This window comes from Staurois parvus, unplaced genomic scaffold (genome assembly GCF_062004578.1).
Source record: "Staurois parvus isolate SC_StPar_1 unplaced genomic scaffold, SC_StPar_1.0 ptg000083l, whole genome shotgun sequence".
NCBI classification, from domain to species: Eukaryota; Metazoa; Chordata; class Amphibia; order Anura; family Ranidae; genus Staurois; species Staurois parvus.
Genome location: NW_028317879.1, coordinates 51,800 through 114,308, shown reverse-complemented (window position 1 = coordinate 114,308; position 62,509 = coordinate 51,800). Strand labels below are relative to the sequence as shown.

Sequence of the window (62,509 nt, the reverse complement as noted above, 5' to 3'; positions counted from 1 at the left end):
GAAATAGAGGAACTCTGCACATACACTTTTTGCTTTACTGGAATTATTCTTATTTTCATTCTTCTTATTCTTATTTTCATTCTTCTTCTTCTTATTTTCATTCTTCTTTTCATTCTTTTCATTCTTCTTTTCATTCTTCTTCTTATTTTCATTCTTCTTTTCATTCTTCTTGTCATTCTTTTCATTCTTCTTTTCATTCTTTTCATTCTTCTTTTCATTCTTCTTCTTATTTTCATTCTTCTTTTCATTCTTTTCATTCTTCTTTTCATTCTTCTTCTTATTTTCGTTCTTCTTTTCATTCTTCTTTTCATTCTTTTCATTCTTCTTTTCATTCTTCTTATTTTCATTCTTCTTCTTATTTTCATTTTTCTTTTCATTCTTTTCATTCTTCTTTTCATTCTTCTTATTTTCATTCTTCTTTTCATTCTTCTTTTCATTCTTTTCATTCTTCTTCTTATTTTCATTCTTCTTTTCATTCTTCTTGTCATTCTTTTCATTCCTCTTTTCATTCTTTTCATTCTTCTTTTCATTCTTTTCATTCTTCTTTTCACTCTTTTCATTCTTCTTTTCATTCTTCTTCTTATTTTCATTCTTCTTTTCATTCTTTTCATTCTTCTTTTCATTCTTCTTATTTTCATTCTTCTTTTCATTCTTTTCATTCCTCTTTTCATTCTTTTCATTCTTCTTTTCATTCTTCTTCTTATTTTCATTCTTCTTTTCATTCTTTTCATTCTTATTTTCATTCTTCTTCTTCTTTTCATTCTTCTTCTTCTTTTCATTTTTCTTTTCATTCTTTTCATTCTTCTTTTCATTCTTTTCATTCTTCTTCTTATTTTCATTCTTCTTTTCATTCTTTTCATTCTTCTTTTCATTCTTCTTCTTCTTCTTCTCATTCTTTTCATTCTTCTTCTTCTTCTTCTCATTCTTTTCATTCTTCTTCTTATTTTCATTCTTCTTTTCATTCTTTTCATTCTTATTTTCATTCTTCTTCTTCTTTTCATTCTTCTTCTTCTTTTCATTCTTCTTTTCATTCTTTTCATTCTTCTTTTCATTCTTTTCATTCTTCTTTTCATTCTTCTTATTTTCATTCTTCTTTTCATTCTTTTCATTCTTCTTTTCATTCTTTTCATTCTTCTTCTTCTTCTTCTCATTCTTTTCATTCTTCTTCTTCTTCTTCTTCTTTTCATTCTTTTCATTCTTCTTCTTCTTCTTTTCATTCTTTTCATTCTTCTTCTTCTTCTTCTTCTCCTTCTTCTTCTTTGGCCCTGTGACTGCCCAAATGAGTGAAGTGTGCGGTGATTCTAAGATCGACGGCACTCATCTGCATGTCATACTGCCTGACAGTATTATTTCTCTTCCCCAGCAGACTCCAAGGGCATTTAAATTAAAGGTACAGTGTTCTGCACTAATATAAATGCTCTCTAAAGCCTAGAAACACCCTTTTTATAAGTAAAATTTGCGGCGAATAAATTCGAATCGAATCGAATTTTTTCGGAAAATTCGGCGAATCAGGCGAATCGAATTTTGAAAAATTCACTCATCTCTAATAATAATCACTATTATTAATCAAATATTTTCTTAATAAATATAATTTTATTAATTACTATAGCTAATAATAATATAATGATTAATAAAATCATTATTTTATTATTATTTTAATGAATATTAATCATTATTAATATGATTTTTATTAATATATTTTTATAATAAATTTTAATAATTATTAATAATAATAATAATAATAATAATAATGTCACTTTTTATCTATATTCTAGATTTCTGTGTGAACGTTTTCAGGAAAGTCAATTCTTTGTTCCCGTGCTTAAATGGTAAGTTTGTTCCTATACTAATAAAGCTTTGTAGCGTAATGGCGACCATATTGAGAACCCCCCCCCCCTCTCTGCAGACGGCGGTTGAGTGCCAATAAATGGCCGTTGTCCTCATACACGCTCCATACATGAACACCGGCCTGGTGAGGATTATCAGCTGCAGTGTGACCAATCCTGTACAAGTACAGGCCGATCGCCGTCCAATCAGAGTGTTCGGTGAGATCTGCAATCCACTTCCTGTTGTTCAGGTTGAATTACGAGCGCGGGGTCAGCCCGATTTTTTTTTTTTTTTTTTTTTTTTCTGACCAGGTTATTTTTTTGCAATATGGCGTTGCGTCACTTCAACTGACAATTGCGCGGGCATGCAACGCTGTACCCAAATTAAATTTTCGTCTTTTTTTTTCCCCGCACGAATCGAGCTTTCGTTCAGTGGTATTCGATCGCCTCCGCGTTTTATGTATTTTGTGCGCTATAAACAAAAAAAAAGACCTACAAGTTTGAAAAATATATATTTTTGCCTTTTTTGCTTTGAAAGAGTACAGCGTCTGCGAATGGCGGGATCTATACTGGGATTGTTTATGTTTTATCCTCGTAATGGCGGACAGATTTGGAAAAACAAAAATATATTGTTATAAAACAAATCCAATAAAAAATTTAAAAAAATCACATTTAGTCATAAATTTAGGCCAAAATGTATTGCGCTCCGTGTCTTCAGGGGGGCCGGACTGTGGCCATCGGGAGGGCAAAATGACCCAACATCAGTGGGAGGAGCCAATGCCTCTTCAGTGGTGTCATTGGTAGGAATTGTGCCGTTCACTGGTGATTGTAAATAAAATAGTGCCCCAAGGGCCCAGTAAAAGCAAGCAAAGGGCCCCATCTGTCACTACCCCCACCACTGCACCGATCATCCCGCTTTTCCTGGTCCCTGTGTGTTTCCTCAGTGCCCAGCCCCTCCCTCCTCCATCCTCTGCACCAATAGGAGAAGAGCAAGGCTGGTGGTTGTGCTCTGCCGCCCCTGTGCCCGCCCACAATCCAGTCCCTGTAGCTTCTCAGAAGAGGATGTGCGGGTGGGAAATTGTATACAGAGCCGCCGACACTGTGCTTCTGACTGAGCATGTGAGTTCGACCTTCCCCTCTCCCTTCCGCCCCTCCCTCCCTTCCTCCTTCCCCCCTCCCTTCCGCCCCTCCCTCCCTTCCTCCTTCCCCCCCTCCCTTCCTCCCCTCCCTATCTTCCATCCTTCCTCCCTCCCCCCCTCCCTTCCTCCCCTCCCTCCCTTCCATCCTCCCTTCCTCCCCTCCCTCCCTTCCATCCTTCCTTCCGCCCCTCCCTCCCTTCCTTTCTTCCGCCCCTCCCTTCCTTTCTTCCGCCCCTCCCTTCCTTTCTTCCGCCCCTCCCTTCCTTTCTTCCGCCCCTACCTCCCTCCCTTCCTTTCTTCCGCCCCTCCCTTCCTTTCTTCCGCCCCTCCCTCCCTCCCTTCCTTTCTTCCGCCCCTCCCTCCCTCCCTTCCTTTCTTCCGCCCCTCCCTCCCTTCCTTTCTTCCGCCCCTCCCTCCCTCCCTTCCTTTCTTCCGCCCCTCCCTCCCTCCCTCCCTTCCTTTCTTCCGCCCCTCCCTCCCTCCCTTCCTTTCTTCCGCCCCTCCCTCCCTCCCTCCCTTCCTTTCTTCCGCCCCTCCCTCCCTTCCTTTCTTCCGCCCCTCCCTTCCTTTCTTCCGCCCCTCCCTCCCTTCCTTTCTTCCGCCCCTCCCTCCCTTCTTTTCTTCCGCCCCTCCCTCCCTCTCTTCCTTTCTTCCGCCCCTCCCTTCCTTTCTTCCGCCCCTCCCTCCCTCCCTTCCTTTCTTCTGCCCCTCCCTTCCTTTCTTCCGCCCCTCCCTCCCTTCCTTTCTTTCTTTCGCCCCTCCATTCTCTCCATTCCTTCCGCCCCTCCCTCTCTCCATTCCTTCCGCCCCTCCCTCTCTCCATTCCTTCCGTCCCTCCCTCTCTCCATTCCTTCCGTCCCTCCCTCTCTCCCTTTCTTCCGCCCCTCCCTGCCTCCCTTTCTTCCGCCCCTCCCTGCCTCCCTTTCTTCCGCCCCTCCCTGCCTCCCTTTCTTCCGCCCCTCCCTCCCTTCCTTTCTTCCGCCCCTCCCTTCCTTCCTTTCTTCCGCCCCTCCCTCCCTTCCTTTCTTCCGCCCCTCCCTTCCTTTCTTCTGCCCCTCCCTTCCATCCTTCCGCCCCTCCCTCCCTTCCTTTCTTCCGCCCCTCCCTCCCTTCCTTTCTTCCGCCCCTCCCTTTTTTTCTTCCGCCCCTCCCTTCCATCCTTCCGCCCCTCCCTTCCATCCTTCCGCCCCTCCCTCCCATCCTTCCGCCCCTCCCTCCCTTCCTTTCTTCCGCCCCTCCCTCCCTTCCTTTCTTCCGCCCCTCCCTCCCTTCCTTTTTTTTCCGCCCCTCCCTCCCTTCCTTTCTTCCGCCCCTCTCTCCCTTTCTTTCGCCCCTCCCTCCCTTCCTTTCTTCCGCCCCTCCCTCCCTTTCTTTCGCCCCTCCATTCTCTCCATTCCTTCCACCCTCCCTCTCTCCATTCCTTCCTTCCGCCCCTCCCTTCCATCCTTCCGCCCCTCCCTTCCATCCTTCCGCCCCTCCCTTTTTACATTCTGCATACAACATTTAGCAGTGTCATCGCATGAGATCATTTATGACGCATGTTTAGGGGCGGAGTTAAGGGCGGAGTAGAGGTTGGGTGGAGTAACTGGTGGTGAGTAACTCTCAATTCCTGGCTAGTAGCTCCGGACTTGAAATTTTCCATCAAAAAATGCTGATTTTTACATGTAGGAGAGAAATGTCAGCCTATGTCGGGGGCTACGGGTGATGGGCTGCGGGGGCTACGGGTGATGGGCTGCGGGGGCTACGGGTGATGGGCTGCGGGGGCTACGAGTGAGGGGCTGCGGGGGCTACGGGTGATGGGCTGCGGGGGCTACGGGTGATGGGCTGCGGGGGCATTGTGGTTGATGGGCTGCGAGGGCATTTGTGGTTGATGGGATGCGGGGGGAACTGTGGGTGATGGGCTGCGGGGGCATTGTGGTTGATGGGCTGCGGGGGCATTTGTGGTTGATGGGATGTGGGGGGAACTGTGGGTGATGGGCTGCGGGGGGAACTGCGGGGGAATCCCTAACTTGCATTCATACATACACATACTAGGGACAATGTAGACAGGAGCCAATTACCCTCCCAGCATGTCTGTGGAGTGTGGGAGGAAACCGGAGTACCCAGAGGAAACCCACGCAGGCACAGGGAGAACATGCAAACTCCATGCAGGTGGTGCCGTGGTTGAGATTCGAACCAACAACCCGAGTACTGCCAGGCGGGAGTTCTGACCATTTCCTAAATTCTGCTTTCGTTTGTAGATAATAAATGTGATGATTATTTTGGTAAATGTAACAAAATTCACAACATTTCTAATATCTTTTATACATTTTAAGGAAAAAAACATGTAAAAGACGATGAAGAACATTTAATCCCAATGGGTGAGTTCCAGGGGACTGAGGGTGGCGGGGATACGGGGGATGGAGAGATACAAAGTAACATTGTTTATAAACATCGATCAGACGGGAGATAGAGAGATACAAAGTAACATTGTTTATAAACATCGATCAGATGGAGATAGAGAGATACAAAGTAACATTGTTTATAAACATCGATCAGATGGAGATAGAGAGATACAAAGTAACATTGTTTATAAACATCGATCAGACGGGAGACGGAGAGATACAAAGTAACATTGTTTATAAACATCGATCAGACGGGAGATAGAGATTCAAAGTAACATTGTTTATAAACATCGATCAGACGGGAGATAGAGATACAAAGTAACATTGTTATAAACATCGATCAGACGGGGGATAGAGATACAGAGTAACATTGTTTATAAACATCGATCAGACGGGAGATAGAGAGATACAAAGTAACATTGTTTATAAACATCGATCAGATGAGAGATAGAGAGATACAAAGTAACATTGTTTATAAACATCGATCAGACGGGAGATAGAGATACAAAGTAACATTGTTTATAAACATCGATCAGACGGGAGATGGAGAGATACAAAGTAACATTGTTTATAAACATCGATCAGACGGGAGATAGAGATACAAAGTAACATTGTTTATAAACATCGATCAGACGGGAGATGGAGAGATACAAAGTAGCATTGTTTATAAACATCGATCAGACGGGAGATAGAGATACAAAGTAACATTGTTTATAAACATCGATCAGACGGGAGATAGAGAGATACAAAGTAACATTGTTTATAAACATCGATCAGATGGAGATAGAGAGATACAAAATAACATTGTTTATAAACATCGATCAGACGGGGGATGGAGAGATACAAAGTAACATTGTTTATAAACATCGATCAGACGGGAGATGGAGAGATACAAAGTAACATTGTTTATAAACATCGATCAGACAGGAGATAGAGAGATACAAAGTAACATTGTTTATAAACATCGATCAGACGGGAGACGGAGAGATACAAAGTAACATTGTTTATAAACATCGATCAGACGGGAGATAGAGATACAAAGTAACATTGTTTATAAACATCGATCAGACGGGAGATAGAGATACAAAGTAACATTGTTTATAAACATGGATCAGACGGGAGATGGAGAGATACATTGTTTCCATTATGAAAGTGGTTCTGAAAGCTGGAATTTGTCTTTTTTTCCTTCATTAGAGGATAAGTTCCCTTTATGACAATAAATAATAGACAGTTTTCTGCAGGTAATGTAAATGTACATTTATTTATCCTTTGTTGCGGGAAGTTGTGCAGAATTGCTCCAGCGATCTCCGGTGCCATGCAGGACTCCTGCAGACCTATCAGTGTGTCTGTGTGGCCGTCCAGCGAATCGATCCACTCGGACAAGATCGATGAACTATCACGGCGCTCCTCAGCCGACATCCACAAAGGATAGGGGTACTTGTAGTTCCTTCATTCACAGTACTCTGCGGAGTTGCACTTTGTGTGTCAATAGACTCGCACAGCCCAGCTCAGTAGTGAGGAAGTGGCTTTTTATGGGGGGCGCACAGAGAAGGTGGGGCCCTCCAACATAACTGTTCATCACTGATCCCTTGTGATATTTTTCAGAGAGCTGCTGCTGCATCACAGTGAGGTTCCAGACTGAGGGTCAGCCGAGAGGAATGGGGAAGACACGTCTGACGATACGTATTGTGAAGCCAGAGGACCGGGATCGCTATCGGGTGGAGGTCCTTCAGTGTGATGAGCTACAAGTGTTTGCTATAAAAGGTCTAGAAATGCTATGTGCTAATTGTCGGCAGTGCTCCCCCCCCCCCCTGAGGTCGGCAGTGCTCCCCTCCCCCCCCCCCCCCTGAGGTCGGCAGTGCTCCCCCCCCCCCCCTGAGGTCGGCAGTGCTCCCCTCCCCCCCCCCTGAGGTCGGCAGTGCTCCCCTCCCCCCCCCCCTTGAGGTAGGCAGTGCTCTCCCCCCCCCCCCCCCGAGGTCGGCAGTGCTCCCCTCCCCCCCCCCCCCCCTGAGGTCGGCAGTGCACCCCTCCCTCCCCCCCTTGAGGTTGGCAGCGCTCGCCTCCCCCCCCCCCGAGGTCGGCAGTGCCCTCCTCCTCCCCCCCCCCTGAGGTCGGCAGTGCTCCCCTCCCCCCCCCCGAGGTTGGCAGCGCTCGCCTCTCTCCCCCCCCCCGAGGTCGGCAGTGCCCTCCCCCCCCCCCCCCCTGAGGTCAGCAGCGCTCTCCTCCAACTACCCCCCCCCCCCGAGGCCGGCAGCGCTCTCCTCCCCCGCCCCCCCCCCCCTGAAGTCGGCAGCGCTCTCCTCCACCAAACTCCCCCCCCCCCCAGATCGCATCGCTCTCTCCCCCCTGAGGTCACCAGCGCTCTCCTCCTCCCCCCCCCTCTGAGGTCGCCAGCGCTCTCCTCCCCCCCTCTGAGGTCGGCAGCGCTCTCCCCCCCCCCCCCCCCCCGAGGTTGGCAGTGCTCTAATCCTCCCCCCTGAGGTCAGCAGCGCTCTAATCCCCTCCCCCCTGAGGTCAGCAGCGCTCTCCTCCCAACCCCCCCCCCCCACCTCTGGCTCTCCTCCCGCTGTACGTGTGCTGCACTGCGTATACTGACATGTACGGAGGGTGTACTGAGGTGTACATGTGCTGCACTGCGTATACTGACATGTACGGAGGGTGTACTGAGCTGTACGTGTGCTGCACTGCGTATACTGACATGTACGGAGGGTGTACTGAGCTGTACGTGTGCTGCACTGCGTATACTGACATGTAACGGAGGGTGTACTGAGCTGTACGTGTGCTGCACTGCGTATACTGACATGTACGGAGGGTGTACTGAGCTGTACGTGTGCTGCACTGTGTATACTGACGTGTACGGAGGGTGTACTGAGCTGTACGTGTGCTGCACTGCGTATACTGACGTGTATGGAGGGTGTACTGAGCTGTACGTGTGCTGCACTGCGTATACTGACATGTATGGAGGGTGTACTGAGCTGTACGTGTGCTGCACTGCGTATACTGACATGTACGGAGGGTGTACTGAGCTGCACTGTGTATACTGACATGTACGGAGGGTGTACTGAGCTGTACGTGTGCTGCACTGTGTATACTGACATGTACGGAGGGTGTACTGAGCTGTACGTGTGCTGCACTGTGTATACTGACATGTACGGAGGGTGTACTGAGGTGTACGTGTGCTGCACTGTGTATACTGACGTACGGATGTGTAAATCTAATCCATTTTCCATGTTTTCTCTATAGAGATGAATGGCGTTGTGAAGATTGAACCCAAGGATGACAGCGTGACCCTCACCACTGACATGGAGAATGTGACAAAGCTGACCTGGAAGAAAGGCGATGTCGCCTTGTTTGATTGGACGGAGTCGGATCTCAAGTTCCACACCAATAACATCTCTGTGGAGGGCGGGATCTGTCGCTGTGAATGACGCGTTGGGAAAGGAATCCTACAGAGTAAATGTTCACAGTACTGCCAACAACACAGTCCAGGAGGAAGGTTGGTATCCAATCACCACTCTTACCTCTATCATCCCGGGGTACAGAGGGCCTACTGGTGACCAGTGAGGGGCCCTCCCATCATCCCGGGGTACAGAGGGTCTACTGGTGACCAGTGAGGGGTCCCTCCCATCATCCTGGGGTACAGAGGGTCTACTGGTGACCAGTGAGGGGCCCTCCCATCATCCCGGGGTACAGAGGGTCTACTGGTGACCAGTGAGGGGTCCCTCCCATCATCCCGGGGTACAGAGGGTCTACTGGTGACCAGTGAGGGGTCCCTCCCATCATCCCGGGGTACAGAGAGTCTACTGGTGACCAGTGAGGTGCCCCTCCCATCATCCCGGGGTACAGAGAGTCTACTGGTGACCAGTGAGGGGCCCTCCCATCATCCTGGGGTACAGAGTACTGGTGACCAGTGAGGGGCCCTCCCATCATCCCGGGGTACAGAGGGCCTACTGGTGACCAGTGAGGGGTCCCTCCCATCATCCTGGGGTACAGAGGGTCTACTGGTGACCAGTGAGGGGCCCTCCCATCATCCCGGGGTACAGAGGGCCTACTGGTGACCAGTGAGGGGCCCTCCCATCATCCCGGGGTACAGAGAGTCTACTGGTGACCAGTGAGGGGCCCCTCCCATCATCCCGGGGTACAGAATACTGGTGACCAGTGAGGGGTCCCTCCCATCATCCCGGGGTACAGAGAGTCTACTGGTGACCAGTGAGGGGTCCCTCCCATCATCCCGGGGTACAGAGAGTCTACTGGTGACCAGTGAGGGGCCCTCCCATCATCCCGGGGTACAGAGTACTGGTGAGCAGTGAGGGGTCCCTCCCATCATCCCGGGGTACAGAGAGTCTACTGGTGACCAGTGAGGGGTCCCTCCCATCATCCCGGGGTACAGAGAGTCTACTGGTGAGCAGTGAGGGGTCCCTCCCATCATCCCGGGGTACAGAGAGTCTACTGGTGAGCAGTGAGGGGTCCCTCCCATCATCCCGGGGTACAGAGAGTCTACTGGTGAGCAGTGAGGGGTCCCTCCCATCATCCAGGGGTACAGACAGTCTACCCATCATCCCGGGGTACAGAGGGTCTGCTGGTGACCAGTGAGGGGTCCCTCCCATCATCCCGGGGTACAGAGGGTCTGCTGGTGACCAGTGAGGGGCCCCTCCCATCATCCCGGGGTACAGACAGTCTACTGGTGACCAGTGAGGGGTTCCTCCCATCATTCCGGAGTACAGAGAGTCTACTGGTGACCAGTGAGGGGTCCCTCCCATCATCCCGGGGTACAGACAGTCTACTGGTGAGCAGCGAGGGGTCCCTCCCATCATCCCGGGGTACAGAGAGTCTACTGGTGAGCAGCGAGGGGTCCCTCCCATCATCCTGGGGTACAGACGGTCTACTGGTGAGCAGCGAGGGGTCCCTCCCATCATCCTGGGGTACAGACAGTCTACTGGTGAGCAGCGAGGGGTCCCTCCCATCATCCCGGGGTACAGAGTCTCTACTGGTGAGCAGCGAGGGGTCCCTCCCATCATCCCGGGGTACAGACGGTCTGCTGGTGACCAGCGAGGGGTCCCTCCCATCATCCTGGGGTACAGAGGGTCTGCTGGTGACCAGCGAGGGGTCCCTCTCATCATCCCGGGGTACAGAGGGTCTGCTGGTGACCAGCGAAGGGTCCCTCCCATCATCCTGGGGTACAGAGGGTCTGCTGGTGACCAGCGAGGGGTCCCTCCCATCATCCCGGGGTACAGAGGGTCTGCTGGTGACCAGCGAGGGGTCCCTCCCATCATCCCGGGGTACAGACAGTCTACTGGTGAGCAGTGAGGGGTCCCTCCCATCATCCCGGGGTACAGAGGGTCTACTGGTGACCAGTGAGGGGTCCCTCCCATCATCCCGGGGTACAGAGAGTCTACTGGTGAGCAGTGAGGGGTCCCTCCCATCATCCAGGGATACAGACAGTCTACCCATCATCCCGGGGTACAGAGGGTCTGCTGGTGACCAGTGAGGGGTCCCTCCCATCATCCCGGGGTACAGAGGGTCTGCTGGTGACCAGTGAGGGGCCCCTCCCATCATCCCGGGGTACAGACAGTCTACTGGTGAGCAGCGAGGGGTCCCTCCCATCATCCTGGGGTACAGACGGTCTACTGGTGAGCAGCGAGGGGTCCCTCCCATCATCCTGGGGTACAGACAGTCTACTGGTGAGCAGCGAGGGTCCCTCCCATCATCCCGGGGTACAGAGTCTCTACTGGTGAGCAGCGAGGGGTCCCTCCCATCATCCCGGGGTACAGACGGTCTGCTGGTGACCAGCGAGGGGTCCCTCCCATCATCCTGGGGTACAGAGGGTCTGCTGGTGACCAGTGAGGGGTCCCTCTCATCATCCCGGGGTACAGAGGGTCTGCTGGTGACCAGCGAGGGGTCCCTCCCATCATCCTGGGGTACAGAGGGTCTGCTGGTGACCAGCGAGGGGTCCCTCCCATCATCCCGGGGTACAGAGGGTCTGCTGGTGACCAGCAAGGGGTCCCTCCCATCATCCCGGGGTACAGACAGTCTACTGGTGAGCAGTGAGGGGTCCCTCCCATCATCCCGGGGTACAGAGAGTCTACTGGTGAGCAGTGAAGGGTCCCTCCCATCATCCCGGGGTACAGAGAGTCTACTGGTGAGCAGTGAGGGGTCCCTCCCATCATCCCGGGGTACAGAGAGTCTACTGGTGAGCAGTGAAGGGTCCCTCCCATCATCCCGGGTACAGAGAGTCTACTGGTGAGCAGTGAGGGGTTCCTCCCATCATCCTGGGGTACAGACAGTCTACTAGTGAGCAGCGAGGGGTCCCTCCCATCATCCTGGGGTACAGACAGTCTACTGGTGAGCAGTAAGGGGCCCTCCCATCATCCCGGGGTACAGAGGGCCTACTGGTGACCAGTGAGGGGTCCCTCCCATCATCCTGGGGTACAGAGGGTCTACTGGTGACCAGTGAGGGGCCCTCCCATCATCCCGGGGTACAGAGGGCCTACTGGTGACCAGTGAGGGGCCCTCCCATCATCCCGGGGTACAGAGAGTCTACTGGTGACCAGTGAGGGGCCCCTCCCATCATCCCGGGGTACAGAATACTGGTGACCAGTGAGGGGTCCCTCCCATCATCCCGGGGTACAGAGAGTCTACTGGTGACCAGTGAGGGGTCCCTCCCATCATCCCGGGGTACAGAGAGTCTACTGGTGACCAGTGAGGGGCCCTCCCATCATCCCGGGGTACAGAGTACTGGTGAGCAGTGAGGGGTCCCTCCCATCATCCCGGGGTACAGAGAGTCTACTGGTGACCAGTGAGGGGTCCCTCCCATCATCCCGGGGTACAGAGAGTCTACTGGTGAGCAGTGAGGGGTCCCTCCCATCATCCCGGGGTACAGAGAGTCTACTGGTGAGCAGTGAGGGGTCCCTCCCATCATCCCGGGGTACAGAGAGTCTACTGGTGAGCAGTGAGGGGTCCCTCCCATCATCCAGGGGTACAGACAGTCTACCCATCATCCCGGGGTACAGAGGGTCTGCTGGTGACCAGTGAGGGGTCCCTCCCATCATCCCGGGGTACAGAGGGTCTGCTGGTGACCAGTGAGGGGCCCTCCCATCATCCCGGGGTACAGACAGTCTACTGGTGACCAGTGAGGGGTTCCTCCCATCATTCCGGAGTACAGAGAGTCTACTGGTGACCAGTGAGGGGTCCCTCCCATCATCCCGGGGTACAGACAGTCTACTGGTGAGCAGCGAGGGGTCCCTCCCATCATCCCGGGGTACAGAGAGTCTACTGGTGAGCAGCGAGGGGTCCCTCCCATCATCCTGGGGTACAGACGGTCTACTGGTGAGCAGCGAGGGGTCCCTCCCATCATCCCGGGGTACAGACAGTCTACTGGTGAGCAGCGAGGGGTCCCTCCCATCATCCCCGGGGTACAGAGTCTCTACTGGTGAGCAGCGAGGGGTCCCTCCCATCATCCCGGGGTACAGACGGTCTGCTGGTGACCAGCGAGGGGTCCCTCCCATCATCCTGGGGTACAGAGGGTCTGCTGGTGACCAGCGAGGGGTCCCTCTCATCATCCCGGGGTACAGAGGGTCTGCTGGTGACCAGCGAAGGGTTCCTCCCATCATCCTGGGGTACAGAGGGTCTGCTGGTGACCAGCGAGGGGTCCCTCCCATCATCCCGGGGTACAGAGGGTCTGCTGGTGACCAGCGAGGGGTCCCTCCCATCATCCCGGGGTACAGACAGTCTACTGGTGAGCAGTGAGGGGTCCCTCCCATCATCCCGGGGTACAGAGAGTCTACTGGTGAGCAGTGAGGGGTCCCTCCCATCATCCCGGGGTACAGAGAGTCTACTGGTGAGCAGTGAGGGGTCCCTCCCATCATCCAGGGATACAGACAGTCTACCCATCATCCCGGGGTACAGAGGGTCTGCTGGTGACCAGTGAGGGGTCCCTCCCATCATCCCGGGGTACAGAGGGTCTGCTGGTGACCAGTGAGGGGCCCCTCCCATCATCCCGGGGTACAGACAGTCTACTGGTGACCAGTGAGGGGTTCCTCCCATCATTCCGGAGTACAGAGAGTCTACTGGTGACCAGTGAGGGGCCCCTCCCATCATCCCGGGGTACAGACAGTCTACTGGTGAGCAGCGAGGGGTCCCTCCCATCATCCCGGGGTACAGAGAGTCTACTGGTGAGCAGCGAGGGGTCCCTCCCATCATCCTGGGGTACAGACGGTCTACTGGTGAGCAGCGAGGGGTCCCTCCCATCATCCTGGGGTACAGACAGTCTACTGGTGAGCAGCGAGGGGTCCCTCCCATCATCCCGGGGTACAGAGTCTCTACTGGTGAGCAGCGAGGGGTCCCTCCCATCATCCCGGGGTACAGACGGTCTGCTGGTGACCAGCGAGGGGTCCCTCCCATCATCCTGGGGTACAGAGGGTCTGCTGGTGACCAGCGAGGGGTCCCTCTCATCATCCCGGGGTACAGAGGGTCTGCTGGTGACCAGCGAGGGGTCCCTCCCATCATCCTGGGGTACAGAGGGTCTGCTGGTGACCAGCGAGGGGTCCCTCCCATCATCCCGGGGTACAGAGGGTCTGCTGGTGACCAGCGAGGGGTCCCTCCCATCATCCCGGGGTACAGACAGTCTACTGGTGAGCAGTGAGGGGTCCCTCCCATCATCCCGGGGTACAGAGAGTCTACTGGTGAGCAGTGAAGGGTCCCTCCCATCATCCCGGGGTACAGAGAGTCTACTGGTGAGCAGTGAGGGGCCCCTCCCATCATCCTGGGGTACAGACAGTCTACTGGTGAGCAGCGAGGGGTCCCTCCCATCATCCTGGGGTACAGACAGTCTACTGGTGAGCAGCGAGGGGTCCCTCCCATCATCCTGGGGTACAGACAGTCTACTGGTGAGCAGTGAGGGGTCCCTCCCATCATCCCGGGGTACAGAGAGTCTACTGGTGAGCAGTGAAGGGTCCCTCCCATCATCCCGGGGTACAGAGAGTCTACTGGTGAGCAGTGAGGGGCCCCTCCCATCATCCTGGGGTACAGACAGTCTACTGGTGAGCAGCGAGGGGTCCCTCCCATCATCCCGGGGTACAGAGGGTCTGCTGGTGACCAGTGAGGGGTCCCTCCCATCATCCCGGGGTACAGAGAGTCTACTGGTGACCAGTGAGGGGTACCTCCCATCATCCCGGGGTACAGACAGTCTACTGGTGAGCAGCGAGGGGTCCCTCCCATCATCCTGGGGTACAGACAGTCTACTGGTGAGCAGCGAGGGGTCCCTTCCATCATCCTGGGGTACAGACAGTCTACCCATCATCCCGGGGTACAGAGGGTCTGCTGGTGACCAGTGAGGGGCCCCTCCCATCATCCCGGGGTACAGACAGTCTACTGGTGACCAGTGAGGGGTTCCTCTCATCATCCCGGGGTACAGAGAGTCTACTGGTGACCAGTGAGGGGCCCCTCCCATCATCCCGGGGTACAGAGAGTCTACTGGTGAGCAGTGAGGGGTCCCTCCCATCATCCCGGGGTACAGAGGGTCTACTGGTGAGCAGTGAGGGGTCCCTCCCATCATCCCGGGGTACAGAGGGTCTACTGGTGACCAGTGAGGGGCCCCTCCCATCATCCCGGGGTACAGAGAGTCTACTGGTGACCAGTGAGGGGCCCCTCCCATCATCCCGGGGTACAGAGAGTCTACTGGTGAGCAGTGAGGGGTCCCTCCCATCATCCCGGGGTACAGAGGGTCTGCTGGTGAGTGCACAATAGGGGCAGTTCATGACAAGGGTGGTCTGAGCACACAATAGGGGCAGTCCATGACAAGGGTGGTCTGAGCGCACAATAGGGGCAGTTCATGACAAGGGTGGTCTGAGCACACAATAGGGGCAGTTCATGACAAGGGTGGTCTGAGCGCACAATAGGGGCAGTTCATGACAAGGGTGGTCTGAGCACACAATAGGGGCAGTTCAGGACAAGGGTGGTCTGAGCACACAATAGGGGCAGTTCAGGACAAGGGTGGTCTGAGCACACAATAGGGGCAGTTCATGACAAGGGTGGTCTGAGCACACAATAGGGGCAGTTCATGACAAGGGTGGGCTGAGCACACAATAGGGGCAGTTCATGACAAGGGTGGTCTGTGCGCACAATAGGGGCAGTTCAGGACAAGGGTGGTCTGAGCGCACAATAGGGGCAGTTCATGGCTTCTAGGGACACTCACGATGGGCGTCTTGCAGATGTTCAGCAGCAGACGGCTTGCGGGGGGGTAGGCGACTTGTGGGCGCTCCGCAGCAGGCGGCTTTCAGGGAGGTAGTTGGCTTGCGGACACTCACAGCTCCGGCGGGTAGGTCCTGGCTCACAGCAGGCAACAGGAACAAAAAGGGGGGGTGAAACTCCTCAACGCACAGCAGGTAATCTGGGCCCCAGAGTATTAGGCAGAGTATCATGGGGCCCACAGCAAAACAGTTCTTGCCCACAGCACAGCGGGTAATCCGGGGCCCAGAGTATGAGGGGGATGGCAGCGGATCCTCCCACCCTGGGTTATTGCAGGGGGCTCAGCGGGGATGGTTGCAGATACTCCCACCCTGGGGTATTGCGGGGGGCTCAGCGGGGATGGTTGCAGATACTCCCACCCTGGGGTATTGCGGGGGGCTCAGCGGGGATGGTTGCAGATACTCCCACCCTGGGGTATTGCAGGGGGCTCAGCGGGGATGGTTGCAGATACTCCCACCCTGGGGTATTGCAGGGGGCTCAGCGGGGATGGTTGCAGATACCTCCCACCCTGGGGTATTGCAGGGGGCCCAGCGGGGATGGTTGCAGATACTCCCACCCTGGGGTATTGCAGGGGGCTCAGCGGGGATGGTTGCAGATACTCCCACCCTGGGGTATTGCAGGGGGCTCAGCGGGGATGGTTGCAGATACTCCCGCCCTGGGGTATTGCAGGGGGCTCAGCGGGGATGGTTGCAGATACTCCCACCCTGGGGTATTGCAGGGGGCTCAGCGGGGATGGTTGCAGATACTCCCACCCTGGGGTATTGCAGGGGGCTCAGCGGGGATGGTTGCAGATACTCCCACCCTGGGGTATTGCAGGGGGCTCAGCGGGGATGGTTGCAGATACTCCCACCCTGGGGTATTGCAGGGGGCTCAGCGGGGATGGTTGCAGATACTCCCACCCTGGGGTATTGCAGGGGGCTCAGCGGGGATGGTTGCAGATACTCCCACCCTGGGGTATTGCAGGGGGCCCAGCGGGGATGGTTGCAGATACTCCCACCCTGGGGTATTGCAGGGGGCTCAGCGGGGATGGTTGCAGATACTCCCACCCTGGGGTATTGCAGGGGGCTCAGCGGGGATGGTTGCAGATACTCCCACCCTGGGGTATTGCAGGGGGCTCAGCGGGATGGTTGCAGATACTCCCACCCTGGGGTATTGCAGGGGCCCAGCGGGGATGGTTGCAGATACTCCCACCCTGGGGTATTGCAGGGGGCTCAGCGGGGATGGTTGCAGATACTCCCACCCTGGGGTATAGCAGCGTGGCAGTGGATTAGTCCTAACCTTTGGGGTATTGCAGAGTGCGCAGCAGGGATGGCCGCAGAGGCCCGGTCCCCCCCCAGCAGCTTCCAGGGAGGCAGGCAACTCCAACAGCGGCAGAGGAGAAAGAGGCCGGCCTTTTTAAAGCCGTGCGAGACGCTGCCGGGTTGCCCTGGCAACGGTCGGCCCAGTGCCAACGAGGTATGCCCCCTTGACTCGGGCCACGCTTTTTCGTGAGCGCGGCCTTTGTCACTGGTGGGCGCCAGGCGCGGGAAGCCCTGCGCCCGCTGGGGGCGCGCAGAGACCTCCCAGCGCCCCCCCGCCGGGATTTCCTGGCGGGGGGGTCACAGATCTTTCGGCTGAATTGGCGGGGGAGCTGTGGCCCTTGTCGCAGTGGTCCCCTCCCCTCATCCCGCACAGCCTGCTTCAAGGCTGTGTACGGCGGGGTGGGGAAGGGAGTGAGCAGGCGGCACACATGAAAAGAGGGTCTACTGGTGAGCAGTGAGGGGTCCCTCCCATCATCCTGGGGTACAGAGGGTCTGCTGGTGAGCAGTGAGGGGTCCCTCCCATCATCCTGGGGTACAGAGGGTCTGCTGGTGAGCAGTGAGGGGTCCCTCCCATCATCCCGGGGTACAGACAGTCTACTGGTGAGCAGCGAGGGGTCCCTCCCATCATCCTGGGGTACAGAGGGTCTGGTGAGCAGTGAGGGGTCCCTCCATCATCCCGGGGTACAGAGGGTCTGCTGGTGACCAGTGAGGGGTCCCTCCCATCATCCTGGGGTACAGAGGGTCTGCTGGTCTACTAATTGAACTTTGGTCTCAGTAATAGAAGGTGGAAGCCCCGGCATACCTGGAACTATATCTGTGTTCATTCTGTAGCTGTCTTGGATTGGACATCATTTCAGGTCCCACAATGTTTCTTTCCATGGTGTGGCCCCGGACTGTTCTGTACATTTGTATGTCGGCCGTGTAGGGAAGCGTGTCGTCGGCCGTGTAGGGAAGCGTGTTGTCAGCACAATACCGGGAGAAGGTATGCTGGTCCATAGTGTCACCCAGCCAATCCCCATCCGTGTCGGTTCTTCTATTCCTTAGGCCGGCCTCTCTCATCGTGTTCCTCCAGATGTTGCTGGGCGTTCCTTTAGCAATTTTGGGCCGTCCAAGAAATGACCACTGACACCAATCATCATTTAGCTTTCTATAAGGAAGGTTGGAGGGGGAGGGGATACAATTTCTTTTTTCCCCCACTGACCACCAAGGTAAGGGGCCTTTTTCTTAAAGGGGTAGTTTGCCGTTTCAAAAAAAATGAAAAGGTGAACTAACTCCAGATATCCTTGCCTCACTACACATACACTATATGGCCCCACGTATTGGGCCACGGGCCTTTCCACACACATGACCTTTAAAGGCCCCCCAGTCTTAGTCCGTAGGGTTCAATATTGAGTTGGCCCCGCCCTTTCCACGCACATGACCTTTAATGGCCCCCCATTCTTAGTCCGTAGGGTTCAATATTGAGTTGGCCCCGCCCTTTGCCTCTTCTGGGAAGGCCGTCCACAAGGTTTAGGAGGGTGTCTATGGGGAGGTTGGACCATTCTTCCAGAAGCACATTTGTCAGGTCAGGCACTGATGTCGGGGGAGGAGGCCTGGCTCACAGTCTCCGCTCTAATTCATCCCAAAGGTGTTCTATGGGGTTGAGGTCAGGACTCTGTGCAGGACAGTCAAGTTCCTCCACCCCAAACTGGCTCCTCCATGTCTTTATGGACCTTGCTTTGTGCACTGGGGGGCAGTCATGTTGGAACAGGAAGGGGCCATCCCCAAACTCCTACCACAAAGTTGGGAGCATGAAATTGTCCAAAATGTCACTTTAAGAGTTCCCTTCACTGGAACTAGGGGGCCAAGCCCAACCCCTGAAAAACAACCCCACACCATAATCCCCCCTCCACCAAACTTTACACTTGGCACAATGCAGTCAGGCAAGTACCGTTCTCCTGGCCACCGCCAAACCAAGACACGTCCATCGGATTGCCAGACAGAGAAGCGTGATTGGTCCCTCCAGAGAACACGCCTCCTCTGCTCTAGAGTCCAGTGGCGGCGTGCTTTACACCACGGCATCCGACGCTTTGCATTGCACTTGGTGATGGAAGGCTTGGATGCAGCTGCTCGGCCATGGAAACCCATTCCATGAAGCTCTCTACGCACTGTTGTTGGGCTCATCTGAAGGCCACACCAAGTTTGGAGGTCTTTAGCTATTGACTCTGCAGACAGTTGGCGACTTCTGCGCACTGTGCGCTTCAGCATGCGCTGACCCCGCCCTGTCATGTGACGTGGCCTACCACTTGGTGGCTGAGTGGCTGTTGTTCCCAGTGGCTTCCACTTTGTTATAATCCCACTAACAGTTGAGCGTGGAATATTTAGTAGCCAGGAAATGTCACGGATGGACTTATTGCCCAGGTGGCCACCTATCACGGGACCACGCTTGGAGTCACTGAGCTCCTGAGAGCGACCCATTCTTTCACCAGTGTTTGTAGAAGCAGTCTGCATGCCTAGGGGATGGATTGTATACACCTGTGTCCATGGAGGGGATTGGAACACCTGAATCACATGATATGGAGGGGATGGGAACACCTTAATCACCTGATATGGAGGGGATTGGAGCACCTGAATCACATGATATGGAGGGGATTGGAGCACCTGAATCACATGATATGGAGGGGATTGGAGCACCTAAATCACATGATATGGAGGGGATTGGAACACCTGAATCACATGATATGGAGGGCAGGGCCAATACTTTTGTCTAACAGACCGCACACAGAAATACACAATCCTGCAAGGTGTAGATATCAAAATGCTCACAATAGCCAAGCACTGATTGCTCCTCCCATCCACATGACTGCATGCTGACCAATGAGAAGCATATCTTAAGCTTCTTCCAGTAAGCGATTCTAGAATAAAGAAGCATTTTTTATTGGTAAACATGGCCTGGTCACATTGACCAACAAGTGCGTGGCCCTGTGAGACTTATCGTGGGCTGTGTATTGCGGTGGACAGACAAAACTGAAGGCAGAAACACCCAGAAACAAAGTACAACTGAAGACAGCTGCAGTTAGAGCCTGACGAAGCATCAGAAAGGAGGAAACCCAGTCTTTGGTCATGTCCATGGGTTCCAGACTTCAGGCAAAGCATCAGAAAGGAGGAAACCCAGTCTTTGGTCATGTCCATGGGTTCCAGACTTCAGGCAAAGCATCAGAAAGGAGGAAACCCAGTCTTTGGTCATGTCCATGGGTTCCAGACTTCAGGCAAAGCATCAGAAAGGAGGAAACCCAGTCTTTGGTCATGTCCATGGGTTCCAGACTTCAGGCAAAGCATCAGAAAGGAGGAAACCCAGTCTTTGGTCATGTCCATGGGTTCCAGCCTTCAGGCAAAGCACAGAAAGGAGGAAACCCAGTCTTTGGTCATGTCCATGGGTTCCAGACTTCAGGCAAAGGAGGAAACCCAGTCTTTGGTCATGTCCATGGGTTCCAGACTTCAGGCAAAGGAAAAAACCCAGTCTTTGGTCATGTCCATGGGTTCCAGACTTCAGGCAAAGGAGGAAACCCAGTCTTTGGTCATGTCCATGGGTTTCAGACTTCAGGCAAAGCATCAGAAAGGAGGAAACCCAGTCTATGGCCATGTCCATGGGTTTCAGACTTCAGGCAAAGGCGGAAACCCAGTCTTTGGTCATGTCCATGGGTTCCAGACTTCAGGCAAAGCATCAGAAAAGAGGAAACCCAGTCTTTGCCTGAAGTCTGGAACCCATGGACATGACCAAAGCATCAGAAAGGAGAAAACCCAGTCTTTGGTCATGACCATAGGTTCCAGACCTCAGGCAAAGCATCAGAAAGGAGGAAACCCAGTCTTTGGTCATGTCCATGGGTTCCAGACCTCAGGCAAAGCATCAGAAAAGAGGAAACCCAGTCTTTGCCTGAAGTCTGGAACCCATGGACATGACCAAAGCATCAGAAAGGAGGAAACCCAGTCTTTGGTCATGACCATGGGTTCCAGACTTCAGGCAAAGCATCAGAAAGGAGGAAACCCAGTCTTTGGTCATGTCCATGGGTTCCAGACCTCAGGCAAAGCATCAGAAAGGAGGAAACCCAGTCTTTGGTCATGACCATGGGTTCCAGACCTCAGGCAAAGCATCAGAAAGGAGGAAACCCAGTCTTTGGTCATGTCCATGGGTTCCAGACTTCAGGCAAAGCATCAGAAAGGAGGAAACCCAGTCTTTGGTCATGTCCATGGGTTCCAGACCTCAGGCAAAGCATCAGAAAAGAGGAAACCCAGTCTTTGCCTGAAGTCTGGAACCCATGGACATGCCCAAAGCATCAGAAAGGAGGAAACCCAGTCTTTGGTCATGTCCATGGGTTCCAGAATTCAGGCAAAGCATCAGAAAGGAGGAAACCCAGTCTTTGGTCATGTCCATGGGTTCCAGACTTCAGGCAAAGCATCAGAAAGGAGGAAACCCAGTCTTTGGTCATGACAATGGTTCCAGACCTCAGGCAAAGCATCAGAAAGGAGGAAACCCAGTCTTTGGTCATGTCCATGGGTTCCAGACTTCAGGCAAAGCATCAGAAAGGAGGAAACCCAGTCTTTGGTCATGTCCATGGGTTCCAGACCTCAGGCAAAGCATCAGAAAAGAGGAAACCCAGTCTTTGCCTGAAGTCTGGAACCCATGGACATGCCCAAAGCATCAGAAAGGAGGAAACCCAGTCTTTGGTCATGTCCATGGGTTCCAGACTTCAGGCAAAGCATCAGAAAGGAGGAAACCCAGTCTTTGGTCATGTCCATGGGTTCCAGACTTCAGGCAAAGCATCAGAAAGGAGGAAACCCAGTCTTTGGTCATGACAATGGGTTCCAGACCTCAGGCAAAGCATCAGAAAGGAGGAAACCCAGTCTTTGGTCATGTCCATGGGTTCCAGACCTCAGGCAAAGCATCAGAAAGGAGGAAACCCAGTCTTTGGTCATGTCCATGGGTTCCAGACTTCAGGAAAAGCATCAGAAAGGTGGAAACCCAGTCTTTGGTCATGTCCATGGGTTCCAGACTTCAGGCAAAGCATCAGAAAGGAGGAAACCCAGTCTTTGGTCATGTCCATGGGTTCCAGACTTCAGGAAAAGCATCAGAAAGGAGGAAACCCAGTCTCTGGTCATGTCCATGGGTTCCAGACCTCAGGCAAAGCATCAGAAAGGAGGAAACCCAGTCTTTGGTCATGTCCATGGGTTCCAGACTTCAGGCAGTCATTGCCAGTAAAGGATTCTCAACAAAATATTACAAAAGGAACATTTTATTTCTGATTCTTATCAATTGTCCAATTACTTTTGGTCCCTTGAAATGGGGGGATGGCTACTCTTAAGAGCTGTAATTCCTAAACCCCTCCCCCAATGTGGATGTACATACCCTCAAATTACACCTGAGAGTGCGCATGGTCCGCCCAGATCCATCATAGAACTAGAGCTGGAATATGTTTTGGTAAATACCTGAAAAAACGAACATTGTGCCTGAATATATACGGACCGAACTGTATTGCCTTGTGGGACTGGTATGGTCCGGTCCAGGGCAGGGATCCCAAGCCCTTAGTGGTGGAGTTGGCAGTGATGGGTGAAGATTGGACCCTTCAGGGGATCCGGTAGCATTGATTGGGGAGTGCCCTTGAGCAGCCTCTAACCTGGTAGTGCCTCTTCCCAGAACAGGAAGTTCTTCATGTATTGATTTTTTTTCTTTACTGTTGGTCCTCAGGATGTTGTTTTTTGACTGTATTAGGATCTCCAGGACCATCCCAAATGCTCAATAACAGTAGCAGAAAATACGGCCAGTCCAGAAGGCTCAAAGCCCCAAATGCAGGAGGCGTAGAGTTGTCCTCCGCCCCCTGCAATTACACTAGACTGAGTAAGCGGTGCAGTTATGCATAGTATGGTCGATGTCACCATGTGAGCGCTGAGAACAGCGTGTTCTGGCACGGGACTACAGGTCACAATAGTACATAATGAGGTGTGAAGAAGGCATAGGAGCTCCAGGTCACTCAAAACTGGGGTACCTCCTGGGTCACGACACCCACAGCTGGGGTACCTGGCTCAGATCACTCACAGCGGGGTACCTGCTTGGTCACGCCACTCATATCTGGGGTACCTGGCTTAGATCACTCAGTGGGGTAGCTCCTGGGTCAGCCCACTCACATCTGGGTACCTGACTCAGATCGCTCACAGCTGGAGTACCTCCTGTCACACCACTCAATACTGGGGTACCTTCTGGGTCACACCACTCACAGCTTGGATACCTTCTGGGTCAGACCGCTTACAGCTGGGGTACCTTCTGGGTCAGACCACTCACAACTTGGATACCTTCTGGGTCAGACCGCTCACAACTTGGATACCTTCTGGGTCAGACTTCTCACATCTGGGGGACCTTCTGGGTCAGACTTCTCACATCTGGGTTACCTTCTGGGTCAGACCACTCACAGCTGGGGTACCTTCTGGGTCAGTCCACTCACAACTGGGGTACCTTCTGGGTCAGACTTCTCACATCTGGGGTACCTTCTGGGTCAGACCGCTCACAGCTGGGGTACCTTCTGGGTCAGACCGCTCACAGCTGGGATACCTTCTGGGTCACACCACTCACAGCTTGGATACCTTCTGGGTCAGACCGCTCACATCTGGGGTACCTTCTGGGTCAGACCGCTTACATCTGGGGGACCGTCTAGGTCACACTGCTCACAACTTGGATACCTTTTGGGTCAGACTTCTCACATCTGGGGTACCTTCTGGGTCAGAGCGCTCACAGCTGGGGTACCTTCTGGGTCAGACCGCTCACAGCTGGGGTACCTTCTGGGTCAGACCGCTCACAGCTGGGGTACCTTCTGGATCAGACCGCTCACAGCTGGGGTACCTTCTGGGTCAGATCGCTCACAGCTGAGTACCTTTTGGGTCACACCACTCATAGCTGGGTACCTCCTGGCTCAAGACCGTTCATAGCTGGGTACCTTCTGGGTCACACCGCTCACATCTGGGGTACCTTCTGGGTCACACCGCTCACATCTGGGGTACCTCCTGGGTCAGACTGCTCACATCTGGGGTACCTTCTGGGTCAGACCGCTCACAGCTGGGATACCTGGCTCATATCGTTCACAGCTGGATACATCCTAGGTCAAGCCCATTCATAGCTGGGTACCTCCTGGGTCAAGACCACTCATAGCTGGGTACCTCCTGGGTCACACCACTCATAGCTGGGTACCTCCTGGGTCACACCACTCACAGCTGGGTACCTCCTGGGTCACACCACTCACAGCTTGGGTACCTCCTGGGTCACACCACTCACAGCTTGGATACCTCCTGGGTCACACCACTCACAGCTTGGATACCTCCTGCGTCACACCACTCACAGCTTGGATACCTCCTGGGTCACACCACTCACAGCTTGGATACCTCCTGGGTCACACTACTCACAGCTGGGTACCTCCTGGGTCAGACCAATCACAGCTGGGTTCCTTTTGGTCAGTCTGTCTTACTACAAGGCGGATAATAGCAATGAAATGCACTGCCTGCAGCTGCATGTACCTATCTGAACTCATCAGAAGTTGGTGATTGAGTTTGGCCCCTTCCACATTCTGCACATCCCTATTGATCTGTAAGGCTGACATTCACATTGCTGGACCAATTTGCAGAGTCTTGATTTCCTACGTAAAGTCAATATTTGGATACTCCAGATTGTTGCCGGGTTCAAAGGGGATTCTCCGGGAGACCTTTTCAGGTATGTAGTGTCCTTGTTGCTTTTTGTACTTTATCTGGTTGGGGACATCACAGTAATGTTAGGTTTACTTTACGTTCATGTCATAATATGTCTTCCCCTCTACAGGCCGCCTGGAGAGCCAGCCCATCGGCAGCATCACATTTCACCCCATTATGATGGCCAACAATGCTCAGATCAAGTGGGAGAAGGACGATAAGGTGATGGAGGAAGAAGACAAGCGCATTAAGTATGGTCCAAATGGTGACCTCACAATAAACAATGTGACTTCTGAGGATAAAGGCAGTTATAACGTCCAATGTGAAGATCGGAACCTGGATCAGGTGTTCTTCCTTGAATTGTAAGGTGAGTGTGCGGGTGTCACCTCCATATCCACGTCATTCTACGACCAATGAGAGTGTGGAGGTGTCGCCTCCATATCCACGTCATTCTACGACCAATGAGAGTGTGGAGGTGTCACCTCCATATCCACGTCATTCTACGACCAATGAGAGTGTGGAGGTGTCACCTCCATATCCACGTCATTCTACGACCAATGAGAGTGTGGGGGTGTTACCTCCATATCCACGTCATTCTACGACCAATGAGAGTGTGGGGGTGTTACCTCCATATCCACGTCATTCTACGACCAATGAGAGTGTGTGGTTGTCACCGCCATATCTATGTCATTCTACAACCAATGTGATTGTGGGGGTGTCACCTCCATATCTACAACCAATGAGAGTGTGGGGGTGTCACCTCCATATCTACGTCATTCTACCACCAATGAGAGTGTGGGGGTGTCGCCTCCATATCTACGTCATTCTACCACCAATGAGAGTGTGGGGGGGGGGTGTATTATATTCAACTGACTTTGGGACCTGCAAATCCATGGCTTAAATGGGAAGCTCATGGAAGGAGCGAAGCGTTCAAGGTTCACAAGGAACAAGGCAAGGTTGTCTAAGTGGTCAGACAGGGCCCCGTCCAGCATCTCCGGGTGGCCAGACACAGCAGAGGTCGCTGACACTTCCTTTTTTTCTAACGTCATGGCCTTTCACCTCTAGCAGGACATTGTTCTTCTGTTCCTCTGTCTCTTCCTGTTCATCAGAAGATCTTCCTCCTTTGCCTGGATGGACTTCATGCTGTGCAGGCTTAGCTCGCAGCTCATATATCATCATTCCTCATGTCCCTGTAAGGGGGACTCTGCTTGCCATCACACCATCTCTCAGTGGCTCAGGCAATCCAACATTCCTAAGGATCTGGTTCAACCCTTTCCTGTGAAGGCACATTGTTCGATCTGTGGGCACTTCTTGGGCATTTTGGCATCAGGCTACTGTTGGCCAGATCTGCAAGGCTGTCTTCTTCACGCGTTCTCAAAGTTCTTTCATGTGGGTGTCCAGACCTCATCCAAGGCTAGCTTCCATAAGTCCCTGTAGGTAGCTTTTTGAGGCAGTCCCTGGTTTTGTTTTTGCATGGTCCGCCCAACAGTTGGCTGCTTCGGGACATGCCGACCGTCTCTAAATTCCTCTATCTCAATAGACAATGGAAACAAAATGGGAATTTTATACTTGCATATACAATTCTTGAAGACCATAGAGGAACACAGGACCCACCATTCTGTGTTATCGATCGTGCTCTTGGTACTGCTTTGCCATAGATCAAGGTTGTGTTGGGAGCAGAGGTCATGTTTGACTGGACCACTATTTTTTTTTGTTTGCCAGTGTCCAGTCCTCCTGTATGTGGCTGTGTAATCTGACAGTTCCTGAACTCCTGTGTCCCTCAATGGTCTCCAAGACATGGTCTTCACAATATTGAATATCAGCCATAATTTTATGATCACCCACCTAATATTGAGTAGGTCCCCCTTTTGCTGCCAAAACAGCCCTGACCCATCTCACCATGGACTCCACTAGACCTCTGATGGTACGCTGTGGTAACTGGCACCAAGCTGTTGGTAGCAGATCCTTTAAGTCCTCTAAGTTGGGAGGTGGGGCCTCCATGGATTGGACTTGTTCTTCCAGCACTTCCCACAGATTCTCGATTTGGATTGAGAACTGGGAAATTTGAAGGCCAACGCAACACCTCAAATTCATTGTTCTGTTCCTCAAACCATTCTTGAGCCATTTTTGCAGTGTGGCAGAGTGCATTATCCTGCTGAAAAAGCCCTCTGCCATCAAGGAAGACCGTTTGCATGAAGGGGTGGACTTGGTCACCCACAATGTTTTTAGGTAGGTGGTACGTGTCAAGCAGCATCCACATGAATGGCAGGAGGAGTCAAGGTTTTCCAGCAGAACATTGCCCAAACCATCACACTGTCTCCGCCGGCTTGTCTTCTTTCCATACTGTATCCTGGTGCCACCTCTTCCCCAGGTAAGTGACGCACACCCACCCAGCCATCCACATGATGGAAAAAAAAATGTCATTCATCAGACGAGGCCACCTTCTTCCATTGCCCTGTGATCCAGTTCTGTCCTGCTGCCCCCTCCACTCACAAAATACAAAGGCCTCTGTGAATGGGCAGCAGATAGGAGGGTTGGGCATAGCTGCTCTGTGGTGGTCTCCAGAAAAAGAAGGCTAATAGCATGCCTTCACTTTTTACAGGGGGGCGTTGCCACCCCCCAGGCAGAAGGGACACCATGGTTGTCAGCAGCCACCATCGGGAGGGGGGTAACCCTGCCTGTCCCACTGCCCCCTTCCAATCACAAAATACAAAGGCTTCTGTGAATTGGCAGCAGAGAGGAGGGGTGGCCATAGCTGCTCTGTGGTCTTCTCCAGAGGAAGAAGGCTTATAGCTTGCCTTCACTTTTTACAGGGGGGCTTCACCACCCCCCAGGCAGAAGGGACACCATGTCAGCAGCCACCATGGGGGGGAGGGAGGGGGTGCCTCCCGCCTGTCCCGCTGACCACCTCCAATCACAAAATACAAAGGCCTCTGTGAATGGGCAGCAGAGAGGAGGGTTCGGCATAGCTGCTCTGTGGTGGTCTCCTCCAGAAGAAGGCTTATAATAAGCATGCCTTCATTTTTTACAGGGGGGCATCGCCACCCCCCAGGCAGAAGGGACACCATGGTTGTCAGCAGCCACCATCGGGAGAGGGGTACCCCCGCCTGTCCCACTGCCCCCCTCCAATCACAAAATACAAAGGCCTCTGTAAATGGGCAGCAGAGAGGAGGGGTGGCCATAGCTGCTTTGTGGTGGTCTCCTCCAGAAGAAGAAGGCTTATAGCATGCCTTCACTTTTTACAGGGGGGGCATCGCCATCCACCAGGCAGAGGGGACACCATGGTTGTCAGCAGCCACCATGGGGGGCTGCCCCCCTCCAATCACAAAATACAAAGGCCTCTGTGAATGGGGAGCAGAGAGGAGGTGTGGGCTTAGCTGCTCTGTGGTGTTCTTCTCTAGAAGAAGGCGGCTTATAGCATGCCTTCACTTTTTACAGGGGGGCGTCGCCACCCCCCTAGGTAGAAGGGACACCATGGGGGGGAAGGGGGGAGGCTGTGCACCCACCTGTCCTGCCTCCCTCCAATCACAAAATTCAAAGGCCTCTGTGAATAGGCAGAAGAGAGGAGGGTTGGGTATATATGCTCTGTGGTGGTCGCCTCCAGAAGAAGGCTTATAGTGTGCATTCACTTTTTACAGGGAGGCCTCACCACCCCTCAGGCAGAAGAGACACCATGGTTGTCAGTGGCCACCATCGGGAGGGGGGTACCCCCGCCTGTCCCGCTGCCCCCCTGCAATCACAAAATACAAAGGCCTCTGTGAATGGGCAGCAGAGAGGAGGGGTGGCCATAGCTACTCTGTGGTGTTCTCCAGAAGAAGGCTTATAGCATGCCTTCACTTTTTACAGGGGGGCCTCACCACCCCCCAGGTACAAGGGACACCATGGGAGGGGGGGAGGCTGTGCACCTGCCTGTCCTACTGCACCCCTCCAATAACAAAATACAAAGGCCTCTGTGAATGGGCAGCAGAGAGGAGGGGTGGGCATAGCTTCTCTGTGGTAGTCTCCTCCAGAAGAAGGCTGTTCCATGGGGGTGTGGGAGGAAACCCATGCAAACACAGGGAGAACATGCAGTTGATCTCCTTGCCAGGAAGCAAACCAAAGACCTCAGTGCTGTTAGGCGGAAGTGCTCACCACTCAACCATAAAATTGCAGGCCGTCATGGTTCATCAATCCAATTGGTGGAAGGCTTCAGGGATGGCAGTGACGTGGCCAGAGTCGCTCCGTGTATTTGTTGGATCCTGAGGTGGAGCCGGGCTTGGGTTTGGGTTGTTTTATATCACGTTGGCTACAGGTAGCCGGGTGACCCGGTAATAGAAGGCCGGCAGATTTGCATGTTCAGATGTTTGCTGTGTCTGTTCCCAACAACTACCGCCCCCCCAATGACTGTTTCATATTTGTTGACTGATGCTCCTCCAGCTCACCGTGACACCTCCCTGAATTTTCATCGTTTCCTTCTTTTTAGGATGGAATCACATGAAGGCCCCGACAGTTTGTAATGTGAAATTGTTTCAGCTGAAGGACGTTTCCGGACCAAAAAGGACACCAAAAATGGCTCCTCGCCTCCACCATGACGCAGTATTGTCCTATAAGCCTTGAAGAAAACATATTGACGTTGTTTGTTTGTTTTTTCTGCTTGTTTTTGTACTTGTTTTTGTACTTCTTTATCCTGCTAATTTTATATGACCATTTTAATGTGATAATCTACAGCTTGCCAACCGTGCCGCCATATTGTGACTTGTGACCCGCAATGATGGCTGGTGCTGTCCTCCTGGATGTGGATGCATTTGGGGCTGGAATTGTAGAAGGGGGTGGTGGGGGGTGGGGGTGTCTTCGCTGCTCAGTCAGCCATTGGAATTCTTTGTGGAACAATAGATTGGGATAATGAGGATGTTGAACTTGGATCATCCAATGTGAGGGTTACAGGCACAGTACGAAGAGGAACTCGGCCCAGTGGACAATGGGTGGAACTGGAGGTGGGAAACTGAAGATGATGGGCTGGTGGAACTGGAGGTGGGACACTGAAGATGATGGGCTGGTGGAACTGGAGGTGGGACACTGAAGATGATGGGCTGGTGGAACTGGAGGTGGGACACTGAAGATGATGGGCTGGTGGAACTGGAGGTGGGACACTTTAAGTTGACGGGCTGGTGGGACACCTGAAGATGATAGGTGTCCCACCTCCAGTTCCACCAGCCCATCATCTTCAGGTGTCCCACCAGCCCGTCAACGTCAGGTGTCCCACCTCCAGTTCCACCAGCTTATCATCTTCAGGTGTCCCACCAGCCCGTCAACGTCAGGTGTCCCACCTCCAGTTCCACCAGCCCGACGTTGACGGGCTGGTGGAACTGGAGGTGGGACACTGAAGATGATGGGCTGGTGGAACTGGAGGTGGGACACTGAAGATGATGGGCTGGTGGAACTGGAGGTGGGACACTGAAGATGATGGGCTGGTTGAACTGGCGGTGGACATTGAGGTTGATGGGTGGAATTGGGAGGTGGGACACTGAAGATGATGGGCTAATGGAACTGGAAATGAACATTGAGGTTGATGGGTGGATCTGGAGGTGGGACACTGAAGATGATGGGCTGGTTGAACTGGCGGTGGACATTGACGTTGATGGGTGGAACTGAAGGACGCAGAGATTGAGGGGTGGGACCTGGGAAGGACACCGATTGTCCACTCCTTGGTGGGAATGTTTTTCCCAGCAGGAGCAGATTGGATCGTGCTTTGCTGGGTTTTTTGCCTTCCTCTGGGTCAACTGTGTCTGTAGGACTATAACTTTTTTTTTTTTTTCTATGGGAGAACTGGATGGACGTTTGTCTTTTTTCAGCCAGACTAACTATGTATGGCACAGCACCACAGCCAATCATCTCATCACACCACCATGCGTGCCTCCATCTTTCTTTGTGTCCCAGAGAAGAGCTGGTGCTGTCCTTCTCCTGGAGGCCACTGGAGGTCTCCATCATGGGAAGGTTCTGAGAGTCCATTTTATATTTGCTATGTTAATTTATTTTAATTTATTTATTTATTTTCTTTTTATCCTTCCCCATCCCCCTCACCCCACCCCCCCCTCCCTCTCCCCTCCCACCCTCCCGTTTCCCTTCTTTCCCCCATTAATGAAGAACAGGACAGTTGTAAGTTATTATTTGTATTTGAGATGATGTGATTCCTGTAACAGTTATAAGATGTTTATACAATTTGTAAACCCGTCTCAAAAAAACAATTGTCTGCTTGAGGCCGTGTCCATGTCATCCATCTTCATGTGATCAGATCCGCCCCCGAGGAACCGTTCCTAAAGCAGCTGGCTATGGGGTCAAGCAGGTTCGGTGTCCATTGACACACGAAGCCAACAGCTCGGCCCCGCCCCATTTCCCTCCTCATTGGCTCACTGGCTGTGATTATGGGATAGCCAAGACTCCATTTCCAGGTAGGGGGCACTTCGCCGTCATTCGCGGCCGTGGCTGTCAATCACCGGGTCCCGGCTGGTGATTGCCAAGCATCTCCGACTGGGACAAGAACTGTTTGTAAACAAAACAGTTCTCCTCCCTGTCTGCTCAGGTGCACAGCACAGCCATCCACAGCAGTGTGATTATGGTGAAGCACACAGACCCCGCGCCCTAGTAACACAGACCCCACCCCCTAGTAAAACACTCCCAGCACACAGGTAACCCTTTGATGGCCCCTCATGTTAACCCCTTCCTGCCCAGTGCCATTAGTACAGTGTCCGTGCTTTTTTTTAGCACTGATCACTGTATTGGTGTCACTGGGGATGTCAGTGACACCAAGTCAGTTTCCCCCCCCCCCCCTCGTTTCAGAATGCCCGCCGCAGTCCCTCTATAAGTCGCTGATCGCCGCCATTACTAGTAAAAATTAAAAAAAAAAAATCCCCGTATCTATGCTGCCATTTATAGACGCTATAACTTTCACGTAAACCAATTAATTTCATGTATTGGGATTTTTTTTTTTTTAGCAGACATGGAGCGGAATACATTTTGGCCTAAATTTGACAAAATTTGATTTTTTTTTTACTGGAAATGTTTTATAGCAATAGTAATTAAAAAAAAAAAGCAACAATTTTGAAAAAAAAAAATATATATATATTATTTTTTTTATTTTTTATTAGCAGCACTGATCACTGTATTGGTGTCACTTTAAATAAAATATATAAAATCCCGGTATTTATACCGCCATTTGTAAACACTTTAACTTTCATGTAAACCAATTAATTTCACGTACTGGGATTTTTTTTTTTTTTTTTTTTTAGCAAAGACATGGAGCAGAATACATTTTGGCCTAAATTTGACAAAATTTGATTTTTTTTACTGGAAATGTTTTATAGCAAAACTAAGAAAAAAAAAAGCAACAATTTTGAAAAAAAAAAAAAATAATATATATATATATATTTTTTTTTTTATTAGCAGCACTGATCACTGTATTGGTGTCACTTTAAAAAAAAATATAAAATCCCGGTATTTATACCGCCATTTGTAAACACTTTAACTTTCATGTAAACCAATTAATTTCACGTACTGGGATTTTTTTTTTTTTTGTTTTTTTTTAAGCAAAGTCACGGAGCAGAATACATTTTGGCCTAAATTTGACAAAATTTGATTTTTTTTTTTACTGGAAATGTTTTATAGCAAAAGTAATTAAAAAAAAAAAAGCAACAATTTTGAAAAAAAAAAAATATATATATATATTATTTTTTTTATTTTTTATTAGCAGCACTGATCACTGTATTGGTGTCACTTTAAAAAAAATATATAAAATCCCGGTATTTATACTGCCATTTGTAAACACTTTAACTTTCATGTAAACCAATTAATTTCACGTACTGGGATTTTTTTTTTTTTTTTTTAGCAAAGACACGGAGCAGAATACATTTTGGCCGAAATTTGACAAAATTTGATTTTGTTTAATTTTTTTACTGGAAATGTTTTATAGCAAAAAGTCAAAAATATATACTTTTTTTCTCAAAATTGTTTTTTTTCTCTATTAGCACTGATCACTATATTGGTGTCACTGGGGATGTCAATGACACCAAGTCAGTTCCCCCCCCAGTGTCAGAATGTCCGCAGCTAGAAGTCGCCGCTAGCCGCCATTACTAGTAAAAAAAAAAAAAAAACAATTTTAAACAATTTTAAAAATCCCAGTATCTATCCCGCCATTTGTAGACGCTATAAAATCGATTAATTTACACGTATCGGGATTATTTTTTTTAGCAAAGACACGGAACAGGAGACATTTTGGCCTAAATTTGACAAAATGTGATTTTTTTTTTAGCCACTTCCCATCCAGCCCATGTACATAAACGGCGGGATGGGAGCAGTGCAGGTGCTTCCTGGGAGTTCGCAGCACCGCGATCCAGTGCCCGCTGTGTCCTCCGGAACACCGATCGTGGTACGGGACCTTTGTACGAGGTCCCGATTGTGTGATCACTGATTGGCCAATCAGTGATCACATGCAGAGTAGTAAGCAAGATGTCACGTCTGACATCATTGCTTACTACGTGTGAAATCTGTGAATGATCACAGAGATCACATGGTACAGGGCCATTCACAGCAGTCCTGTACCATGTGACAAGCTGTGACCAATCACAGCTCTCAGTATTTCTCAATGGCTGCAAGAATGCAGCCAGAGAGAAGGAGAAATTGTTTATACAGCCTAGGGTTTAAAAAAAATAAATAAAAATCATCACCCCCCCCCCCACAAGTAGTACAGTGTCACCATGGTGTTACAGTATGTAAAAAAAAAAATAATATAAAAATGTACAAAAGATTTTTGAAAAATTATTATTTTTGGTTATAAACTAATTTGGGTTATTGTTTTTTACTAAAAAGATGACATCTGAATACATTTTGGCCACGATTTATGAAGAAAGATTATTATTTATTTGCAAAATTTTATAAGAAAAACACTTTTTTTTTTCCAAAATGTTTGGACTTTTGTACAGCAAAAAAAATTTAAATCCCAGCGGTGAATAAATACCACCGAAAAAAAGTTTTATTCGTCTCTAATAAATTCATACGGGTCCAGTGTCGCACGACCGCGCCATTGTCATTCAAAGTGTGACAGCGCTGGAAGCTGAAAATTGCCCTAGGGGGGGGGTTAAGTGTCCGGACTTGAAGTGGTTAAAAGTCTAAAAAATTTTTTTTTTTTTTTTTAAAGCAGTGATCACTGTATTGGTTTATGATGAAATTTGATTTTTTTTTTCATTTTTTTACTAGACATGTTTAATGGCAAAAAGTAAACCATACTTTTTTTTTTTTTTCTAGACGTGAAGTGGTTAAAGGTAAAAAAAATTGTCTCCTAATTTTTAGCACTGACCACTGTATTGGTTTATGACAAAAAATTTTTTTTTTTTTTTTTACTGGACATGTTTAATGGCAAAAGTCAAAAATACAGCTTTTTCTGGACTTGAAGTGGTTAAAAGTAAAAAAAAAAAAAAAAAAAAAAATGCACTGATCACTGTATTGGCTTGTGACTTTTTTTTTTTTTTTTTTTTTTTTTAAATTTTCACTGGACATGTTTAATGGAAAAAAGTAAAAAATCCTGGTGTTTTTTTCTGGACTTGATGTGGTTAAAAGTCCATTTTTTTTTTCTAGCACCGATCACTGCATTGGTTTATGACAAAATGTTATTTATTTTTTATTAATAGCAAAAAGTAAAAAATCCTGTTAACCACTTCAAGTCCAGGAAAAAAACAGTATTTTACTTTTTGCCATTAAACATGTCCAGTAAAAATAAAAAAAATAATAAAATTGTCATAAACCAATACAGTGATCAGTGCAAAAAAAAAAAAAACAGCACATTTTGACTTTTAACCACTTCAAGTCCAGAAAAAAAAAAAGTCAAAATGTTTTTTTTTTTGTTGTTGTTTTTTTTAGCACTGTTCACTGTGTTGATTTATGATGAAATTTTTGATTTTTTTTTTTTTTTTAATTTTTACTGGACATGTTTTTAACTTGTTGCCGACCGCAGATAGCCGAATGACGGCTGCACTGCGGCCGGCCAGTTCTGGGTGGACGTCATATGACGTCCCCCCAGAACGCGCTCTCCCGCACCCGGCGATCTCCGTGATCGCTGTGTCCTATGGACACAGCTGATCACGTGATGTGGTAAAAGGCCAATCACAGCGGCCTTTTACCACCTGATCAGCGGTGTCCAATGACACGCTGATCAGAGGGAAATGCAAGTGCCGGTTCTCGGCTGCACTTTCCTCACGCTGTCAGATCGTGAGGAAAGTACTGCCGAGAACCGGCAGTTGTCAGAGCGGGGATCGGCACCGATCATCAGTGCCCTGATGATCGGTGCCCAGCAGTGCCACCCGCAAGTTCCGCCCACCTGTGCCCAGCAGTGCGCCCACTAGCTCCGCCCACCTGTGCCCAGCAGATCACCCACCTGTGCCCAGCAGTGCACCTACCTGTGCCCAGCAGTGCACTCACCTGTGCCACTCTGCAGTGTCACCCACCTGTGCCCAGAAGTGCCACCCACCAGTGCAGCCCAGCAGTGCTGCCAGTCAGTGCCGCCAGTCAGTGCCCAGCAGTGATGCCAGTCAGTGCTGTCTATCAGTACCCATCATCAGTGCCGCCTATCAGTGCTGCATATTAGTGCGGCCTATCCGTGACACCTCATGAGTGCTGTCTATCAGTGCCGCCTATCAGTGCCCTTTAGTGCCGCCTATCAGTGCCCTTTAGTGCTGCCTATCAGTGCCGCCTATCAGTGCCCATCAGTGCTGCCTATCGGTGCCCATCAGTGCCCATCAGTGCTGCCTATCAGTGCTGCATATTAGTGCTGCCTATCAGTGCCGCCCATCAGTGCTGCCTCATCAACGCACATCAGTGAAGGAGAAAAAATACCTGTTTGAAAAGTTTTATAATAGAAACAAAGAAACTTTTTTTTTTTTTCAAATTTTTTGCACTTTTTTTATTTATAGCGCAAAAATTAAAGTGCCCAGCGGGGATTAAATACCACCAAAAGAAAGCTCTATTTGTGAGAAAAAAAATGATCAAAATTTCATATGGGTACAATGTTGCATGACCGCGCAATTGTCAATCAAAGTGCAGCAGCGCTGAAAGCTGAAAATTGGCCTGGGGGGGAAGGGGGTAGAAGTGCCCGGTAGGCAGGAAGGGGGTAGAAGTGTCCTGTAGGCAGGAAGGGGGTAGAAGTGTCCTGTAGGCGGGAAGGGGGTAGAAGTGCCCTGTAGGCAGGAAGGGGGTAGAAGTGCCCGCTAGGCAGGAAGGGGGTAGAAGTGTCCTGTAGGCAGGAAGGGGGTAGAAGTGTTCTGTAGGCAGGAAGGGGGTAGAAGTGTCCTGTAGGCAGGAAGGGGGTAGAAGTGCCCTGTAGGCAGGAAGGAGGTAGAAGTGCCCTGTAGGCAGGAAGGGGGTAGAAGTGTCCGCTAGGCAGGAAGGGGGTAGAAGTGTCCTGTAGGCAGGAAGGGGGTAGAAGTGCCCGCTAGGCAGGAAGGGGGTAGAAGTGTCCTGTAGGCAGGAAGGGGGTAGAAGTGTTCTGTAGGCAGGAAGGGGGTAGAAGTGCCCTGTAGGCAGGAAGGGGGTAGAAGTGTCCTGTAGGCAGGAAGGGGGTAGAAGTGTCCTGTAGACAGGAAGGGGGTAGAAGTGCCCGGTAGGCAGGAAGGGGGTAGAAGTGCCCTGTAGGCAGGAAGGGGGTAGAAGTGTCCTGTAGGCAGGAAGGGGGTAGAAGTGTCCTGTAGGCAGGAAGGGGGTAGAAGTGTCCTGTAGGCAGGAAGGGGGTAGAAGTGTCCTGTAGGCAGGAAGGGGGTAGAAGTGTCCTGTAGGCAGGAAGGGGGTAGAAGTGCCCGGTAGGCAGGAAGGGGGTAGAAGTGCCCTGTAGGCAGGAAGGGGGTAGAAGTGCCTGGTAGGCAGGAAGGGGGTAGAAGTGCCCTGTAGGCAGGAAGGGGGTAGAAGTGCCCGGTAGGCAGGAAGGGGGTAGAAGTGCCCGGTAGGCAGGAAGGGGGTAGAAGTGTCCTGTAGGCAGGAAGGGGGTAGAAGTGCCCTGTAGGCAGGAAGGGGGTAGAAGTGCCCTGTAGGCAGGAAGGGGGTAGAAGTGCCTGGTAGGCAGGAAGGGGGTAGAAGTGCCTGGTAGGCGAGGGGTTAATAGCAAAAAGTAAAAAATACTTTTCACCACTTCAAGTCCAGGAAAAAAACAGTATTTTTTACTTTTTGCCATTAAACAGGTCCAGTAAAAGTAAAATAATAAATAAATTTTTGTCATAAACCAATACAGTGATCAGTGATAAAAAAAACAAAACCGTTTGACTTTTAACCAGTTCAAGTCCACAAAAAAAGTCAAATTGTTTTTTTTCTTTTATCACTGATCACTGTATTGGTTTATGACAAAAATTTATTTATTATTTTACTTTTACTGGACCTGTTTAATGGCAAAAAGTAAAAAATACTGTTTTTTTTTTCTTTTTTTTTTTTTTCTCAATTTTTTTTTTCTTTTTTTTTTTTTTCGTTTTATAGTGCAAAAAATAAAAACCGCACAGTCGATCAAATACCACCGAAAGCTCAATTCCTGGGGGGGGGGAAATGTAAATTTAATTTGGGCCCCGGCTATCTATTGTCCGTGGCTTGACGTGACCTGCTATGGCACGGCTCCTGGGCGGAGTCTGGATCTGATCAAAAATATTTTTAAAAATTTGTAAAAAAAAAAATTGTAACTGTACAGTGTGTGTATTTGTACAAATATATATATTATCCTAAAAATAATGTCTCAAGAATGATTCTCGGCTTCCGACAATGACGGGATGACGTTCCCATTCCCTGCACACGGATCACATGTTCACTTAGAATGTTCCTGAACCCGCAGCGGTGACCCCCCGTCTGTAGAGGCAGTAAAGCATGTTGCTTGTTATACTCACTGTGGGGTTAATCCTCTGCATTGTGTAAAAAGGCTGTTTGATCCTGTCTGCTCTGATCCTCCCCTTCTTCCAGTGTCCTGTTATCTCCTGATGAGACATATGTTGTGGAGTCACTCTGCACATGCTCAGTTTGGTGTGTTACTAGAGGTTTTTTTTTTTTTTTTCCTTGGGAGGGTGCATGTGATCAGCGCTATCTAGACAGAGGTCCAGGGTCCTGCATTCTCCTACAGCAGAAAGAAAACTCCTCCCACAAGCTGTAACCAGTGCTCTGCTGTACACTGATAGAAGTCACAAGACTGTTCTACACTGCTGATGGGAAAAGGGATTTAGCAGTTTATATTTACTAACATAATGAAATTTCCATGTTGTGTGTACTGTGGGGGAGGGGATATAGTGAGTGCGGGGTCCGGAGAGAGCGGATATACTGAATGCGGGGTCCGGGGAGAGCGGATATAGTGAGTGCGGGGTCCGGGGAGAGCGGATATAGTGAATGCGGGGTCCGGGGAGAGCGGATATAGTGAATGCGGGGTCCGGGGAGAGCGGATATAGTGAATGCGGGGTCCGGGGAGAGCGGATATAGTGAATGCGGGGTCCGGGGAGAGCGGATATAGTGAATGCGGGGTCCGGGGAGAGCGGATACAGTGAATGCGGGGTCCGGGGAGAGCGGATATAGTGAGTGCGGGGTCCGGGGAGAGGGGATATAGTGAATGCGGGGTCCGGGGAGAGGGGATATAGTGAATGCGGGGTCCGGGGAGAGCGGATATAGTGAATGCGGGGTCCGGAGAGAGCGGATATACTGAATGCGGGGTCCGGGGAGAGCGGATATAGTGAGTGCGGGGTCCGGGGAGAGGGGATATAGTGAATGCGGGGTCCGGGGAGAGAGGATATAGTGAATGCGGGGTCCGGGGAGAGCGGATATAGTGAATGCGGGGTCCGGGGAGAGCGGATATAGTGAATGCGGGGTCCGGGGTGAGCGGATATAGTGAATGCGGGGTCCGGGGAGAGCGGATATAGCGGATGCGGGGTCCGAGGAGAGCGGATACAGTGAATGCGGGGTCCGGGGAGAGCGGATATGGTGAATGCGGGGTCAGGGGAGAGCGGATATGGTGAATGCGGGGTCCGGGGAGAGCGGATACGGTGAATGTGGGGTCCGGGGAGAGCGGATACGGTGAATGCGGGGTCCGGGGAGAGCGGATACGGTGAATGCGGGGTCCGGGGAGAGCGGATACGGTGAATGCGGGGTCCGGGGAGAGCGGATACGGTGAATGCGGGGTCCGGGGAGAGGGGATACGGTGAATGCGGGGTCCGGGGAGAGCGGATACAGTGAATGCGGGGTCCGGGGAGAGCGGATATAGTGAATGCGGGGTCCGGGGAGAGCGGATATGGTGAATGCGGGGTCCGGGGAGAGCGGATGTGGTGAACGCGGGGTCCGGGGGGAGCGGATATAGTGAACGCGGGGTCCGGGGAGAGCGGATATGGGGAACGCGGGGTCTGGGGAGAGCGGATATGGTGAGTGCGGGGTCCGGGGAGGGCGAATGTGGAGTTCGGGGAGGGAGGACACGGTGAGTGCGGGATCCGGGGAGGGCGAATGCGGGGTCCGAGGAGGGCGGACTCGGGGTCCGGGGAGAGCGGATATAGTGAATGCGGGGTCCGGAGAGGGCGAACACGGTGAATGCGGGGTCCTGGGAGGGTGAATGCGGGGTCCGGGGAGGGAAGGACGCGGGGTCCAGGGAGGGAAGGATGCGGTGAATGCGGGGTCCGGGGTTCAGGAACACTTTAGGTGAACTCACTTCCCATGTTTGGTGATCTCACATCTCTGGAAGGTCCGTCATGATAATTATTCCCTCGTGGAGACATCTTCGGGTCACACGGCTGGGAATGGCGACACACAAAGTCACATGACGAGTGAACACATTCGCTCTCGGTGGGCGTGGTCTTCATCGCTCCGGCACTTTTCTGCGTCTTTGTTGCGTTCTGTAGAATTAGATGTTAAAATCACAAAAGGTCACAAAGTCACATGTTTGTCTTATCTGCACCTCCAGAGCGTTCTTATTAAAGGATACGTTCACTTTTGTTCCCATAGGCCCCTCCCCCCCAGATAGATGATTCGGGGAGAAGTTCTCTCTGTTAGATCTGAAATCAGCGAGGCTCCGCCCACACGGCTGCATCATTCATTCAGAGTTCTGTGAATGAGACTACAACTCCTGGCAGCGGCGGGGCTCCTGTAGTGTTCATTGAACTACCATGAGGGCGCTGTGGAGCTCTGGGATGGTTCGTTGAAGCTTCCTGGCAGAATGTCTGCTTGACTGTACATCCCGTGTACCCCGTACATCCCGTGTACCCCCATACATCCCGTATACCCCCTTACATCCCGTGTACCCCATATCCCCCTTACATCCCGTATACCCCCATACATCCCATGTACCCCTTACATCCCGTATACCCCCATACATCCCGTGCATCCCATATACCCCTTACATCCCATGTACCCCCATACATCCCGTGCATCCCATATACCCCTGTACATCCCATATACCCCTTACATCCCGTATACCCCCATACATCCCGTGCATCCCATATACCCCTGTACATCCCGCATACCCCCGTACATCCCACATACCCCCGTACATCCCATATACCCCCATACATCCCGTATACCCCGTACATTCCGTGCATCCCATATACCCCTGTACATCACGTACACCCCCATACATCCCGTACACCCCATACATCCTGTACACCCCCATACATCCCGTACTCCCCATATACCCCCATACATCCCGTACACCCCATATACCCCCATACATCCCATATACCCCCATACACTCTGTATACCCCCATACATCCCATATGCCCTATATATCCCCGTACATCCCGTATACCCCTGTACATGCCATTTACCCCTGTACATTCTGTGCATCCCGTATACCCCATACATCCCGTGTACCCCATATACCCCCGTACATATCGTGCATCCCGTATACCCCTGTACACCCCCATACATCCCGTATACCCCCATACATCCCGTATACCCCTGTACACCCCCATACATCCCATATGCCCCATATACCCCCGTACATCCCATATGCCCCATATACCCCCATACACCCTGTATACCCCCATACATCCCATATGCCCCATATATCCCCGTACATCCTGTATACCTCTGTACATCCCATATACCCCCGTACATTCCGTGCATCCCGTATACCCCATACATCCCGTGTACCCCATATACCCCTGTACATGCCATATACCCCCGTGCATCCCGTATATCCTGTATACCCCCGTACATCCCGTACACCTTGTACATCCCATATACCCCCGTACACCTTGTACATCCCATATATCCCGTATACCCCCGTACACCTTGTACATCCCATATATCCCGTATACCCCCGTAAATCCCGTATACCTCGTGCATCTGAGATGGACACGGTGCAACCATTTTGGTTTCAGTCCTGCTAAGGGTATCCATTTCTCCTTCCCCCTCCCTTCCTGAGAGGCACAGTGACAGATGTGTGTGTGTTAAGTGTCACAGGCCAGATCCCAGCAGGGGCCACGTGGTGCTGCACTGCCTGGAGAACCCGTGTAACTTCCCACCTCCAGAAAAGAGAACTGAACCTTCCCAAGAAGCACAAACCAGATAACATTTTTAAAAGATCCAGTTTTGCCGTCTCATATCTTGAAATATGGAAGACTTACATAAAAACCGGGCACCTCATCAGATGGCGAATGCGCAGATGAACATTTTGATGGGTCACTCATCCACCTCAGATCATCAGGGAAGCCAAAACATAGAACTCGTACACCGTGTAACGTACAATTTCATAATTCATATCTACATGATCCTTTGACTTATCTGCATAATAAAATACCCGCGGAGAGATTGTCGCTTGTGCAGCTGGGAAGTTATTGGCCAGAATATGAATTAGGAAAGATGCTGGTTCTAATTTTGGGTTCCGCCTGCCAATCCCCCCCTAAACAGAGTATTGGTCAGTTACTCAGAGCCCCCCCCCCTGCTGGGGGACTTTAAAAAACAGGCTAGCAGGCCTAAAGAAGTAAATAAAAGACATCTCCCATTGTAACATCAATACCACCTGGGGAGACCCTTCCCTCTGCAACTTGGATCTGCTGACATCAAATGCTGAACATGGCAAGTAACTTAACCCCTTAACTTCCTATTATCTCTTTGCTGTGCTGTTATTCTCTGTATATATATATATATATCTTAGTGATATCTTTTTTCTATAAATATTTTTATTGCACCCGTTTGACCTTTTAGTAATAAATCTTTCTGAAAGTGTTTGTCACGGACTGCCAGGGCCTCTCCCATCCCCCGCCATATCCCTTCACCCCTCCCTCCCCTCTTGCACATTCCGATGTCTGTGGAGCTTCCATGGACAGGGCTGGGTCGGCCGTTGCCGAGGCAACCTAGCTGCGTCCCACATGGTTTTCAAAAGACTAGCACAGGAAGCAGCCCCTCTCTCTCTGTTCCTGTCCATGCTGCTGGAATCATCTTGCTCCCAGAAAGATGCTGGGAGGCTCGGGTGAGGGGGACCGAGCCACCCCAGCCATCCCCCCTGCGCACTCTGCAGACCCCCAAAAGGTCAGGACTGTAGCCCTCTGCAATACCCCATGGTTGGGAGTCTCCACAGCTCTGCATGAGCCTTCTCCTCAAAGGTCAGACCCCACAGCTGAGACCCTGCAAGTCTGTAAGCCTGTCTACTGAGCACCCTTGCACCCTGTCTGCTGCTGAGTGCCCTGGGAGCTGCTGCTGAGGGACCCTGCACACTGTCCGTGGCTGTGTGTCCCTGGAAGCTGTCTGCTGCTGAGTGCCCTGGGGGCTGCTGCTGAGGGACCCTGCACACTGTCCGTGGCCGCAGGTCCCCGGAAGCCGTCCGCTGTTGAGTGCCTGGGGAGCTGCTGCTGATCAGTGGTTGTCCCTGGAATGCTGACCGCTGGTCGTCCCTGTCTGGAGCTGCCTGCCGCTGAGGGTCTGCAAGCTGCTTACCGTGAGTGTCCTGAACTGTCCCCGCTGTGTGCACCGACCACCCGTGTCCTGAACTGTCCCTGTTGTGCGCACAGACCACCGGGGTTAGGCACTGCCCTACTACACGCCTAGACTACCCTTACTTGAACGCCATGGCGTGCCTGGACTATAGCTACCTGTGGTGCCCCTGAGTGCTTGAGCCATCGCTACCTGCTGAGTCCCCGTGAACCCAATGTCCCTAGAAAGCTGGGTGGGAGCTGTGCTGAGGCTAGACTCCACAGCTAGAGTCCCCGAGACCCCTGCCTAGGGGTAGGTTGCCGCCTGTTGCCTGAGGCCCCTGCCCAGTGGTAGGTTGCCGCCTGTTGCCCAAGGCCCCTGCCAAGGGGTAGGTTGCCACCTATTGCCCGAGGCCCCTGCCCAGTGGTAGGTTGCCGCCTGTTGCCCGAGGCTCCTGCCCAGTGGTAGGTTGCCACCTATTGCCCGAGGCCCCTGCCCAGGGGTAGATTGCCGCCTGTTGCCCGAGGCCCCTGCTCGGGTAGGTTGCCACCTGTTGCCCGAGGCCCCTGCCCAGTGGTAGGTTGCCACCTGTTGCCCGAGACCCCTGCCCAGGGGTTGCCCCCTGTTTCCCGAGACCCCTGCCCAGGGGTAGATTGCCGCCTGTTGCCCGAGGCCCCTGCCCAGTGGTAGGTTGCAGCCTGTTGCCCGAGGCCCCTGCCCAGTGGTAGGTTGCAGCCTGTTGCCCGAGGCCCCTGCCCAGTGGTAGGTTGCAGCCTGTTGCCCGAGGCCCCTTCCCAGTGGTAGGTTGCCGCCCGTTGCCCGAGACCCCTGCCCAGGGGTAGATTGCCGCCTGAGGCCCCTGCCCAGTGGTAGGTTGCCACCTGTTGCCCAAGACCCCTACGCAGGGGTAGGTTGCCGCCTGTTGCCCGAGACCTCTGCCCAGGGGTAGATTGCCGCCTGTTGCCCGAGGCCCCTGCCCAGTGGTAAGTTGCCACCTGTTGCCCAAGACCCCTGCCCAGGGGTAGATTGCCGCCTGTTGCCCGAGGCCCCTGCCCAGTGGTAGGTTGCAGCCTGTTGCCCGAGGCCTCTGCCCAGTGGTAGGTTGCAGCCTGTTGCCCGAGGCCCCTGCCCAGTGGTAGGTTGCAGCCTGTTGCCCGAGGCCCCTTCCCAGTGGTAGGTTGCCGCCCGTTGCCCGAGACCCCTGCCCAGGGGTAGATTGCCGCCTGAGGCCCCTGCCCAGTGGTAGGTTGCCACCTGTTGCCCAAGACCCCTACGCAGGGGTAGGTTGCCGCCTGTTGCCCGAGACCTCTGCCCAGGGGTAGATTGCCGCCTGTTGCCCGAGGCCCCTGCCCAGTGGTAAGTTGCCACCTGTTGCCCAAGACCCCTGCCCAGGGGTAGATTGCCGCCTGTTGCCCGAGGCCCTTGCCCAGTGGTAGGTTGCCGCCTGTTGCCCGAGGTCCCTGCCCAGTGGTAGGTTGCTGCCTGTTGCCCGAGTCTCCAATCCGCTGTCCAGTCACGGAGGGAGCTCGGCTGAGGCCCCAAGCCTAGGGGGGAGATTGCCTGCCTGTCGCTGAAGACCCCCCGTGCCTGGAATCGTCCCTGGTTTGCGCACACATCACCCTCCCTGCCATTTCCCCATTGAGTGTCTGTCCTTTTGTTGCTTCAATAAAGCTTTGTGTCCCCCATCTTCTCCGTGTGCTCTGTCCTGCCTGCTCTTCCTTTGGTGTTGAACTGTTTCTATAGCTTTTAATTGCAATTTACGAATCCCTGCCTTTTAAGAGAACGCTACTGTTTGTTTTAACCCTCTATAACCGGCCTGTGGACCGTTTTATACAGACGATTATTCAATCATTATAGTGTATCAGCTGAACCCCAAGATTCCTCTTTCTCTGTACAAAAAGGAGGTGGTGGCAGTGTGAAGGGTTAGTTGTGTAATTAACCCGACCCAGTAACAATCGCTCAGGCTGCAGGCACCGATTGTAGTCTATTAGCTGGAAAATCGCTGTGCAGGGTGCAGCTGGGCGTGGCATTGTTACGCACGTCACATCGCGGTGTTAGATTGGCTAGTCCTTCGGTCACGAGTTTGGTGAGAAGATCTGGGGTCTGACGCCGCGGTCGTGACATATTGGACGTCGCGCTCGTGCGATCGTTGCATGTTGAGGGTGGCGATCGTGCGATCCGTGACACCTCGTACATCCCGTATACCTCGTACCTCCCATATTATCCCGTATACCTCGTACCTCCCATATTATCCCGTATACCTCGTACCTCCCATATTATCCCGTATGCCTCGTACCTCCCATATACCCCCGTACATCCTGTATACCTCGTACCTTCCATATTATCCCGTAAACCTCGTACCTCCCATATTATTCCGTAAACCTCGTACCTCCCATATTATTCCGTATGCCTCGTACCTCTCATATTATCCCGTATACCTCGTACATCCCCTATACCCCCGTAATCCCATATATCCCGTATACCTTGTACATCTCTTATACCTCATACACCCCCGTACATCCCTATACCCTGTATACCCCTGTACATTCCATACACCCCGTACATTCCGTATATCCCTGTCACAGAGCTGGTCTCTCCCCCCCATCCTCTGGTTTGCTGCCTGCCACCCCCCAGCAGCCCCTCACTCTTCTGTTGCTGGCAATCTGGCCCCCTGCTGAGGGAGCATCCTGCTCCCCTGGCCAGGCGCCAGAAAGTCGGGCACCCTGCTGTGGGAATCCACATGCAGGCTCCCTCCTGTCACCCCCCCTCGCTGTCCCCACGTGCATGGCGGGATCCCGTCCTCCCGTGCTCGACAGGGACAAAGGCCGCGTTCCCTGGGTGGGTCCGGAGACACGGGGGGCGGGGACCATTGCCATGGTAATCTGACATTAAGTCTCGGGTTACCATGGGAACATGCCCAGCTCTGTACTTAAGGCAGAGCGATGCCCCCGTCCCTAGTATATCTCCTGGCTGCTGTCCCTGCTGTGTGAGTGAGGTCTGAGCTGCGGACCAGCCTCCTCATTGATCAGATCCTTTCCTCCTCTCACTGGCTCCCCTGCCTGCCAGTCTGCTGCTGGATCTCTCCCCTGTGCGGACTTAACCCTTTGCTGCCCGTGAGCCTGGCGGACTTAACCCTTCCCTGCCTGGAGCTGCCTGTGTGCATTGACCCTGTGTTGCCGGGGTGGACTGTAGCCCTCCATGTCTGGCTCCCCGCATCCAGTAAGTGGACTAACTCCATGCTGCCTGAAAGACTGAGCCCAATTCTCCCCAGGAACCCCAGTTCCCATGGAACCTTTGCCCCTCTGTCCTATTGAACCCTGTGGACTATCGGCCCCCTGTTGTCCCATATTGCCTTCCAGAGAACTTTACTGTGTTGCTGTGTCTGGTGTGGATCTGTGGACAAACGGATCTATTGTCTGTACCCCGAAAAACTCCCCAATAAACGTCCGCATGTCGGGTTCTATGCAGTCTCTCTGTGTGCTCTCTCGATGCGCTTCTAGTACTTGACAACTGGTTGGCAGCAGCGGGACGAGAGCACTTGAGATGGTAGATGAGAGTCTGCATACGATGGAAGCGGTGGCCCCGGAATATCGACAATGGATGGCAACCAGCTTACAAGAAAAGGCCAGAACTTTGGACCTCAACTACAAGGGACTTAACAAAGATCAGCTGGTCCAGATGCTGGAGGAAGCCAGCCAATGGTGACGGGAAGAGTCAGGCACAGACAGGGTCCAAGCGGTCTTGAGGGAAGATGGACCAGAGCTTCACAGCACAAGCGGCAAGAGCCCTTGGGTCATCTGTTACGAGGAAGAGATGGCCATTCTAGGGGAGGATGCCACCATAGATAGAAAGATGGCGGCCATTGAAAAAGGCTCAAAAAGAGACAAAGAGTGGGAAGCTGCAAAGAACCAAGCAGCTGCTCCTGTGGCTGTCCCTGTGGCATGGGAGGCCCAGAGAATATCCAGGAAGGACTTTAAGCCCTACCAAGAGCACACTGGGGATGTGGATGGGTTCTTCCAGGACTTTGAATACCAGTGCAAACTACTGGAGGTCCCACCCACAGACTGGACTCGCCATGTGGTAGGGCTGCTTGACAGAGGGGCTGCTGAAGCCTACCGAATGATGGACCCCCTCAAGAAACGGAACTATGAGGAGAGAAAAAGGGCCGTACTGGACTACTATGCGGTCTCATTGAAGTCATATCGGGCCCAGTTCCGGACTACCCCCCGCCTCCCAGAGGCCTCCTTCAGAATATTTGCACACAAGTTGTCGGTTGCCTTCCACCAGTGGCTGGAAGGGGAGAAGGCAACCTCCCCTGAGCAGATCATCCAGGCCATCCTGAAGGAACAGTTCCTTTTCAAGTGCCCCCCCCCCCGAGCTCCGACAGTGGGTGCGTGGGCGGAAACCTGCCACCCTGGAAGAATCTGCAGCCTTAGCGGATGAGGCTCTCCTCATTAACCCACAATGGAAGAAGCCTGCTACTGAGGCACTCCAAGCTGCCATGATGCCCAATCCTGCACTGGATGGGCCCCAAACAGTGCCAACGCCACAGCCCCTACTACCACCTCATCCAGCCACCTCTCAGTGGGGCCCCAGACCGGCCTTAGACAGGCATTGTTTTGGCTGTGGACAGACTGGTCACTAGCAGGCCAGCTGCCTAACCAAGAAACAGACTCTTGGACCTAGTTTGCCGTGGCCGGTACACTGTGTGGATCTGGAGTTCTTGCTGGAAAAAAAATTTTTAAGCAACAGACAGCATGGATTCATGAAAGACAGAAATTGTCAAACAAAATTGATTTCTTTTTATGAGGAGGTGAGCAAAACCTTGGACAGAGGGGTGGCGGTGGACGTGGTATACTTGGACAGAGGGGTGGCGGTGGACGTGGTATACTTGGACAGAGGGGTGGTGGTGGACGTGGTATACTTGGACAGAGGGGTGGCTGTGGACGTGGTATACTTGGACAGAGGGTTGGCTGTGGACGTGGTATACTTGGACAGAGGGGTGGCTGTGGACGTGGTATACTTGGACAGAGGGGTGGCGGTGGATGTGGTATACTTGGACAGAGGGGTGGCGGTGGATGTGGTATACTTGGACAGAGGGGTGGCGGTGGACGTGGTATACTTGGACAGAGGGGTGGACGTGGTATACTTGGACACAGGGGTGGCGGTGGACGTGGTATACTTGGACAGAGGGGTGGCCGTGGACGTGGTATACTTGGACAGAGGGGTGGCGGTGGACGTGGTATACTTGGACAGAGGGGTGGCCGTGGACGTGGTATACTTGGACAGAGGGGTGGCGGTGGACGTGGTATACTTGGACAGAGGGGTGGCGGTGGACGTGGTATACTTGGACAGAGGGGTGATGGTGGACGTGGTATACTTGGACAGAGGGGTTGCTGTGGATGTGGTATACTTGGACAGAGGGGTGGTGGTGGACGTGGTATACTTGGACACAGTTCCCCACACACGGCTAATGTGTAAGGTAAAGTCTACAGGCTGGAATAATCTGAATGTAAATGGATAGAAAACTGGCTAAAAGATCATATTCAGAGAGTAGTGGTTAATGATTCATACTCTGAATGGTCTAGGGGTGTCAGTGGGGTACCCCAAGGTTCAGTGTTATTAGTGGTGTACCCCAGCGTTCAGAGTGATTAGTGGGGTACCCCAAGGTTCAGTGTTAGTAGTGGGGTGCCTCTAGGTTCAGTGTTAGTGAGGTACCCCAAGGTTCAGTGTTATTAGTGGGGTACCCCAAGGCTCAGTGTTAGTGGGGTACCCCAAGGCTCGGTGTGATTAGTGGGGTACCCCAGGGTTTGGTGTGATTAGTGGGGTACCCCAGGGTTTGGTGTGATTAGTGGGGTACCCCAGGGTTTAGTGTGATTAGTGGGGTTCCCCAGGGCTCAGTGTTAGTGGGGTACCCCAGGGCTCAGTGTTGGGACCCTTACTTTTTAATATATTTATAGACAATATGGGGTGTGAGATTATAAATCCCATCTCAGTGTTTGCAGATGACACCAAGCTGTGCCGGGGATAACGTCCTTACAGGATGTCTCCAACTTACATCCGACCTCAATGCTCTGTGTAATTGGGGGTAAGAATATGCATCAGATGTACAGTGCAGGAAATGTGTATTTGCTCCCCCCTGATGGTGAATGTTCGCCCCTCACACAGAAATGATCGGTCTAACAATGGAATGTTCGCCCCTCACACAGAAATGATCGGTCTAACAATGGAATGTTCGCCCCTCACACAGAAATGATCGGTCTAACAATGGAATGTTCGCCCCTCACACAGAAATGATCGGTCTAACAATGGAATGTTCGGTGTAACACTGAGAGACAGAATACAACAACAAATTCAGCAGAAATGTGTCTAACAAATGATGCAATAATATTAATAATAAATAAATATGAAATAAATATGAAATAAATCATATATATAATAAATAAAAATGAACCCCTAACTCTAACTAAAAAAAAAGAAATGCAAAAAAAAATAATTAAAGAGAAAAAATAAATGAACCGTAAACCTAACCACTAACCAGCCTTTCTCCACCTTGTCAATGTAGAGGAACCCCTGACCTTACTTTCCGGTCTCAGGGAACCCCCTCCCCCCCCCCCCCCGGCTAAAAATGACTTTATCTGCAATTCCTGATACGTTGGTGTGATGGTCGGACGTAGGAACGCTCCTTACATTTGTGGTCATCGGGAAGAATCACCCCCCCCCCCCCCCCACAGATTGCTAAGAAGATCAATGGTGTCAGTGGGAACTTACCTGAGAGGCAACAATTGCTCATTGCACAAGGAGCTCCTGGCAACCTCTGGAGGAGTCCTGGTGGAGAAACCGTGCGCTAACCCGATCCAATATAAATAATAATAATAATTGCAAAAACAAAATACATAATTATGAAATAAATCTACCCCTAAACTCCACCCCTGACTTTAACTGGCAACCCTCAACCACCAACTCTGACCGAAGCCGAATCCCCAACCCTGACAAAGAAATAAAAACAAAGATTAACCACATGCCGCCCAGCCACTGTGGAAATACGTCGGCACGGCTGGGCAAAACCACGTTTTAAAAAGCGTGTTTTTAAAACAGGTAGGGGGCGCGTGCGAGGCGTGCTGCCGCCCTACCTATCCCGCCGATCATGGCCGCAGATGTCAGTCGCCGGGTCACAGCTGGTCGTTACCGGCTATGTCCCGGCGATCGGCGGCAATCACTGACAGAGAGCAGGGCTGCAGTAGCTGTGCTTTCTGTCAGTTCCCTGACAGCTCCAGGACATGCTGATCGGGAGAGAAGAGTTTCTCTCTCCCGATCAGCGGAGTTCCCTGCAGTACACACCCCGCCCCGCCCCCTAGTAAAACACTCCCCCTCACACAGTTAACCCTTCCCTGAATAATAAACTTAACCCCTTCCTGCCCAGTGCCATTAGTACAGTGTCAGGGTTTTTTTTTTTTTTGCACTGATCACTGTATTGGTGTCACTGGGGATGTCAAAATTGTCAGCCTTTTTTTTTTATAGCGCAAAAAATAAAAACCGCACAGGCAATCAAATACCACCGAAAGAAAGATCAATTTGTGGGGAAAAGAAGGATGTAAATGTCATTTATGTACCGTATTGCATGACCGCGCAATTGTCCGTTAAACTAGCGCAGCGCTATATAGCAGAAAAATGGTGTAAATTGCAATATCTCTCCCATAGTTTGTATCTCTATAACTTCACACAAAGCAATCAATATACACTTATTGGGATTTTTTTTTACCAAAAACATGGAGCAGAATACATTTTGGCCTAAATTTATAACCAACTTTGAGTTTACTATATATTTTTTATAGCTGAAAGTAAAAAATATAATTTTTCTTCAAAGTTTTTGGCCTTTTTTTGTTTATAGCGTGAAAAATAAAAAGCGCACAGGTGATCAAATACCACCGAAAGAAAGCTCTATTTGTGTGAAAAAAAGGACGTAAATTTCGTTTGGGTGCAGCGTTGCATGACCGCGCAATTGTCAGTTGAATTAGTGCAGCGCCGAGTAGCAAAAAGAGGCGTGGTCATTAAGGGGGGTAAATCCTCAGGAGGGGGAGGGGTTAATAAATGCCTTATTATTTATTTTGATAGAATGATAATATTAATAATAATAAATAAAATAATTAACTTAGAACTCTAACCCTAAACAAAAATAAATAATAATAAATAAAATACATCATTATAAAATAAATATACCCCTAAGCTCCACCCCTAACTTCAACTCGCAACCCTCAACCAGCAACTCTGACCGAAACCGAATCCCCAACCCTGACAAAGAAACAAAAAGAAAAACGAATCAATAATAAATGTCTTATTATGTATTATTATTTTTTTATTTTAATAGATTGATGATGATAATAAAACATTAATTAACCTCTAACCCTAAACAAAAAAAATAACAAATAAATTAAAAATAATAAAAAGAAAAGCTGATGAAAAAACTACAAAATTTGAAAAACAAATTATGAAACACATTTTTTTTTTTTGGCTATTAAAAAAAAGGCCGGACTCAAAAATGCTTTAAAATTTCTGTACAAAAACACGCAAAAGTACAAAAAATGCCCCCAAAAAACACTCAAAAACGCAACGCTGCGGTGTGAATGCCGCCGTGGAGAGCGACCGTGCGAGATGTTCTCTGGAATACGAGGATAATAAAGTGCGGTGCTGTGTGTGGGACGGTGGATGGTTCCAATGTCATGGAAGATATTCCGTCACACCTTTATCAGTCACCACATTCACACGGAACACGGATCACATGATCGAACTTTCTGCCACGGGGTGAATAGTGGGTGAATCTCCTCAGAGGGGACACAGACACAAGTTTGGACTTTTCCTTTATGGTGGGAGGATTGTAAGGTGTGTCCAGTCCTCCAGGATCAGCAGAGGGGGGAGGGGGCTGGAATTTTGGGAATTCATCCGGGATTAACCCCGTCCTCACCGACACAGCTCCACCTAGCTCCTGTCCAGAGCGACTCCTGGGAGAGGGAGGGGGGAGGGCAGGCAGTGAGGCCTGTATGAGGATCCTGTACAGACCAGCCCAGGAATGTTACTGCTGGAAAAGTCAGAGGAGAGCAAAACCAGGGACTGAACCACTGACACCAGGGACTGCACCACTGACACCAGGGACTGCACCACTGACACCAGGGACTGCACCACTGAAACCAGGGACTACACCACTGACACCAGGGACTGCACCACTGACACCAGGGACTGCACCACTGAAACCAGGGACTGCACCACTGACACCAGGGACTTCCTCATCCAGACTTCCTTACCGGGATCTATTCAAACTTTTCCCCTTCCTGAGCCATGACTGCTGGATGTTGTTCTTCTCCAACTCCACACCGAAGGATAGGATCCTGATCTGAGCTGTGCGGAATCTAGAGGCTTCTCCCAGGATACTCTGCAGGATCCAGCAGCACCTCTCTTAGCATGATGTGTGGGATCTACTAACCACTACTTGGATCTTCTTCTGGACCTGGTGATCTCATTAGGATCTCCCGTTGGATCTAGTTATCCCTCTTATGATGTCCTGTTGAACCCAGTAACCACTCTTTGGATCCCCCGTTGGACCTAGTGACCTCTCTTAGGATCTCCTGTTGGACCTTCTGACCTCTCTTAGGATCTCCTGTTGGACCTTCTGACCTCTCTTAGGATCTCCTGTTGTACCTTCTGACCTCTCTTAGGATCCCTTGTTGGACCTTCTGACCTCTCTTAGGATCTCCTGTTGGACCAAGTGACCTCTCGTAAGATTGCCTGTTGGACCTTCTGACCTCTCTTAGAATCTCCTGTTGGACCTTCTGACCTCTCTTAGGATCTCCTGTTGGACCTTCTGACCTCTCATAGGATCTCCTGTTGGACCTTCTGACCTCTCTTAGGATCTCCTGTTGGACCTTCTGACCTCTCTTAGGATCTCCTGTTGGACCAAGTGATCTTTCGTAGGATTGCCTGTTGGATCTTCTGACCTCTCTTCGAATTTCCTATTGGACCTGTGACCTCTCTTATAATCTCCTGTTGGACCTGTGATCTCTTTTAGGATCCCCTGTTGGACATAGTGACCTCTCTTAGGATCTCCTGTCAGACTAGTGACCTCTCTTAGGATCTACTGTTGGACCTGTGATCTCTGTTAGGATCCCCTGTTGGATCTAGTGACCCTTCTTAGGATCTCCTGTCGGACTTAGTGACCTCTCTTAGGACCTCCTATTGGACCTGTGATCTCTTTTAGGATCTCCTGTCGGACTTAGTGACCTCTCTTAGGACCTCCTATTGGACCTGTGATCTCTTTTAGGATCTCCTGTCGGACTTAGTGACCTCTCTTAGGATCTCCTGTTGGACGTAGTGACATCTCGTAGGATGTGTGGTATCTAGTGACCTCTTTTAGGATCTCCTGTCAGACCTAGTGACCTCTCTTAGGATCTCCTGTTGGACGTAGTGACATCTTGTAGGATGTGTGGTATCTAGTGACCTCTCTTAGGATCTCCTGTCAGACCTAGTGACCTCTCAGGATCTCCTGTTGGACGTAGTGACGTCTCGTAGGATGTGTGGTATCTAGTGATCTCCCTTGGCATCTTCTGCTGGATTTGGTGACCTCTCTTAGGGTTTCATGATCTCTCTGAGGATCTTGTGCTGAGATCTAGTTGACTTTTCTGTTCTACCATTTCATTTTTGTTCAGCACCTGGGAAAGTATCTGTCCTCCACCCCAGATAGAAGATTTTGGATCTCTGGCCTTGTTCCCTTTTTCCTGGGAAATTTTACAGAACTTTGACTGATGAGATGGCGAAGTCCGGCGCTCTGGATGAGATTTCGGCGGAGTTTCGGGCACACTGCCCACAATGCCAGGAGATGTTCTCAGACCCCCGGGTGCTGCCCTGCCTGCATACCCTCTGCATGGACTGCCTGAGCAGGCTGGATCCCTTCACCACGTTGGAGAGGGGGCAGAAACAGAGGAGCCTCCTGTGCCCGGTGTGCGATTCAGAGGTTGCACTGCCAGCGGGGGGCGTACAAGGTTTCTTACCCGACATGCTGGCGCAGACGGAGGTGCTGCGGGAACGGCTGAGGAGCGGAGGCCACCAGGTGCCATGTGACCTGTGCGTGGATGGGAAGGGCGAGAGGCGCTGCCAGGAGTGCAAGATCAACATGTGCGAGTTCTGCTGCCAGGCGCACAGGTGAGCGGGAAAGGGGAGCGCATGGGCGCATCAGCCGCAGGAACCAATCAGATGCCGGCTTTCTGTAGCTAAATAACTGTTTGCCTTGGTGAGGTGCAAGTCCCAGCAGAACCTTTTCTTCTAGATTTGGTTGGAGTGGAGAAGGAACCCAACTATGAAACGATTCCAGGTCCTCCATCCTTCCCTGACTCCATTAAAGATAAAATGTTTCTGGCTGATGTTGGAGAACTCCTCCCACTTCCTGTCTGGTAAAATGTAGTCACCGGGATGGTCACTGAAGGGAAATCTCTCTAACGGAGTCCCCGGTACCAGTAGGACCTGACGGGTTCCACTGCTTCCCCACTACTCCCAAAAAAGAGTTTGTTGGGCTGGACATACCTTGAAGTATGGTGATAGAAGAAAACACTTCATGCAGGAGAGGAGGAGGAACATTACATATATATGCAGGGATTTGTGTCAGGGGGAACGTGAGGGAATGTGGGGGGAACGTGGCGGAACATGGGGGAATGTAGATCTGCCACCTCCAGCACTGAATATATGTAATGGCGAGGGGTGCTGGATCTATTGTTGCTGGCTGCTGGGAAACTATGGTTGCCAAGGGGGGATTTTGTTGCAGGGGGTTCTATTGTTGTCTGAGGAGGTCTAATTGATGCTGACGGGGGACCTATTGTTGCTGGGGGGCAATTGTTGCTGAAAAGGATCTACTGTTAAGGGAGGGGGTCTAATATTGCTGGCTGCTGGAGTGTCAATCAGTGATGGCTGCTGAAGATTGTATCGATGCCGGATGCCAGGAGATCTGTTGTTGCTGCAGTGGCATTTTGTTGTGAGGGTCCATTGTTGCTGGGGTAGTCGACTGTTGCTGGGGAATCTAATGTTGCTTGGGGGGAGGGTCTATTGCTGCTGGCTGAGGGGGGTCTATGTTGCCACTTTTCTTCTCATCGTTATCAAATTCCATACAAATTACTTTACATAACAAAATTATATTTGGCTCTGTATTCTCTAAAAGGGGCGGTGCTTGGAGGTAGGTAGGGGGCAGGGATGAGAAAATACCTAAGTTGCCCCTTTAAATTTTGATTGGCTCTCCCACACATATACTATATTGTCAAAGGTATTGGTCGCCCTTTCCACGCACATGACCTTTAATGGCCCCCAGTCTTAGTCCGTAGGGTTCAATATTGGGTTGGCCCCACCCTTCCCACACACATGACCTTTAATGGCCCCCCAGTCTTAGTCCGTAGGGTTCAATATTGAGTTGGCCCCGTCTTTTCCACACACATGACCTTTAATGGCCCCCCAGTCTTAGTCCGTAGGGTTCAGTATTGAGTTGGCCCCGCCCTTTCCACACACATGACCTTTAATGGCCCCCCAGTCTCAGTCCGTAGGGTTCAATATTGAGTTGGCCCCGCCCTTTCCACACACATGACCTTAATGGCCCCCCAGTCTTAGTCCGTAGGGTTCAATATTGAGTTGGCCCCGCCCTTTGCAGCTATAACAGCTTCAACTCTTCTGGGAAGGCCGTCCACAAGGTTTAGGAGGGTGTCTATGGGAAGGTTGGACCATTCTTCCAGAAGTACATTTGTCAGGTCAGGCACTGATGTCGGGGGAGGAGGCCTGGCTCACAGTCTCCGCTCTAATTCATCCCAAAGGTGTTCTATGGGGTTGAGGTCAGGACTCTGTGCAGGACAGTCAAGTTCCTCCACCCCAAACTGGCTCCTCCATGTCTTTATGGACCTTGCTTTGTGCACTGGTGGGCAGTCATGTTGGAACAGGAAGGGGCCATCTCCAAACTCCTCCCACAAAGTTGGGAGCATGAAATTGTCCAAAATATTGCCTTAAGAGTTCCCTTCACTGGAACTAGGGGGCCAAGCCCAACCCCTGAAAAACACCCCCACACCATAATCCCCCCTCCACCAAACTTTACACTTGGCACAATGCAGTCAGGCAAGTACCGTTCTCCTGGCCACCACCAAACCCAGACACGTCCATCGCATTGCCAGACAGAGAAGCGTGATTGGTCACTCCAGAGAACATGTCTCCTCTGCTCTAGAGTCCAGTGGCGGCGTGCTTTACACCACAGCATCCAACGCTTTGCATTGCACTTGGTGATGGAAGGCTTGGATGCAGCTGCTCGGCCATGGAAACCCATTCCATGAAGCTCTCTACACACTGTTGTTGGGCTCCACTGAAGGCCACACCAAGTTTGGAGGTCTTTAGCTATTGACTCTGCAGACAGTTGGCGACTTCTGCGCACTGTGCGCTTCAGCATGCGCTGACCCCGCCCTGTCATGTGACGTGGCCTACCACTTGGTGGCTGAGTGGCTGTTGTTCCCAGTGGCTTCCACTTTGTTATAATCCCACTAACAGTTGAGCGTGGAATATTTAGTAGCCAGGAAATGTCACGGATGGACTTATTGCCCAGGTGGCCACCTATCACGGGACCACGCTTGGAGTCACTGAGCTCCTGAGAGCGACCCATTCTTTCACCAATGTTTGTAGAAGCCGTCTGCATGCCTAGGGGCTTGATTGTATACACCTGTGTCCATGGAGGGGATTGGAACACCTGAATCACATGATTGGGAGGGGATTGGAACACCTGAATCACATGATATGGAGGGGATTGGAACACCTGAATCACATGATATGGAGGGGATTGGAACACCTGAATCACATGATATGGAGGGGATTGGAACACCTGCATCACATGATTGGGAGGGGATTGGAACACCTGAATCACATGATATGGAGGGGATTGGAACACCTGAATCACATGATATGGAGGGGATTGGAACACCTGAATCACATGATTGGGAGGGGATTGGAACACCTGAATCACATGATATTGAGGGGATTGGAACACCAGAATCACATGATTGGAAGGGGGCGGGGACAATACTTTGGGCAATATAGTGTGTATATATATTTTGGGATGTAGGCCGGATAGTGCAGGCTCTCTCTATCTATATAGTTCAGGGGTCAGTAGTATGTAATGCAGAGTTCAGGGGTCAGTAGTATGTGATGCAGAGTTCAGGGGTCAGTAGTATGTGATGCAGAGTTCAGGGGTCAGTAGTATGTGATGCAGAGTTCAGGGGTCAGTAGTAAGTGATGCAGAGTTCAGGGGTCAGTAGTATGTGATGCAGAGTTCAGGGGTCAGTAGTAAGTGATGCAGAGTTCAGGGGTCAGTAGTTTGTAATGCAGAGTTCAGGGGTCAGTAGTTTGTAATGCAGAGTTCAGGGGTCAGTAGTATGTGATGCAGAGTTCAGGGGTCAGTAGTAAGTGATGCAGAGTTCAGGGGTCAGTAGTATGTGATGCAGAGTTCAGGGGTCAGTAGTAAGTGATGCAGAGTTCAGGGGTCAGTAGTATGTGATGCAGAGTTCAGGGGTCAGTAGTATGTGATGCAGAGTTCAGGGGTCAGTAGTAAGTGATGCAGAGTTCAGGGGTCAGTAGTAAGTGATGCAGAGTTCAGGGGTCAGTAGTATGTGATGCAGAGTTCAGGGGTCAGTAGTAAGTGATGCAGAGTTCAGGGGTCAGTAGTATGTGATGCAGAGTTCAGGGGTCAGTAGTAAGTGATGCAGAGTTCAGGGGTCAGTAGTATGTGATGCAGAGTTCAGGGGTCAGTAGTAAGTGATGCAGAGTTCAGGGGTCAGTAGTATGTGATGCAGAGTTCAGGGGTCAGTAGTAAGTGATGCAGAGTTCAGGGGTCAGTAGTATGTGATGCAGAGTTCAGGGGTCAGTAGTATGTGATGCAGAGTTCAGGGGTCAGTAGTAAGTGATGCAGAGTTCAGGGGTCAGTAGTAAGTGATGCAGAGTTCAGGGGTCAGTAGTATGTGATGCAGAGTTCAGGGGTCAGTAGTAAGTGATGCAGAGTTCAGGGGTCAGTAGTATGTGATGCAGAGTTCAGGGGTCAGTAGTAAGTGATGCAGAGCTCAGGGGTCAGTAGTACGTGATGCAGCATTCCTTCCTGCACACTGCTCCAATCAACAAAGTTGACCCCCCTCCCCCCACACTGCTCCAATCAGTAGAGCTGACCTCCCGGCCACAAAGCAGCTGCATGGGCATCTATGGCCACCGATTCTACTGAAACTGAGTTCTGTGGTGGAGAAGCAGAGGAAGTGGTATGCAGATCAGATTCTTGAGAAATAGAAAGTACAAAATCTTGCATGGTGCACCAGACCTAGGGAGACTGACACTTGTTTTGTGTTTCTTCCATTTGTGAATGATTGCACCAACTGTTGTCACCTTCTCACCAAGCTGCTTGGCCATTGTTAGGAATGGACTGGCCAGCAATGGTGGGACTCACCTGCCTTTTGATCTGCAGTACCAGGGCTGGCCAGCGGGTGCTCCCAGCAATCAGAGACTCAACCTTTCAGCCAGCTAACACCTGGAACTGATGATACTGGTGTATTTAAGGGATGGCCAGACTTGCAGACTCGGCCTTGGTGTTGTGTTTGTCCTGGGCCCTGTTTCTGCCCTGCATCCTGTTTCTGTCCTGCATCCTGTTTCTGAACCGCTGCTGACTTCTCCTGCTCTGATCCCGGCTCGCTCCTGACCAACCCTCTGTCTGACCCTCTGTACCACGCTGCTTGCTACCTGTTCTGATCCCTGGCTTGTGACCCCGACCAATCTCCGCTTGCTCCCCCTGTACCTACCTGCCTTATTGATATTGACCCGGCCTGCCTGACGACGCTTGCTTGTATGTACTGTTATCTGTGGGTGGTTTGGTTTGGTTTGTTTGCACTGTATTATGTTTAGTATTTCACTGCGTTTATGTTTGTACTGTTAGTGTTAATAAATTATATTGTTTATCACATATCTGAAGTCTGCGTTTCCCTGCGTCAGTCACACACCTCTGGTCATACCTGGGAGCCCTGACATTACACCAAGGCCAATCCTGACCAGAAGTGGCTGCACAGGGAAGCCATCTTGGCTTGTTGATGGGAAGGATGGATCTGGATGAGGTTGAGTATTTATCTCTGCTAGTGTTTGATGACAGGGAGTATGCTTATCAAACTCTGAAGGAGTATACCCGGGATGAACTGCTAGAATGTATACGGCTCGCTCATGTTCTAGTAGATCAGGGCACAGAGTTCTCTGAGGTGCAGCCATTGATTGAGGTTTGTGCAGAGTTGGTTTCATCTGGTTCCCCCGAATGCAGAGATGAATTTTTGCCACCATTTAGTGCAGACCAGGTAGAGTCCCTGGTGTGGTTATTAGAGGATGATGTGGGTTACCTTTTGGAGCGTTACTCCACATGTTCACCACAGACACTAAGAGATTGTATAAACGCAGTGCAGTCATTGACCAGACAGGCTTTGTGTAAGCTCAGCTTTGTTCAACCCATACTGCAGACATGGTCAGACTTGTTGCACCCAGCCTCAGTCAGCTTACAAAGACCCAGTCCTGCTTCTAACTCTACTCCTGTATTCCCACCAGCTCCTCCTGCCCTGCTATCTACCGCATGTCAGTCCCCTGTTCCCACTCGCTGCACCTATCCTGCCTTTAACCCTGTAAAAGAGCCCTCTGTAGCAACTGCTCCCTCTCCTGTTCCATCCTCCAGCTCTTCTCTGTCTCCAGCTGCTCCATTCGTTTGCAGACCTGCGTTTACTTGCAGTGCTCCAGTAGTTAAAACCAGAAAAAAGCGAAAATTCTTTCCAACCAATACCATCCTGCCAGTATCCAAACCGGTGAGCCTGCCTTCCGTGGTTCAGCCTGAAGCCTCTACTCAGCCTGAAGCCTCTACTCAGCCTGAAGCCTCTACTCAGCCTGAAGCCTCTCCTCAGCCTGAAGCCTCTCCTCAGCCTGATGCCGCTACTCAGCATGATGAACTGATCCAGCCCGACGATCCCATTAGGCCAGTTGACTCGATGCCCGCTGTTGATCCAGATGATCCGGTACCTGATCCAGTGCCCGCTGTCGTGCCAATTGACTCAGAGCCCGCTGTCATACCTGGTGACCCGATGCCCGCTGTCGAGCCAGACGATCCAATGCCTGGTGACCCGGTGCCCACTGCCTTGCCAGATGACGCGGTGCCCGCTGTCGAGCCAAATGACCTGATGCCTGGTGACCCAGTGCCCGCTGTCCAGTCAGACGATCCAATGTCTGACCCAGTGCCCGCGGTCATACCAGTTGACTCGGAGCCCACTGCCTTGCCGGATGACACGGTGCCCGCGGTCGAGCCAAATGACCTGATGCCTGGTGACCCGATGCCCGCTGTCCGGTCAGACGATCCAATGTCTGACCCAGTGCCCGCGGTCATACCAGTTGACTCGGAGCCCACTGCCTTGCCAGATGACGCGGTGCCCGCTGTCGAGCCAAATGACCTGATGCCTGGTGACCCGATGCCCGCTGTCCAGCCAGACCATACAATGTCTGACCCAGTGCCTGCGGTCATACCAGTTGACTCGGAGCCCACTGTCGTGCCTGGTGACTCGGTGCCCGCCGCTCCGCCTGGGGGCCCGAGACCTGTTGCTCCGCTTGGGGGTCCAGCGCCCGCCGCTCCGCCTGGGGATCCGGCGCCCGCCGCCCCGCCTGGGGGCCTGATACCTGTCGCTCCGCCTGAGGGCCCGAGACCTGTCGCTCCATCTGGGGGTCCGGCGCCCGCCGCTCCGCCTGAGGGCCCGAGACCTGTCGCTCCACCTGGGGGTCCGGCGCCCGCCGCTCCGCCTGGGGGCACGATGCCTGTCGCCCCGCCTGGGGGCACGGTGCCTGTCGCCCCGCCTGGGGGCACGGTGCCTGTCGCCCCGCCTGGGGGCCCGGTGCCTGTCGCCCCGCCCGGGGGCCCGGTGCCTGTCGCCCCGCCCGGGGGCCCGGTGCCTGCCGCTCCGCCCGGGGGCCCGGTGCCTGCCGCTCCGCCCGGGGGCCCGGTGCCTGCCGCTCCGCCCGGGGGCCCGGTGCCTGCCGCTCCGCCCGGGGGCCCGGTGCCTGTCGCCCCGCCCGGGGGCCCGGTGCCTGTCGCCCCGCCCGGGGGCCCGCTGCCTGCTGCTACGCCCGGTGGCCCGCTGCCTGCTGCTTCGCCTGGTAATCCGATGTGCCTCTGCCCGGAGTCCTGCCCGATGTGCCTCTGCCCGGAGTCCTGCCCGATGTGCCTCTGCCCAGAATCCTGCCCGATGTGCCTCTGCCCGGAGTCCTGCCCGATGTGCCTCTGCCCGGAATCCTGCCCGATGTGCCTCTGCCCGATGTGCCTCTGCCCGATGTGCCTCTGCCCGGAGTCCAGCCCGGTGTGCCGCTGCCCGGAGTCCTGCCCGGTGTGCCAGTCTTTGCTATCCCGCCAGTTGCCAGACCCGGGCGGTGGAACATTTTGCCCAGCTAGGACTGTTTGGAGCGTCCTGAGGCCGCTCCTTGAGGGGGGGGGTACTGTTAGGAATGGACTGGCCAGCAATGGTGGGACTCACCTGCCTTTTGATCTGCAGTACCAGGGCTGGCCAGCGGGTGCTCCCAGCAATCAGAGACTCAACCTTTCAGCCAGCTAACACCTGGAACTGATGATACTGGGGTATTTAAGGGATGGCCAGACCCACAGACTCTGCCTTGGTGTTGTGTTTGTCCTGGGCCCTGTATCTGTCCTGCATCCTGTTTCTGTTCCTTTGCTGACCCTGCCTGATCTGAACCGCTGCTGACTTCTCCTGCTCTGATCCCGGCTCGCTCCTGACCAACCCTCTGTCTGACCCTCTGTACCACGCTGCTTGCTACCTGTTCTGATCCCTGGCTTGTGACCCCGACCAATCTCCGCTTGCTCCCCCTGTACCTACCTGCCTTATTGATATTGACCCGGCCTGCCTGACGACGCTTGCATTGTATGTACTGTTATCTGTGGGTGGTTGGTTTGGTTTGGTTGCACTGTATTATGTTTAGTATTTCACTGCGTTTATGTTTGTACTGTTAGTGTTAATAAATTATATTGTTTATAACATATCTGAGGTCTGCGTTTCCCTGCTTCAGTCACACACCTCTGGTCATACCTGGGAGCCCTGACAGCCATAGTTTGGTAGCCCAGTCCAGCCTTGTGTAGGTCTACCATCTTGTCCCTGACATCCTTGGACAGCTCTTTGGTCTTTGCCATGGTGGAGAGTTTGGAATCTGATGGTTTGATGGCTCCTGTGGACAGGTGTCTTTTATACAGGTAACACAATGAGATTAGCAGCACTCCCTTTAAGAGACTGCTTCTAATCTCAGCTTGTTACCTGTATGAGAGACACCTGGGAGCCAGAAATCCTGCTGAATGATAGGGGATCAAATCCTTCTTTCCCTCATGAACATGCAGATCCGTCATCATTTGTTAGACGCATTTCTGCTGAATTTGTTTTTGTATTCTGTCTCTCAGTGTTACACCGAACATTCCATTGTTAGACCGATCATTTCTGTGTGAGGGGCGAACATTCCATTGTTAGACCGATCGTTTCTGTGTGAGGGGGCGAACATTCCATTGTTAGACCGATCGTTTCTGTGTGAGGGGGCGAACATTCCATTGTTAGACCGATCATTTCTGTGTGAGGGGCGAACATTCCATTGTTAGACCGATCATTTCTGTGTGAGGGGCAAACATTCCATTGTTAGACCGATCATTTCTGTGTGAGGGGCGAACATTCCATTGTTAGACCGATCATTTCTGTGTGAGGGGCGAACATTCACCATCAGCCGGGGAGCAAATACACATTTCCTTCACTGTATATGGACTTACCAGGAAGGATACATTTTTATTCACATAGTTATTTACAGCAACAAAACATATTCCCATCATTGTAGAAATATTGGAGGACAAACTTGTTTTTTAAAATTGTGTTTTGCACAGCAGCCATCTTTCTTCACTGATTGAGGTGTCTCTGGCCTGGAACAAGCATGCGTGCAGTGAAGGT

At 51.6% G+C, this 62,509-nt stretch overlaps 2 protein-coding genes across 2 annotated transcripts in view; both read left to right on the top strand.

The window, feature by feature from the left end:
* The first annotated feature begins 1,780 nt into the window (after window positions 1-1,780).
* On the top strand, window positions 1,781-29,755 carry LOC149468584 (uncharacterized). The gene is made up of 6 exons (XM_089669925.1): window positions 1,781-1,829; window positions 5,281-5,325; window positions 6,955-7,113; window positions 8,593-8,845; window positions 24,730-24,966; window positions 29,062-29,755. Exons 2-4 carry the CDS (start codon window positions 5,322-5,324, stop codon window positions 8,775-8,777), a joined length of 348 nt encoding a protein of 115 aa, XP_089526051.1. The 5' UTR covers window positions 1,781-1,829; window positions 5,281-5,321; the 3' UTR covers window positions 8,778-8,845; window positions 24,730-24,966; window positions 29,062-29,755.
* Window positions 29,756-51,437: 21,682 nt separating this feature from the next.
* Window positions 51,438-62,509, top strand: part of LOC149468583 (E3 ubiquitin-protein ligase TRIM45-like) — a 21,690-nt gene continuing 10,618 nt past the window's right edge. Inside the window, exon 1 of the mRNA XM_089669924.1 lies at window positions 51,438-53,660. Within this exon, the coding sequence (XP_089526050.1) occupies window positions 53,269-53,660 (392 nt within the window). The 5' untranslated portion in view covers window positions 51,438-53,268. The remainder of the gene's footprint in view (window positions 53,661-62,509) is intronic.

What these genes read in the sequence shown, in the direction of transcription:
- LOC149468584 (XM_089669925.1), top strand. An exon ending in ACAAGTGTTTGCTATAAAAG is followed by an intron (nt 7,114 to 8,592) that starts GTCTAGAAATGC and finishes TTTTCTCTATAG; the next exon opens with AGATGAATGGCGTTGTGAAG.